Raw genomic sequence first — 72,089 nt, forward strand, 5'->3', positions numbered from 1 at the left:
AGCAAGGATGTGTCCATCCTCTTCATTCCTTAGGTAATACAAGGTCGGTATTGTGGTCGCCAAAGAGATTGGAAATGTTCGTTTTTGATGCTTTTATGATGTGGCGTTCCTCTGAAGCCAGTTTAAGCAAACGAGTACAAGATGTCGCTTCGCGGGCGACCTTGTCCGGGGCTTGGTTTCATGGCACTCCTACGTGGGTAGGAACGCACTAGAAGTGAACGCTAAGACCGGTTTCATTTAGCTGTGAGTGAGACGTAAGCAGCGTTGGCAAGTGTTATATGCGGAAAATTCAAGATGCAGATATGTATAGCAGACTTGAAATCCGTTAGACTTACCGCACGCCGCTTTAATTGCTAACACACTCCGCCGTTGTTGATGAGGTCAAATGGTCAATGCGAGCCGCAAATGAACGTTAATGCCTGAAATAGCAAAGGCCGCTGCACTAACATTTATTTTCGGTCAACAGATCCGTCTGTAAACACGTGAACACCATCTGTGTATAAGGTGTCCAAGTGCTCAAGTGCTAATAGTCTCGCTCCAGCCACTGGTGTAAATCTTTTCGAGTGAATGCCCAGGATGGCGAGCTTACACTAACCACTCAATTGAAATACTACGGCGGTTCCAAGTGATGTCCAAGTGATGTAGAAAAAACAGGTTTTGTAAAGAACCCTACTCAACAAGAGCGTCTAGTGGATCCGAAGCATAGATAAAAGGGTGACTCCCTCAGTTACTTCCAGCAATTCGTGAAGCACATATAAGCGGTGTACCGAGGACATGACAAGAGACCCCATGGCTTGCCGCGAGAATAACGTATAGTCAATGGTCACACCGAGAAACTCCACTCGATTTGCTTCCCGGATCGGCAAGTCAGCTAAGTCTCACTTGAGGTGCATAGCTTTCTGTGTCCTTCCACCAAACAAAATAAAGTAACATTTTTCGCGGAGACCGTTAGTCGCACCGACGAGAGATTGCCTTGTACGGAACGCATTTCTACTTGAGCGGTCACAGCCAACTGCTTGTGTTGATATCCAGAAATCCAGATACATGTGTCGTCTGCATACATTGATAAGTTCACTGATTTGGGATCTTTCTTGCAAATGCGTAGGGGAGAAAACGTCCCCGTTGCACACCTTGGAATACACTTTAGGTGCAACTTTAAACGGCCCCTAAACGCAGCTGTATCCAGCGAGCCGTGATAACAGCGTGCATGATTTGGAGAACATTATCTGTCACTCCCATTTCTTCCTGCTTTGTAATATTTTCGCTTTCTAAGACACTGTCCTAGGCTTTGCACACGTCAAAAACAGAGCCATTTGCGAGATTTTAAAAGATCACTGGTTGCCCAGATGAATAACAAGGTGGAGGACGTTTTGTGCTCACAAACGTTGTTTGAAGCAAGTCATGCTTGACGGAAGCTTTTTCTTGCTTTCGAGCCACAACACCAGCCTAACATTCACGAGCTTTTCTATGAGCTTAGCCACACACGATGGGAGTGGAACGGCATGGTAGGAGGCGATGTCTGCCTGATCCTTCCCGGGCTTTAGAAGTGGTGCTGCTCATGCGGGGTTCCACAAAGCGGGAATATTTCTACTATCCCAAACAAAGTTAAGATACATTAGAGTGTCTTTTTTTGCCCAGGAATGGCAAAGTGACAAGCATTTGATAGCTTATCCTCTCAGGACCCGCGGTGCATCGTCGCTGCAAACTCTTCAGTGCGGTCAGCAGCTCCCGAAATTCAATGGAGCATCCACTGAAACCTTCAAAGCGCAGAAGTAACGGGAATATACTAGAAGGACACACACAAGCGCTTTCCATGATACATCAAATGGCCCAACTTGCGGTATTACTTCGGAACATCCATGACAGACGAACGCAGAGAAGGTAAACAATTGGACGGGCTCCTTGAGTCCCAAGAAAAGCTCTCAGCAAAATCTTCAGCCACTCCTATTATGTAGGGCTGGAGGGAGGAACGGCTTGCACGACCGGCTGTTTCCGGAAAGCACATTCACAAGTCTCCAAATGCGTGTTGCCGGTGTAAAGACACTTAGAGAAACGCAAAACGCAACCCATCGTGTCTCCATTATTTATTTGTGTAACGCCTTATCGCCGAAGTCAGCCTGTTAAACGACGACTTTGTCTCGTGTTAACTGAAGTTCAGCCCTCCGTTGTGTGGCACACAAGTTGCTAAGCTTGAGATCCAGTGGTTGGAAGTGGGCCGGCAGCTTGAGCATAACAGTTGCTGCTGCCTTTCCGGCGTGCGTGGCCTCGCAGTTATCGCCTTCAGAAGTGCTCACTTCGTCAGCATACCGGACCCAGTTGGTGACCCTTCCGACCCTGCGCTCAGATTGTTCGGAGCCGGCCGCACCAACAAAAATGTGGAAATGATCGGTACCCATTCGAACTGGAGCAGTGTTCCAGGTGATGTGAAAATAATTAGTATGCAGTGATAAACCTATGGCGCTCGTAGAAGAGGTAGGCCGGAAGAAGGTGTGTGACCGATCGTTTGCAATACACAACTCTAGTCGTTGGTTTTGTAAATCGCCCATCCGTTCCTCTGCCCTTTTCACTTAGAGTGAGAGAGCGAGCCTCGGATCTGAGCGCTTCGTTTTTAGATGTGTACAGATCATCCTTTTCAGACATTTTACCTCCTTGGAAAGTTCGTCCTGTGTCCTCCGACCTTTCTTTTATGAAACTTGACAAAACTCGGGTACCGCGAGCTGCAATACTGCAGCACTTTCTGTCTCTGCAGTTTAAATACCCACTTGCAGAATTTTACAGTGACGCGTCTAAAACCTCCACTATGGTCTCCTGCGCTGCTCATGGTCCGAATTTCAGTGCAGCCAGAACCATGAGCGTCCACACGACAATTTTTTCAGCAGAAGCGTATGGGATTTTGCTGATTGTACGTCACATACTTGAAAATCAAATTCCGAAGTCTATCATCTACACAGATTCCTTGAGTGTTGTTCGCGCACTGTCATCGCATACACCCCCCAAAAACCACATAGTTAATCTTGTATTTAACACTATCATGTCTGTGTATGCAAAGAAGCATCAGCTGCTCCTCTGCTGGGTTCCAGGACACGCTGGGATCGCTGGGAATGAGTTGGCAGACGAGAGGGCCGGTGCTGCTGCACTCAGGAACTCTGTGGACATTACAACGGTACCCTACACAGACCTCAAGCCACACTTAAGACAACACCTGCGCAGAACATGGCAAACACACTGGGACGAACAGACAGACAACAAACTACACGTGATAAAACCACACTTGGGACAATACACTACTGACTCACACTACAGGCACATTGAAGTTACCTTAGCTAGGTTACGGATAGGCCATACGCATGTAACGCACTCGCACCTGCTCACGGGATCTCCAAGACCCCTGTGTAGCAGGTGTGGGGAGGGCCTATCCGTAGTCCACATACTCATACAATGCAAGGCACTTGACACAACACGACACAAATACTTCAGAGAACTCTACAGACAACATATTCCCCTACACCCATCGCTGTTTCTAGGTGACGATGCCATGGTTTCTCTGAAATGCGTTTTTAAATATTTGTCAGATGTTAAGTTTTTAAACCTCATCTCCTATCATCCGTAATCACATCTGGCCCTATACACCAGCCATCACCATTATCTTTATTGATCTTACTATGTACAGTTTACACATTTTATACCTACCTTTTGTGGTAATCACTTGTTTTCATTAAATAACTTCTCTGGCGCTCTTTGCCCTCGTCGGCCTTGCGCCATTAAACACCAACCATCATCAACTCTAGTCGTTGGACAGCTTCAACCAGTGATGGGCACATTACCGAAAAAAAAGTAACAGTGTTACAGTTACAGTTACCTAACCCAAAAAGTAACTCTGTCACAGTTACAGTTACGAAGTCTCCAAAAGTAACTAGTGACGGTTACAGTTACTGTAAAAAAATTTACGTCGTTATTTTTCCGTAATGTATGAAAATAATTGTTAGACAACAAAATTGAGCCTATTAAATAGAAACGTATGAACGCATGAGGGCCCAGGCAGCGGTTGCACTTGCTCTGTGTCGACAGAAATGGCTGCCAAACGTTCAGAAAAAGTACAAACACGCAGGCCGAACTTTTACTATACCGAGCTTGAGGACAAAACCAATGAAACAATCAATGTCAACAAAATTTATTTTTCCTACAGTGTTGTCGCTTGACCGTCTTGAATATTAAGGGAGAAGGGGAAAAATGGGATGGGGGTGGTGGATTGCCGGAAGGTCTTTTGGAGGAAAACGAAAACGGATGTGGGAGTACTCCGGTTGTCGAAGTGTTTTTGATAGATACTAACAAAAAGCGCTGCGTTAACATTTTATTCGTACTTTTCGTCGGAGACGGGAACCAATTTGAGCCATTGCCGAAGCGACGTTTATCCGTAGGCCCTCGGAGTCGTTCTCTCGCCCCAAGCCCCAGCCACACCTACCCCCGAAATGAGCCAAGGTTATTTCCAAAGGGAATAGAAACTGAAATAGACGCTTTATTTTTTTTCCTCCGCCCCCTGTCCTCACAAACACGATTTAGGTCGCCTCGACCGGGAAACACTGTTCTCCACATCCCAGCTTTTCACAGCAACCATGTCCCCAATCCCAGAGCCCGCTACCTTCGTTTGCTTTAAGGCGTAGGCCGAGCGAAGCTCGCACAAGTATTCTTTGCGCCCAACATTCAGAAACAAATGTTGCTACAGTATTCGTTTCTGCCTCAGCTCTGGAAACGAAGTCGCGAGGCTTTTGACGAATACTTCTTCATGCAGCGCGGCAGTGTGGGCAGGCGCTTGCCACCCAAGATGCTCGGTGGTGTGTTAGGGTCGTCGTACGTGTGAAGGGGCGTGAAAATAATTATATCCTTGACCTCGTCCGGGCACTATTGACAGCTCGACGAAGCCTCTAGACTAGGGGCTCCAAACACGTTGTCCCAAATACGGCCAGGGGTCTCAAAAACGCACAATGGTCGCAAACAACTGCGACATCTGGACCGAACCCCCCAGTGCGTACGAGCGCAGGGACGCTGAGAAACTCCTCGCGGCGTTTTATGGCCCCACAAACGGGGCTGCAAGTCGCTAATGAGAAGACGACGCATTAACTTGAGTTTTCCAGGCTTCCGCAAAAGTGCAAAGGATTCAGTACGTTGCAGGGTGTTTGTGGATTTTTTTTGCTGTTCGCCTTTGCGTCCTGTTCGCCACTTTTATTGTTCCCGAGGTGTGCCGGGTGCCGACTGTGTTCCTTGCCAGCTGGCCAATCTCTGATGATGATGGTGGCGCCTAAGAAGATGATGATGGTGGCGCTACAGGGCTCCCCCCTAGCGTGAAGCGCGGTAAAGTGAGAAATGTAAATAACAATGCAGGAAAATACACTATGCACTATGTATAGATATGCACAATTTGTCCGTAGTCAGGAAGAGTCCTTGGGCAGTCAGTGGTCAAGTGGCAGTAGGTTGACTAACGGCACGGTCTTGGTCATCGCCGAGGTAGCATCCGGGATGTGGGGAAACCTCTGGTGGACGAGGCTGGGAGTGCGGCCGCGGACGCATTGCGGGATGCGAAGCGGCTGCTGCAATTGATGGTGGCGCGAACGGCAGGCGTAACTGGAAGGTCAACGACAAGGTGAAGCGTGGTGCGACAGAATGACGACCGGAGTGGCTTGACTGTGCTGTGGTGTGAGCTCTGGGGATTTGTCGCTGTCTGGGCAACTTGCGCACGCGCCGTGAGAGACGGAGCAACGGAGGGCGCCAACGACAAGCGTCTCTCGAACCACCGGTGTGTCGGGTTCCTGACGTGCAGTGCACTCGCGCTGGTTTCATCCGGGGTCGGAGAGCAGAGCGCCTGTGACACCGTAAACCGAATACGCTCCTGTAGCAGGAAATCGGTCGAGGTGGGGTGATCATTTCGTGGCGCGTCTGACTGCATAGGAACAAGACATTCTTTCGGCGACGTTTGTTGGCACGTTTGTCCCGCAATTGTTTCTCCGGTGTCTTCATCATAGCCAGGGTGGCAGGACTGTCGGGGGCAGTCTGATCAGCTTCGAGTGTCAGCTGCACATCCGAGGATCTCGAGCTGTTTACTGCTGGAAGCTGTTTCGCCGGTGACGAGGAAGAGGTCTCGCGTGTGCGGGGAGGAAAAGGGTCTGAAAGATCCTTCTCACCTGTGCCGAGCGGCGAAGGCGGTGAAGTTTCCCAGTTGTTAGCGGCAAAGCAGTCAACACCCGGGTGGGTTTGTGCAGCAGACGCAACAACGTGTGGGATTGCGCCATGGTGTTGCGTCGAGTTGGCTAAATGAAACGCCAATTCGGAAGTGCCGCAAGTCGTAGTCGGGGCTCGCGCTTGTTGGTCAGGCGAGGGTGGACCTGCCGATGACGTGTAACCCACGGATGCCGTTGGAAGGCGTGGTGGTGTGGACAAAGGCGTTCCTATACCGTTGTGGTTTAGGACAGCGGCTTTCAAGTCGTCATACGCACCGGGTCCTGGGGTCGGCAGCTGTATCTGCTCAATGAGGTCAGCAGGTAGCTGCTGTAGTGTGACGTGGTACCTGATTTCCGGAGACCAGATGTCATTTACATAAAAATGGCTCTCCAGAATGACGAACCATGCACAGTGGTTTGTGATGGCGCCAAACGGAATCAGCAAGGGAAGGTCTGGGAAGGTGGGGAACGTTCTTCGCGTGCCGTCGTCCGCGTTGTCGCTGGGGAAGCAGCGCTGCGAAACCATGGCGAAGCCGCTTGTCCGGGTCACCAAATTGTAGGCGGCCGATGAGGCGGTGCGGCCGAGCCCACGTTTATTGTGGTTGCGTTGGCTGTGCCACGAACACGACGAGGCGCGTAGAACGCGGGTGCCGTTCCCGAGGTGTGCCGCGTGCCGACTGTGTTCCTTGCCAGCTGGCCAATCTCTGATGATGATGGCGGCGCCTAAGAAGATGATGATGGTGGCGCTACAGTGTGCTTCAGATGTGCCGAAGACGGTGCAGCCGCGCATGGTACTCTGCGTTTTGGTGTCAACATGCGTCCACGTGCGCTTAGGCGCACGTCGCAGGGTTATTTATGGTCTGGGTAAGAGCGGCATACCGCTGCTGAGGGAAATAAGGCAGCTCATACTTAAAAATTTCGAGCCCTTCTCTGACCACGTGGGACACCACGCACAGGTGCCCGCCTAAACATTTCTAGTCCAGCTGCTCTTCGCCCTAGCGAAGGGAGTGAGCTGGCATACATAAAGTAGGCGAAGTCTCTGCAGAAGAAAGTCCGAGAAACTGAAAAGTGCGAACTGTACATCGGCCGTTAATCAGTTGTTGTTGGATAATTTTGCACAGAAATGAAGCACCTGTAACGGTATTTCTTGTTACAGTTACTCAACAAAATGTAACAGTGTTACAGTTACAAACTCCTCTAACTTAAAAGTAACTGGTTACAGTTACAAGTTGCTGAAAAAAGTAACTAGTTACCGGTAACGCGTTACTAGGAACTAGTTACCGCCCAAGATGGGCTTCAACGAGGTACTTCCCACGAATATCTATTTTGTTGGCAGCCCACTGCGGATGGTTCGCATCGAAGTCCCCACAAACGAACCGCGGTGCTGGACATACCACATATTCATTCCTGATCGTGGGGACACGCACACAGATGCGACGCTTAGCTTCCGTGCGCCTAGATGGATTCTCAAAGCGACAACTCCGATGAGTTCAGTGGACAGGTCGCTCACAGACAAAGACACAGGGGGGATACAGCGCCTAACGTACTAAGCAGTTCTGTCTAGAAAAGTTGGAATGCAAACGTTCTCATCACCCACCTAGGCGGATATTGACCTTTTTATGGGTATCCCGGCTTCTGAAAAAACAAATATTGTATAGGGGACTCGTTCAAAAACAATTTTAGCTACTATAGAAGGCTATACATACCGGCACAGCTGCAGTAAGTAAAATCAAAGGCAACTTGCAGAGCGAGTTTTCTTCTCATAAGGTATTTTGCTGCATCGAAGGATGCTCGGAGGCTCTTGACATCACAAAATCTAGGGCGAGTATAGTTCCAAGCACTCGCTTGGCTGCGCTGGGAGGAAACGTTGCAACGTGGGACCACAGGGCAGCTATAAGAACTCCGAAAATCTCCTTGCTGTCATCCTCACTGTCCACTTGGACATCATAGGCCGCCATGGTGAAATGTGCTGTCGACCTTCACGACACCGGCGTAGAGTTCTCGCTCACGCTGTTCTGGTGAAAGCTGCAGCTGTTCAGCAGGTGATTGGCTGCCTTTTAGGACACTACGTTGATCTGTCTTGTGGGGACTCTTGGAAGTTTGGGCCTAGTTTGTCTCGTTAACAGGCTCCGGGTCATTTATTGATAGAAAGCTGTCTCCAGAAGGTGGCCGAACATCGCGGGTTGATGCTGTTTTAGGCCCCGAGATAAATGTCACAAATAGAGGACATTTGAGAGATTGTATGGTTCAGTTTGACACCCTCGTGCTCAGTGAGTCAGGGGAAGGTATGTCAAGAAGGGTTTTTAAAACTCTTACCAGAAATCTCAGACGCAGGGTAAACACGATGTTGAACAATCTGAAAACCTTTATAAATAGGCAGACTTTCCGCGGTGACTCAGTGGCTTTTGGGTTCTGCAGCTGAGCACAAGGACGCTGGTTCGATTCCTAGCCGTGGCGGCAGATTTTCTGATGGAGACAAAAAGAAAAACGCCCGTGCCTTTGACATTTAAGCGCACGTTATAAAGACCCCCAGGCGGTCAAAATTAACCCGGAACCCTCCATTACGGTGCGCCATATCGCCTGTGTAGCGTCGGTGCGTTAAACCCCACTATGAACCGATAAGAGTCAGAAAGAGGTTACGTCAGCTTGAGTAACAACGTAATAAAACATTATATGAGTTGACAACGTTAGATACATTTTTTGGGAAATAAACTTAAAATGCAGTAAAGTCTAATTCCTCTCGCTGGCCAATACGTTCACAGTAGATGTTCGCTGCTAGATTGAATCACAGCGTACCCGCCAGGACGTCCTGGTAATAAAGGTTTTTTACAGAGTTGGCAGAGAACTCAGAAATCTAGTGTTTGGTTGTGCGTTGTGATGAAGTGAAAGTTTGTTTCTGGTGACCTAAACCCCCTCTCTTGATTCTGGGTAGTGAGTGAGCGGTAATATTTAGCCGATTGTGCAACCATCAAGGTGGACTGCTCTTATGAAGTTGTAAAAACAATCTCTCTCAATTTTGCCAGAATGGTCGAATCCGCTACCGCCTAATCACTACCCAGAATCATTGTAGCATGCGTGAGATAAAGTGCAAAAATGTCTCCCTGGGGTTTGTTATTTGCTTTGTTGACGGCCATCATCATCAGTATGATTAAAGGACATTGTAAGAGGCCACGTTTTATGTGTTTGTGAACGCTCCGTTTATTTATTTACTGCACACGTTTGCCGCTGCATTTGATCGCCCTAATACACCACCGAGTTCGCAGTATCAGAGTTCATGTGGCGTTCAGCGACTGCTAACCTCTCCTTAGGCGTGGCAGCATTTTCGGTGTTTTGCCTGGCATGGTCAATTCAGTCGCTATTTTTTCTTAGCTTGTCAACGCATTATTATATACAGGTTTGTTTTCAGCATAGATACCTCTGCGTTTTACTCTTCAGGCATATCGGTATGACACGGTCTTCAGCATTATAGTTTAAAATTAATTTGCTGCAAATGAACAGTGTATCAGCCCAAGTTGTGTCTTTGTAACACCGCCCTCCTTTTAATACATATCAGTTAGGCAGCTTATAAAACAATGCGTAAGGTTGAGGATACAGACAATTATATTGCAAAAAACAGTAAACTAATCCTACGTACACACAGGTCTGCAAAAGTGCATGCGGAAAGGGAACTTTAGTGAGAGATCAAGCCTGTCGTGAACTCTCTCACTCACAGGAATCAATTTTTGTGTGAGATTTCAACTTGATTTGCAGTCCGGAACGAATACGTGTTAGGAAGCGACAACCAATAATAGAAGGCGGTGATTGTATACAGACACTTACAGTGCCGTCCCTCTTTGGCGCATTTGCCAAAAAACGTTTCCACAAAACATTATGGCTGCAACGCAATCAGGATCTCGCCATTTTTATTTATTTACTCAGTGCGCTTGGGAACCAGTACGACCGAGGTAAAAACGTGCCTGCTCAAGATTTGGCGGTTAAAACCAAGAGCTGGCTAATGGAGCCCACTCTAGCGAAAACGGACGTGCCGAGACTTTCGCGTCACAGTCCGTCTTACTCAGGGCGCTGTCATTTTAGCGTCTTACTGCTGCACGCCCTCCTCCTTGGCGATGGCCGACGGGCTAATTTCATTTGCACGGGCTACGTAGCGCCTGCGAATCACACGCTAGCGCGTACGAGCTTGGGGTAAGCTATAGAAGAAGAATAAACACACGTAACAGCATCTCCTGGGGTGGGATTTTCGTAATTCTTGTTGTTTCTTAGTCCAATGCCACAACGAAAAGCACGCCACGAAGTGCCAGTTATGGCGTTTTGAGTTTTTTCGGTGCGTGTGTCTTTTTTACTTGCGCGTGTCTTCTCTTTCGGGGCGCAGGGGCGTGAAGAGTGCTAACAGGGGTGAATCCGGCCGCTGGAATACTGGGGTAATCAGCAACCAGCAGCTGATTCTTTCTCGGTGGTATGATACATAGTAAGGATGACCGTAGATGGTATTGCGAACCGACAAATTAAATGTTGGTATAATTTGGCAAACAATAAATATGCTTTGTTTTTGAATGTATGACGAAAACTTATACAAATTTTAATTGCAGTTCACACCACAATAATAAAACGCGAGGAACTGCGTGAAGCATTTTGATAAAAAGGCACCAATGTGTACAAGCTGCCAACTTGCAGGTTGACTTTGAGAGCCATTTTTTTCTTTATGTTGGCCAAGAACGCGTTTCTTAAAGCTAGGTATGCACTGCGCAAAGTATTTTTTCCTCAGTATCTCCGCAGACGTTAAATTCTACGTTCGCCGCTCCTATAAATGGCTTGGTAAAACCCCTTAAGATCCCCCGAAAGAATTCCCGTAGGAAACAAGAAGTGTTCTCAACGCTGTCTTGATCCACCACTTACAGTGATTCGGCCGGCGGACAACGCAACGTCATACGGCTACAAAGCCAGCAACATTTCCTATGTCCTACCGTTGCGCGATATCTTTGGATGGTGTCGAAAAAATTTGCTTGTATAACGGTTCTCAATGTCGCATTCAATTTTAGAGTTTACTGTAAAATTCTTCCCGTAGACTCTCAGGAGGAGTGTGAACTAAATAATTTGGGATGCAGATTAACATGAGAATAATCCATCCGGTGAACGTTTGGGAAGTACATATAACTTTGCTGGTTAGCATATCGGGAGCTCAACATGACGTTTCGGTGTTTTTCGGCTAATAGAAAAGAAGGGTCGCCCGTGTCCTGCGACGAACCGCTGTTTAGTCACTAAATGGTCCAACAATCAAAACGCTCGTCGAGGATATAGTAGTAGCGTTAGCGTTCATTTTTGGGAAATATATTGCAAGAAATAACATAGCAACACTTCTTTATAACCTCCAGACAAAGAGTGTACGATGCGAGACTATGTCTCTCACGCTTGTTGAGTCGGAAGCCGAGATGCGGTGTTTTGTGATAGACACAATAGAACGATATAAGGGCGTTATGAGCTTACGACCCTGAATGTGTTTATTATTTGTTGGTTTCCTCGGCGACTCAAGCAATTATACACTTCGCCACAATTAACCAATCATATTCGGAGGCCATGTCAGCTCGGAGGCAGACCCGCGCTGCCGTCGACTCTGGGGCATCTTCCGCTCCATCTTGAAGCCCCGGATAAACCGCAACCCTCTGGCCGCCCTGGCCATCCGCAAGCAGGCAAGCTTTGGGGAGCTGGCCGAACTCTTTGCGGATCACTTCCTGCCACAGCACCGGACGGACCCAAGGCCCGCGGCTGCACTGGAGGAGCCCGAGGGACGTCACCCGCTCAACGACGCCCCCATCACGGAGGGCGAACTCCCCAGTGCCCTCCGAAGCTGCAAGCGCAAGTCGGCACCAGGGGCAGACGGCCTCACCTACCAGATGATCCGCAACCTGGACGAGGTGGGCTTTGGCAAGCTCCTGGTGGCCTACAACCGCATCTGGCAGACGGGGCAGCTGCCGCCCGAGTGGCTGCTCGCCATCCTGAGGCCCATCCTCAAGCCGGGGAAGGGCCTTTGGGCGGTCACGACATATCGTCCCGTGGCCCTCACCTCCTGCGGGTGCAAGTTGCTGGAGCGGGTGGCGCTGCGCAGGATGGAGGCCATCGTGGTGGACGAAGAGGTGATCCCAGAACAGCTCACGGGGTTTCGGAAGCACCGAGCGGCAGACGACTCCATCACTGACGTGGTGGCGGCCCTGGAACACGCCCGTGCCACCAGGCAGGTGGCTGCCCTGGTGCTGCTCGATGTGAAGGGCGCTTTCGACAACCTGCAGCGCCCCGCCATCTCCTTGGCCATGGAGGAGGCCGGCATTGCGGGGAAGCTGCGGGGCTTCGTCGAGGCGTTCCTGACGGGCCGGACGGCGCAGGTGCAGGGGGGGAACGTCTTGTCAGCACCTCGGCCAGTGGATATCGGCACCCCACAGGGCTCCGTCATCAGCCCTTTCCTATTCAACCTGGTGATGGCAGCCCTTCCAGGCTGCCTGCCCAGAGGGGGGGGCGCAGGGTACACATGTCGGTGTACACCGACGACATTGCCCTGTGGGTGCTTGGACCGAAAGGAGACGGCAGGGCGGTCGTGCAGCAGCTGCAGGCGGCTATGGATGCGGTGCGGTGCAAGCTTGAAGGTGTCGGGCTGCAGCTGTCGGCTGCAAAGACAGAGGCCATGCTTGTGCACCCGAGCGCAGCCGCCCGCCGTCGGACGAGGAAACTCCACATAGACGGCGAGGAGCTCGAGTGGAAGACCAGGGTGAGCTACATGGGGCTCACCCTGGACCACAGGGTGGACTTCCGCCAGGCCGCAAAAGAGCTACGTGCCAGGGCACAGCTGGCCACCTCGGCTGTGCGGAAGATGGTCGCCCGAGACAAGGGCTGCTCCAAGCAGACAGCCCTGCGGCTGTACAGCGCCTCGGCCGTGGGGCTACTGGTGTACGCGCTGCCGCTGGTCACCCTGCGGAGACCCAACTGGCGGCAGCTGGAGGGCGACCATCGAAAGGGCGTCCGCGCCTGCCTGGGCCTGCCCCGAAACTCGCAATGCGACAGGACGCTGGCTGAGGCAGGGGTGTGGACGCTGGAGATGACGGCCGAGCAGAGGGCCCTGGGCCACATTGACCGGCTGCGCCGAGTCGAAGGGGGCGGCCCCCTGCTGCAGCGGCTGCGCACACACCGGCACTCGCGCATGGGACGCATGCTGGCCCGGTACGAGCGGGTGGTGGGCACCACAGATTTGAGACCTCCAGCCGCCCTCCGGACCTGGCGGCCGAGCTGCACCTGGAGATTCCGGGCCTGCGCAGCAAGCGGCGAACACCCCACTGCGGGTTGCTGCAGCTGGCCCGGGCCGTCGTCTGGAAAGACCTGGAGGGCCACACCCTGGCGTACTCGGATGGCTCTGTGCGGCAGCGGCAGGGCTCCGCTACAGCGGCCGCCGTGCTGGGGGAGGCCACCCGGCAGGCCCGGCTGCACTACGCCGCATCCTCGGCCACGGCAGAGCTTGTGGGCGTCCAGCTGGGCCTGGACCTGCTGCTGGAGCTGGAGCCCACACCCGAGCGCTGCGCCCTGCTGTGCGACTCCCGGGTGGCTCTGCTGCGCATCCGGGAGGGCGACCCGCACTCCCCTCTGGTTCGAGGAGTGCGCGAGAAGGCGGAGCGGCTGGCAGGCAGGGGTGCCCGGCTGTGGCTGCAGCGGGTGCCCGGCCACATCGGGCTCGAGGGCAACGAGCGGGCGGACGAGCTGGCCGCCGAGGCCCACGAGCTGACGCCCGCGGCCACGGATGCCCAGGCAGCGGCGGACGACTCCCGCCTGCTTATACAGCGGCACGTGCGGGCACAGCACCCGGACCCACGGCTGGCTGCTGGAGAGGCTCCACCACCTGTGCGGGCTGCACGGCTGCCCCGACAGCAGCGTTCGGCAATCCTGCGCCTCCGCGTGGGGGCGGTGTGGACGGCGGAACGAAAGCACCGCCTGGGGCTGGCCGACAGCCCTGCCTGCCGGCACTGCCGCGCACCTGTCCAGTCCCTGCTGCACCTGCTCTTCGAGTGCCCCGAGTATGCGGCAGGGAGGCCGGAACTGCTGGCCGCCCTGGGAGAAAGGGCTCGGTCGCTCGACGAGCTACTATGGCCGCCGGGCAACACCAGGGAGAGGGACAGCGTCCACGAGGCACTGGGCGGCTACCTGGATGCCTCAGGGCTCCGCCTGGCACTTGACTCTCTGGCACAGTGACTGTGTAAACTTTTACGAGTTCTTTTTCTCTCTCTTTTTTTTTGTCCCTGCTCCAGACTTTGTGTGGGTGTGTGAGTGTGTTTTAACTTGTAAATATGCCCCTCTCTCCCCTGTGTTTTGTAAATATGTCACCTCTATCATCTGTCTCTCCTCTCTATGAATCTGTCATCCTCTGCCCCAACCCCCCCCCCCCACCAGCAGGCGTTCCGGTGTCCACCCCTAGGTGTGACAATTTACGCCTGCTGGTGGTCTTTCCTTTCCTTTTTCTTGACAATAAATTCATTCATTCATCTAAGTACTTCTTTTGTGAAATACCAAACCATAAATGTAAAATTAAAATATATGAGCAGCCTTGCGTTTGCCGAGTGTCGTAGGTGGGCTGTGTTATCTTGCCGCTTCTAACATTTTTCTTTGCGATTCGCCTTAACACTGTCAAATGGCCTCGATCTGTCTCCTACACGTTGCGCCTCTCGTTGTACCTGCTAACTTGTAACGGAAGAGTTGGGGATGATGGTGAATTTATCTGCTGGTCTATACGCTCCGTCAGCTGCATTTTTCTGCTCTCTTCATTAGCGGTAATTCACGTGGACGATAAACTCCCGCTACTTCCGAGTTTATACTCGTGGTGACGAGCACCTCCGGCTACATAAAGCTCCTGAAGGACCGGTCTCTCTTTAAGGCTGACTTTCAGCTTGCGCTATAAAACACCTAATGGGATGAAATTTTCTGAACGACCTTTGGATGTTACGTACACCAGAGGCCGAATTTTTAACGCCAACGTTTCTATGCCTCATTTCCGCCGTAGACTGTAATACCAAAATGCACAGCAGGAAAGCCTGCGTTACAAATGGGTTTTTCAAAAAGCCACGGGGTGGTGGTGGTGGTGATGAGGATAATAATGATAATGATGGTGGTGGTTAGGAAATGCGAATCGTCGCAAGGAAAATAAAACGCTTCCCGTAGTCGGAATTCTACCTGGCCCCTCGAGTTATGAGGCCGACATCTGTCCGACTGAACCAATCCGACAAGGTCAAAACAGTTGTTCAAAGTGTACGCATTCCCTACCAATCTAAGCTACTGGAACTTCTAAATAAATCAAACTCAAACAAATCAATCACAAAGGAACGTTTCCATAATTTCTCAGAGAGAAAGCTTCGCGTTTCAACCATCTTTCTCATTACTTGAAATGGGATGGGATTTTTTATTATTGAGCCATTTAGAGCTTTTGCTGGAACTCGGTTATGTTAACTGTTCCTGGCGAATATTGCCAGAGCAAGCCTTAGTTTCCTGCACTGTACTCTCTCTCTCTTACGTGCGGGATTTATGTGTACTGTTCTCCCCGTGCCGTATAATTTGTTTTAAGCAGAATGCCATCATCATAAAGCGCTACAACAACCGCCCATTTAGGTTCAGCAGGACGATGGCCTCCCCATTGATCTCCAACCACTTCTGTCTTGCGCGGCTCGAGCTCATTATTTACCATCAAATGTCTAGGTTTCTTTCCTGCATCTTGTTATTGGCCTTTCCATCCTACTAGTCCCGTCAGTCCGTATTCGCTCTGCTTCCCTGGGGGTCCATACTTTGATCAATCCGCCGCGTTCAAACAATGGGAGTGAGACAAAAGAGTAGACAGGGAAAGATACCTATTTATTCTTTTAATGATACGTCTAAATGTTGGAAGCGATACCGGCTGTGATACCGTAGAGAAAACGAAGACTATTTTGTTTTAGATGCGACACATCTCTTGCTCTCGGGTATGTCCCTCCGTTGTCGCGGCGTCCGCACGCTCACTGCATATGTGCAACTCTCCTCCGTTCTTCTCTCCGACAGCTGTGCGCAGCGCTCTCGCTTCGTCTCATTATAACAACAGCTGGTGTGCGCGCGCTTCGCCTACGTTCGCGTCTGCTCCGGCGCGCAAGCGTGCGACTCTCCCCCCGGCTCCTGCACGTATGCATGTGCATGAAAAGTAAAATTACGCCCACCTTCCCGCGTATGAGAACACCCGCATGGGATGGAAATGCATCATACGCGTTCACAACACGTTTCACGCGATTTAGAGAATCAACTCAATGGAAACGCCAATTGAACCCCCCTCCCCCCCCCCCCTGATGCGTCGCATCACATCAGGGTTCCCTCGCGGGAAGATGAGCGTAATTTTTGTTCCACTCTCTAAACAGGCGCTTTAGGAATCAAGTTTCACCATGCATCGGGCGGAGGGGGTGCACTCACAATTTTGGGTACAGGCTTCATGTTTAAAAAAAGAGTGCGCGCAAACTCAGAAAATCATCTGTTCAATAGGATCAGCGTGGATGGGCACATAACGGCACCCGAGGAACGCGTAGTGGCTCGGCATCAGAAGAACATCAGATACATTTACGTAAGCTTGAGTTATCAAGGGACGGTTTCACGAAACGTCGGCAAACGCACCGAGTATTTCCGCAATATTTCAACCGTCTTTAAAACTTTCTTTACCAGGCCTGTTCAAATCAACCATCGGTGGCTGTTCTTTATATCGCCGATTTCTACTTGTCATAATTTCTCTTACACCTAATGCACCCCAGTGGTTAGTCTGGGGACTGCACTTTTAGAACCAGTTCAAATTTTTCTGGTCGGGAGGCATTGAGACTTTGAGCAACGTTTTTTTTTTTGTGATCTGAGGTGCGTGTATTTTTCTGAAAGGGGGTGGCTATTACAATTGACATATAAGCATGCCACTTGTGGTTATGTTGCAATGCCAGCTTTGTTTTTTCATTGAGAGGGCTCCTATCAAGTCAAATACGAAATAATGTTGTACCTTTAAAATCCGGCAGCGCTGAGTGGTGATATGTATCTAGAGAGGACACCAGGTATTCACTAGTGGCTTACGGTGCGAAGAAAGCGTAGCTTTATACTGCCAAAGCTTATTTCTGAAGGTCCCTTCTATGTCTGACAAGTGTACCTTGCATTTTTAGCAAGTTTTCGACAGTTCCGGTTTCAGTTTTGCATTGAGAACTTGGTATTTGGCGCTGCTATGCAGTTACCCAACTGCAAGCCGAACTGACATGGCTCCTCTATCGCCCACTACTGAGCCTCGAAAAAAGCACGCCTCTCCTGATTCAACTTCACCCATGCCTTACTGTGGAGATAACCGCTCGAGCTGAAAGTCGAAAGATAACCAGTCCTCGGATGTCAGTTCAGACGAGGAGAGCGCTTCCAATCGGCCTTGAAAACCGCCAGCTGTTTCTGACAAAGTCTCCTGCAAGTGTGATGTTTTTTTCTGTTTTGTAAATGTTAAGTGGGGCTGCAATGCAGGAGGCTCGTAGTGCTGAACTGTCTTAATAGCGCCACTCCTGCTTGATGAAAGCATGGGGGGTGCACAATTCTAGCGCATAGGACCGTATTCCGGCTAGCATTACTACCGCAGCGAATGATAAAACGATTATAAAGCTGAAATGAATGCTCTGACTATTAAATGTCATGATCAGACCGCCAACAAGCATCCACCAGATTAGGTTTTCAACTCCAAGAGGATTCTCTGCATCGGTTGCTTGCCCGAAGTATTGTGCTCACCTGAGTCACTGGAAATGTATTTTTACATCACATGGATACTCATTCGAGCCTCTAATAATGTCAAACCACTAGATTTCTTCAAGAGAACCATCCAAAATTGCGAGATTTGAAATTAAGGTTTGGGCTTCACCGGACGGCGCGGGCAGCACGCACGCTAACATTTTCTGGTATATCTGACAAATTGTTCGGCGCAGCTGAATTCTAGGACGGTTTTTTTTTAATGCGTAACTACATAATTTTTTTCTTATACGGGTGGTTTGTTGAACACAATTTTCTTTTTCTTCGACATATAGGCAAAAAGTTTGAAATTTAAAATTTTTTTGCAATAATTATTTAGGAAGCGACTATTAAACTTGTTTCGTTGGAAAGCGCTTAGAATCATCCGCGTTTGATGTTGCTGCAATATGGGCCTAACTAATATGTTTAGAAGAAAACAATGTTTCCTTAGACCCTTCAAAAACGGGCAATTTTCCGTGGTAACGGAAGAGTTCAACTCCCCTACATGTGCGGACTGTTCCGAACTGAAGACACTCGAGCGCCTACTCTGCTTCTGCCCCCACCATGCGGGTCCGAGAGCAGAGCTCCACCGAGCGCTCCAGCGCCGAGGCCTTCTCAGCGCCGGCATGGAGGACCTTCTGTTCCCGAAGGGGCCTGCGGCAACCCAATGGGAAGTCTTCGCTTATCTGCTCCATTTCCTGGAGACGACCGGCCTTACGCAGCGGGCGTAGCGCGGAGTGCAGTGCTTGACTTATGTGCCCGGACTGACAGCTTTCTGGGACCGACAGCTCTCGTTAGACCTTTCTCTCTCTCTCTCTTTCTACTTTATCCTATATCTCCCCCTGCACTTCCCTTCCCTGCACTGGGTTGCATGCAGGTGAGCTCCCTGCCCAGCTCAAAATATCCCCAGTGAATTTCCTTTCCTTTTCCCGTCGCAAACCACAACCACCACCACCACCATTTTCGTGTTTTTTTTTTCGAGGAATTTCTATTTAGCGTTGTTTTGCAAACCGCAGTATTTTTGTTACTTCGGGCACATAACCAGACATAATGTCTGTGAAATTATCTCTGTAACCACCTTTCTAAAATCCCCATAAAAGCGATTGCAGTATAAATCAATAAAAAATGAATAAAATTTTTTTGAATATTCTTTGGACTGGCGCATAGCAGGGCACATTGACCATTGTTTCACTGAAGTAAGTGCTAACATTCAAAGGCATGAACAGACCAGTCAGCATAAGGAGCTTTGATGACAGCAATATAATAAAACTAAGCCTATTTGCTTAAACAAACCGTAACTGAAGTGGTTTCCTTTTTTGACTCGCACGACTATTGATTGATTTTTGAATTGGTATAAAACAGGGTTATATGTAGGCTGATTTTTATGGTACCTTTTATTTATTTACTTGTTTATTTATTTATTTGTTTGTTTGTTTGCTTGTTTATTTATTTATTTATTTATTTATTTATTTATTTATTTATTTATTTATTTATTTATTTATTTATTTATTTATTTATTTATTTATTTATTTATTCAAAGTGCTCACGAACCACGCAAGGGCTTTATCGGGTGATGCACTGGGTACGTGAGTATAAGGCTACAAAAGAAAACGTAAGGAACGGGAAATATTTCAAAAAAGGGCAAAAATAAATCTGTAGATGCATATAAACAAAGAGAGTGATCGAAGAAGCGAAACTATTTTATGAACAACAACAGCTCGGAGGACGTGTGGAGAGGATGTCTTAAACAACACAAACAAGCAGAAGCAAGGTGCAGCTTTTGGAGCAGAAACATCTGACGCCATCAACAGGTTGGTGCAGTAAACTCGTAAGACGACAGAAGAATATCGTCGGTTATGTACATAAATATTGACTACAGCGCTTGGCAACGAAAATTCCAAGGTATTTAAACAGATGAGGCTATGTATTAATCAAGAAGAAACCACGTCGTATTAGAAATATACCGATAATATTTGTCAATTCTGAGGAAAACCACCCGAGTGGTTCTTAATCCAAACAAGCCAAACGTTGATTAATCAAGAAGAAACCACGTCGTATTAGAAATATACCGATAATATTTGTCAATTCTGAGGAAAACCACCAGAATGGTTCTTAATCAAAACAAGCCAAACCTTGATGTCATGTTACTTAGCTTGCAGTTTTTGGTTAACATTAAAAGCGAGGTGGGTCGTAAGCAATAAAACACCGAACAGATGGTGATTTTCAAAATAGTAAAAAACACAATGAAGAGTCTAAACGTCGTTAAAGGGGCTGTAAGAAATCTTGTGTCAAGGGTTACAGTTTTTGGAACAAGGCAGCAGTAAGCGTCTGAGATAAGGTGAGAGACACATCAACCTATTTATTTACATGATACAGCCACGTTGCATTACAGAAACATTTCAAACAAGGTCGACATTGGCAGAGTCCTCGAGTCCTTAAATCCGTTTAAACTTTCTTATCTCTAATTTTTATGATTACCATGACAGGGCAGCAAAAATCCCGGAGAATACATGTTCGAAAGCGAAATTGTGCCTCCAAACACAAAGACTGCGACTTTAAAACCTAAAAGTGTGTCATTTTTTCCGAATTCCAAATTTTACCAGCGCAACCCAAGTGTAACAATGCTTTCTGATTTGTCGTAAAGACACGTTAAACTTTAAAATAGTTTATTTTTTTAAAGACATAAAGGCAGCCCTACGTTGCGAACTAAGGGACATACCGTTACACACTTCGATAATTTCGGATTATACCCGCAATTTTGACATTAAGGTGTTCCCATTAAAACACTTGTACTAGCCTGAAGGGGCAAATTAGGTGCTATACAGTGATCGATCTGTTCAGGAAAGAGAAAATTATTATTAACATGGTGTAACATTACCAACCGATTTCATAGTTCAAGCTTTACGTTCCGAACCTATGCTAACATAATCACACGCGTAGAATAATACGTGTTCGCAATTGCTTTAACAACCAGGTATTTTTAATGTGTATGTACACCCCGTTGTATTGGAGTTTCACATTTTTTCCTTCATGAGATGCGTAGGTAGCGTAGCCCGGAATCAAACAAGCGTTTTTATTCTAAGCATCGCGGCGATCCCGAAAGTTAAATGGGCAGCTCTGATATTAAGTAAAGCGAAGCAGAGTTATTCGTTTAAAGCTAATCTCTGCTTCAATGTTCACCAAAGCCTTCGGTGTTTGAGTGCGGATTTTGTAACGGTAATAATGGGGGGACCTAACGTGACCTAACCCGGCTTTACGAAGTAGCCTTTGCGACCTTCGAAGTCGCCGAGTAATTTATCTTTCTAAGTAATGGCGTATTCCGGTCGTATTTGTTTCCTGCAGCACGAAGAAATGGCAAAACCCACAAACCCAATTTCATTCGCTTTTATTCTTCCGGGCTCCTCATCACAACAGCACTCTTGTTGGATGAGATGCCACCCATTGTTTGACGCGTGCCCGTACCTGACGAACGTCTAGGCACAATGTTTTTTAGACGAGTTAGGTACAGCGAAATAACACCAAAGACGACTATGCGTGACAGCATAAAGAAGGATGAGCACCATCTTATTCGAGTTGGTGCTTTGCGCGATGCAGCACTCTTCCGCTTACTCGTTTTACTCAGGCACCAAACCAGATTAGCCTGGCGTGTGTCAGACGCAATGCAAGAAGATATGCCGGAAGCTTTTTAGAAACGGGGAAGGCTGGTTTGTGTACACTCGCTCAAAATGGATTAGAATAACTGAGTTTGCGAGGCCAGCAAACCTTGCCGCACTGCCGGCATCGTTACATGGAGTAGAACGATTTATTATCGAGTAAAACTGCCGAGTTAATACCAACGTCTCTGCAGCTGTATGAATATCACGAGTATTATACATCAAAAAAGAGATTGCAGTGGGGTAAAACAGCTGTCTTTCAACTAGTCTAGAAGCAAAGGCATAACGGCGACTGTTTGTCAAAATATTAAATGGATACGCCCCGTTCATTGGTTGTTACCGAGATTCCATTATACTTAGACACCTTGTCTATTCTAATTAAAGCTCAAAAGCCTAATTTAGGCATCGTTCCTAAAGAACCTTTCTGTTAAAAGGAGGAGAAAAATTTCTGGTTGAACGGCAGCCTGACATGCTGAAAACACATCTCCCAGCAATACATGCTACTACTACTATGTTGCATATGAATTCTGTTGAATGAGACTATGGATTACGTTTGTGCACATTATTCTACTTTAACAGAGTTTATGTGCCAATTTTGAACGGAAAAGGTAATTGTCCGTTAATGTACCCCGACACCCATAATAAAGCCACCGACGGGGTACCGTGGAGAAGGATAAGCAGGAGCTGTGCACAAACAACTAGGAATACAGCTGATATGTTCGATTTGTTGCGTCGCTGTGTTCTGTCACATCCGAGAAGAATTTAGTTAAATATACGTTCCGAACATTCATCGCAGGGACCTCTGGGACTTTCGCCTGTTTCTTTTCTAAAATAGAACGGACCCCTACTTCTGCGCGCACTTCTAAACTACAAATATTTCAGTATGTTATTTGATTTCGAAGGTAATAAGAAGACTGGGACGCGGCTTTTAAAATTTCTTGGAGTCGCCATGACTCACTAACTGCACAAGACACTGAACAAAACGTTTATTCCTAATCAAATGACCACACCTTGGTATTTGTGCCCAGTCTGTAGCAACACGAAACGCCCCTTTTTAATATTGACTTTCTTGGTAAATTAACGGTAGTATTTCGGTAATGGTAGTTCGTTGTATTTTGGCTACGTATGTTTTGCGCTCTTTAGTTTATATTATTCGGGGATTGAGCCTAAAGATTTGCGCTGGTAAAAACATCGTAGTCACATACTTGCAAAATCAAGGACAGAAAAGCATAGCTATATTGCCAAATAGTTGATAAACCACCAGATTTGTCCTAAGACCTTTTACCCCAATTATTGGTTTACTTGTAGAAGCGTTCCACTATAAATTTGCAACCATCGATTCCTTGATCGTATGTAAAATTGAACGCACAAATCAGAGCGGCCCATGCGTAATGCCATCGTAAGAAAAATTAGTAGCTTTCGAAACCATACGTCTTCGCATTCGAAGGAACTTTTTTCATTTATGCATCTTTCTCTACCAATCATGCAGTTTGGATTTGACCACAGCATCTCTCACCTAACGCCATTGGCGGCACTATGGAATAAACATATATTTGTTTGCATTCTTTGGGCTCTGCGCATGCGAGGTGTGGGGATAACGGAACATTCCAACGGTTGCCTGCATCCCGCTAACTAGGTCGAGACACGTGCCACAGCAGTTAATCCTAGGTGCGCTTCCACACAGACGTTATTCCCTACATGCGTAGTCCCCCATCCAATCAATGCGCTTCCACGGGCTGCCGGATTCGCGATGGTGCCCAACCGTAGTAATACCTATAGCCATCCCAGAGGCTGTTTTACCGTAATAGGCACGTTTTCTTTCGCTGTAGGGCTTTGTATAGCTTAGCAGTTTCTCCATCCGCATTCTCAGACGCTACGTTGCGTTTACGGGGAATCCATCGTGTTGTACCCTAAAATCTGTTTCATAAATATAACCTATAATAGGCAGTCAAGGCTGCAATCGTGGTCACATTTGTGTGATAATATTTGGTAAGAAAAGACTAGAGAATAGACTTACGGATATCACTAAGACGTGTCTTTAAATTTGAACAAATTTCAGTATATTTTAAGTTCCCTAAATTGTAACCGCATAGAAATAATGACTTTCCTGATCCCTGAAAAATTTTAAAGAACGTATACCCAGTTCCACCCGGTGGAAAATCTGGTGAAACAGCGCAGCTGTGGTTTTCTTGCGTTGGCTCGTACATGAACGGCCGCTCACCGGTGCAAAGGTGTCACCACTTAAACCTCAGTGGTGTGGTGCGTCCTCCTCTCTAGCTCCCCTTGTGGAAGAGAGCGGAACCCGCCGCTGCGGGACCTCTCTGCCCTCTAGCGGTGAGTCTGGAGACTGATTTATGCGTGACCGCCTGCTGGGTGCACGTCTTATAGCAGACTTACGAAAAGCCCTGATCTGCAATAGCTCCGCTGTTAAAATTGCATGTTTCCAGGCTTCCCCGATATTTAAAAGGCCACCGACGTACCTCCCGTTTTAGATGTTAGGTACCCTACAGTTTCAGATGTTAGGTATTCAAGCTGTACGTGTCGAATCACGCACAACTGGGGGTGCCAGTCAGTTCGTCGTTCAACTAAACGTTAGGGCTACCAAACGTTAAGCCTAGATACTTTTTACACTGGTAATGGGGCCAGACTCCTTAAAAAGTAACAGGGGAAAGAAGTATGATGCCGCCGCGATGGTTTGCCCGTATTCAGCCGCATGGGCACTGTAGTCCTCTGAAATTTGTTTTTCCGATTCTGTTCCTGTGTGCTACACTAAGCTAGTTTCTGCTGATAGTTTAGGCATGACGACTGCAAAATTGAATTCCTTTCACTGATATCGCTCCTAGCGAGCTCCCAAATTAGACATACCTCAACTACAGTAAACTCAACCAGTTGGCTTCTGAGCCCATTTTTTACCGGCCAAGGCATACAAAGGCTGCTAAAAGAATGAATATACAATAACCCATAAGGAGTAGTTTTAGTAGAAAAAATATATTTTGGAAAAAACAGGGTCGATCGGAGCAACACCCGTGCGCTTCTTAGCTGCACATTTGGATCAATGAGTTTCGTATTTTTCGTTTGGACAACAACATTCTGAATTAGAACCATCAGTTCATTTATTCATGTTTTATAAGCGTTGCGCCATACAGTTGAGGAAACGCAACAATAATGTAAAAGAAGCCAAAAACTGGGAAACTGAAATATATAACGCTTAAAAAAGATCGCATGCACCCGTGTATTTATCATGCTGTGATGATGATGATGATGCTTAGTGCCTTCTCCTTTGTAACGGGGTGGCGTTGCACAGCGGCCTTAGTCGCAACGCCACTGTACAATCACCTCACCAAAAAAAACAGAATAAATAAAAAATAATGTCAAAATAAAAAGCAAATACTTTTACGCAATTTTTGTGCTAGTCTGACTTCTTTGTTCGCATGTCTTCCCAGATTGTTATCTGCTCTTTTCCCACCAACATTCTAACGTTCTTTTAGTAACCTCTACTGCTGTCCAGTTCACCTTTCCGCTAACCTTAAAGCCAAGGGCCTCTGGAAGCTGGATGGCTCCATCACGGAGGACTGGACGGATACTTTTGCACTCCGTTACAATATGTCGCATGGTGTCTGGCTCATTTCCGCAGCCTGCGCATAGCTCTTCGTGTACCGGCTCGCGGATAAGCGTTTTTGTCCGCAAGCAACCCGCTCGGGCTTCAAAAAGCTATGCACTCCCTTTGGTATTATCAAATACTTTTTCCCTTGTGATCTCCTGCTTCCCGATCCTGTAGATATCTAAGGACTTCTTCGTATCCATCGTCTTTTTCCACGTCGTTGTTTCTGTTTTTTTCAGTTCATTTTTTATTGCCTTGGTCGTTTCCCCTGCATTTCCAGGTTTCATATACTTTGTCCTGAACCTTCTGGTTCTTTTCCTCCATTGTGTGTCCACGCTTTTCATGTAAAGATACCGTAACTCTTTGGCCGCCCATCTCTGATCATCCATATTTCTAAGTCGTTCTTCAAAACATATTTTGCTCTGTGCTTCTCTCACTTCGAAGGATGCCCATGCCATGTCTCCCTGCACTGCCTCCATTGTTGTTTTACTGTGTGCTCCTAATGCCAATCGACCTACGGCCCGCTGATTTAGTTCTAGCCCTCATTGAATCTCTGATTTGACACACACTACTGCGTTTGAAAAGGTGAGTGCTGGTACCATTACTCCCTTCCAGATCCCTCTCAATACTTCATATCTGCTATATCCCTACAGTGCTCTATGCTTCATGATAGAGGCGTTTCTTCTGCCTTTCATTCTTAAATGCTCTTCATGAGTTTTTAGATACGCCTGACCTTCGTTTAACCATATGCCCAGATATTTGTATTCCGTTACCCACGGTATTGCTGCTTTTTGAACGAATACCGATTCGTTACGGGAGTTGTCATTGAAAACTAGAACTCCCGACTTTGCTGTGCTAAACTCTAAGCCTAGTTCAGTGGCTTCTTCCCCGCAGATATCTGTGAGCTCTTGCAGACACTGTTTGCTGTCTGCTAGTAGTACTATGTCATCTGCATATATCAGTCCCGGGATATGTTTTTCCACTTCCTGTCCTTTGCGGCTGTAACATAGATTGAAACCTATTTTACTGCCTTCAAGCTTTCTTTCTAGTCTAGCCATGTAGAGCATGAACAGCAATGGCGACCGAGGACAACCCTGCTTTATACCTCTATTTGTGACTACCGGTTTCGTGCACTTTTGGTCCTCCCAGGTAATTTGCACCTCGCTCTCATTGTAAATTCCCTGCAACAGCTGTATAAAGTCCTGGCCTAATCCCTCCAGCTCAAGTATGCTCCATAGAAGTTCTCTATCTACGTTGTCGTAGGCTCCCTTTGTATCGAGAAATGCTATCCATAGTGGTCGCCCCTGAGCCATTGACACCTCTATGCATTACGTTAAGACAAATAAATTGTCCTCCAAGCGTCTGTCTTGCCTGAAACCATTTTGTAGTTCTCCCAGTATGCTGTTCCCCTCTATCCACGCCTGTAGTTCCGCTTTTATAGCTCGCATTGCCAGCCTGTATACCACTGAGGTAGCTGTAATAGGCCTGTACGAATTGGCATCAGCCCTGTCTCCTTTACCTTTATATATCATCTTCATCCTGCTCTTACGCCAATTGTCCGGTACTTGCTTAGTTTTTATCACTTTTTCGATTGCTCAAATCATTTGTGCCTTGCTTTTTGGACCCAGTAGGTTGACCAGCCGTATAGGAATTTTATCCGTCCCTGTTGCCGTATTAGCTGGAACATTTTCTTCGGCTTTTTTCCAGTTTAGATTCTCCAACTTTAGCTCTCTATCTGTACGCATTGCGCTTGCCCCACTCCCTGAGTGCTGTAGCCCTCTCTCCGTTCTTATGAACTTCTCTTGTATCATTGAGCGCATGTGAAAAACCGCTTCTTCCCCTTTTAGTACCTGTGTTCTTGCCTTAAAAGCGCCCCCTACCCCTAAGTTCGGGAACTGCATTTAGGTACCATATAGGGGGACTTGAGCTCTATTGTTCCGTAAAAGGCGTTCATAGATTTCGGTAAATTTATGATGTTCTAATATGTCCCACTCTGAATTTTGAGCCGCATGCCTGAACCAGCATTTGTACCTAAGGAACTCCTCTCATCAAAAGAGTCTAGACGCGTGTATAGCGCAACGTGAGGGCGTTCCTTCTCGCGTTCTTTTGCTAAAAATAGATGTTACTTCCTTGCGTTTCCAGTTCGTACATTACGAGCAAGCTTGCGTAAGTAATAAAGACCCCAGTGAATGAGATGTCCTACCAGTGTAACTCGAACGTGTGAGCAATAGGGTAAACCTGGATATAACGAAGTTCATAAAATTCGGAATTTTTTGTTACATGCAGGTCTACAGTTACGGCTCGTGTAAATGAATGCGAAACAAAACCAAAATGCTAGACATCAGTGACAGTGATGGATTTATTCACAGCGAAAAACTGACTGATTTGTGCCGGCGGTTTTCTTACGAGCTTTGTCACAACTGACTACGCGCCACCACAAAGAAGCAAGGGCACTTAATCTCCTCTTCACAAACGTAACTTAAGTATATCTCCTGCCTTTTGACACCTTTCACTGCCTTAAGGAGTTTCAAGAACCGAACTCGTGCTGAAAGGCCTCCTTTTCGCGAACTTGTTGCTCTTCTCCGCACTCAAAATTGTTGAGGCGGTGCTACCTGGGATACTTCACCGAGCGGAGACGTTGTTCTTTCTCGCCCGCGGAGACGGAGTTTGTAATTGTGAGCTTGTCTTTATTAGACAAAACGTTTTTTTCATTCTGGTAGTAGAACGCATCATCGACGAACTGACGCAACAGACAGCACTGAAGACGCGCTTCTACACGCCGACAGGCAGGCTTGACAACTAATCGACACCGACCTCACGCGCGGAAACGCACGGTAGCTTGCAGTGCGGCCAAAATTCGCCAAATTGCTGCATTTCTCCGGGCGGTTTTTTAAAAAGACTGCAAAAAAAAAAACATCCGCCCAGCGAAATCGTTAAATCAAGGTTAACCTCGGCAACATCATCGTTACATGGGGGTCACAAACACATGGGCCTCAACCGGTTGGCATTGGGGAATTGCTAAAACTTGTCAAGTCCAGGAATTCGTTTCATAGAGGTTTGCTACATCCAGGTTAACTGTAATACAAAGATTTCACAGTACAAAGATTACAATACAACAATTCAAAGATTCTAGTTTGCAACCACGTTGATTGGAGCTTATATTGAGTCATTTTTTAGAATATCCCATCAGGTTCAGAAATAGAGCACCAAGAGGCTCATACAGCTTCTCTTTTTTGGCTTCACTGCGTGGCTACTGGAGACCGCCGCACTTAAGAACATTGTGTTGAGGCTTCTGTCCCTTTTTTCACGTTCTTTGACGGCGAGTGTGGCACAAAATGTCAAGCTTAAATTTTGTATGAGTAAGGCAAAGTAATGTTTCTCTTGTTTCTTGTGTAATAAACAACCAAAGAATTACCAAAAATGAGATACATTGCTCAGGCAAGCATATTAGGCTCCGGAACTGGTCATCACGCAGGGTCCGCATTTTTCCTCGTCAATGGGGGCGTATTGTTTTACACCCTGCGTTCGCGAGATCACGTATTTTGTTTGCGGCAAACAAGAAGGCGGTTTTGCGGCCGCCCACAAAACCTTTAAGATCCGCGAGAAGCCGCCGATCTCACCGTTCCCGTCATATCCCGAACCGCGCAACACGTAGCATATGCTGAGTGCTTATCTCCAACACTAACGCATACGCAAGTTTACATTTCAACTAAGAAAATAACTTTTGAAATTCGTATTGGGGATTTGGAATTGGCACTTCCGCTGTTTTCAAGTTTGACCATGTCCACAGCAAATGACTTTAATATAATAGAGCCAATATAATCGAAGCTTTCGAAAATGTCAGTTGAAGGACGTGGAAGTTTGATCCGAGAAGGATCGTTTTGTTCTGTTCGCCTCCGGGAAAGTTTCTCGCAACACTGTATATGCTCGGATTACACTTTAAATACTGTCTCCTAGCTTCTTCTGCTATTCCTAAATAACATACCCAATTCCACTTTATCTAAAAAAACGACACACTAGAGCCTTATAATTTAGCAAATGTCGAAGAGATAGCAAATGACTTGGATTTAACCGCTTTTAATACAGTGATTATTTACTACCGATTCTTTTAGGGCAAGATTACGTGTGCATTTGCACCCTCGCCCCCCCCCCCCCCAAAAAAAAAAGACCCAAAAACAATTTTCATTATAAGCACGCTATCTTGAAACTCTATACAGACAATACATTTAGCTTATACGTCACAAACATAATAGGAATGATGTAACAACTCCATGGAGGAACTTCTGAACCTAGGGCACAACTCGAAGCCGCTGAAAATCCCCCTCTTCAACACGAAATGTTCTTCCAAGAAGCATTTGAACGAGACCACTTACAGATGCCTGCACTTTGCATGGGAAAAAGCATGCGCTCGGAGTCTAGTCCGTAAGCGATTAACTTTAAAGAGAAAGTTCAAGGCCATCTTGTTTCCTCGAACAGGCGAGCTACATAAAATCATTGTAAGGAACGCAGAGTAACCATTAAGTTGTGAGAAGTGCACCATTCAGATGTACACGAGAGCTGAATTTGACGGAAATATCTCAAGGAGCTGAAATATTCTTCTCGCTGTCCTGGCAGCTTTAGCATTCTAGGGTACCTTGAGGCCGTGATACAAGATGCTGGCGGAACAATGTCTACGACGGGCCCAGTGAGCGGTATCCTTTCTAGAGAATCAGCGGCTTCAATTAGAAAGATCCCCGCATGCCCATGAACCCAAAGAAGGTGGATTTCAATCAGATGAGGCGACAGGATTGATTTCAACATGCTTTGGATAGCGGTGTTTATGGGGCAGCCAGGGCTAAGTACACTGACAGCAGATCTGAACATCTTTCTTCGGTTTCGGTTCTTTGTTTTTTGGCTGGAATTACAAGAGCAAGAGTAGGCCACGGCCCAGCTTGCCTCGTACCACGGTACTGTGCGGCTAGTAAGCACCTATGGTATTCATGTGATATAAGGTTAAGGGATCACGCGGAAACCCCTCTTCCGTCACTGTGTTTCTATTCATATTTTGTGAAGCCGGTATATTACCTCCTGGATGTTCCCGATTCCTAGCTAATCACCCAAGTGGCGGTGTCCCACGAAGGAAAGGAATAACAACGACAAATATTGTTCTACGGCTGTCAGCATTAGCAAATAGCGCTGCATCTGCGCCCTGAGCGTGTACTCACAGTACCTTAATTTCATTTTTAGGCAAACTTAAAGGGTCTATGTAAGAATGCCGATTAATGCATTCACTGTTTCTTTCGAGCTTGCAAGCCGTGTCGAAGTATAGTTATAGTCCGCACGATGCGGCACTGCGTGAGTTTCTCGTAGCCGCAGATCCGCCTTCTGTTTCTGCTTTGCTTTGGTGGTGCTTTTTTAATTGCAAATAAAATAGGTGGATTCGTCCAATTGAAAGTAAGCCGTGAAATTGTCGCTACATTGCTATATTGACGAATGTAATTCGAGCGCTGGGAGAACGCCGAGATGGGGAACATTTACTGAAAGCATTCAAGATTTAGAGAGAAAGGTAGCTGAAATATGTGTTGATGGTTTTTTGTGTGTGTTTTTATTTCCTCTATACAGCGGCGGCCATGTTCTGACCGGAAACGACGGTTTTCTTTCCATGGGAAACTAATGGCTTTTGCTTGAATATTCTGCGTCTTGCAAATTTGTTGTCGCTCACCGGTATCTGCGAAACTTCAAAATTTATTCGAAGAACTTTAAAACATGCGGAAGAAATAACGTGACTGGGGTAGCGGAGGCATCTCCGAGGGCAGAAACAGATATAAATACCCACCATTTCCGCATACCTCATTACGATGAACGGAGTGTGCGACAAACGGGGCTGAGCACACCGACAAATGAGTATAGGCTTTCTGTGAACTGGTTCTCGTTTGTTTAGTTTTCTTGACGTCTGCACAGAAAACGAAAGAACCAGGGCCCCAGGGTAGGAACACTAGATTTTGGGAGATGCATAGGCATTTCTACTAAGTGCAATTTTTGGTGGCCTTAAGGGTGCTCTGCGCGTGCTGTCGGACATCTAGTAGCTTTTATTGCATGAGTTATAGATTCGGTGTTTCGCAGAATTTTATAATTGATCCGCGTTGTCCTCTAACACCAAAAACAAATGCAATGAACGAAAATAGGGTGCACCCAGCATATAGAGATAGCTAATTTTGTGAGCGGATAACCCTACATTTCCACACAGACTTCAGGGAAGCGCGTGTCCTATTGACCTTTCCTATTCTCCACACTCGCCGTCATAGCCCAGTGCCTCCGGCTCTGCCAGTGCCCACCCTGCCGCGAAAGTTTTCCGAGAAAAACAGTTTGTACAATAACCTAAATGTACGAACAGCAGAACAATTCACACCGCGGATTAGTGGCTGAACTAGCGATCTTGATTGTTCTTAACGGAGAGCGTGTGAAAATATGAGCAATATTATATAGTTCGCAAGGCTGGAGCTAACGTGCGTTTTCCTGTTTCAACGGCATAGATTGCCGTAAGGACGGTACGATGAGAAATTGTTAAAGATCCGTTGTTTGTTAAGGTATTTTCTGTTTTTATCTTTCGCTCAGTGACGGTATGGCCCCGACGGCCCTATAAGCTTTTTTCGTTCCCTACTGCGGTTTGGCACAAACTAAAATTTTTCTTCCATATAAGAACTTGTTGACTGTTTCTAATCCTTTTTGTTTATTCTACCCGTACCTATGACTGTTAAGAGATGTTGATTCTTCTGTTTAAAATACCAACAGATTTTGTGCGCACAACGAAACAGTCTGACCATTTACTGCAATGCCGAGATTTTTCTTCTCTACACCAACCATAAAAACAGTGAAAAAAGCAAATTGTCATCGTGACGGGTGGTACCTGCGGAGAACTTCGACAGAAAACCTGGACAGAAAATAGACGGTTAAAATCTCTGAGAGGGATATTGGCGCTCCTGATCACATACCGGAAGAATTTCTGAGGCGCCCGACGAGCTGACGCTTATTTGGAAAACATGTAGCCCGTAAAGAGCCGAATCTGGATACTGACGCTTGCATTTCCCCTCCCTCACGTCCCATCTTATATCGACAGCTCAGTCGACGAAAATAATTGGTCGAAAAACATGCTTGTGTTTCTAGAAATATTCTTGATTTCCAGCCACAACAATGAAGCGTTGTTGAGTCAACTTCAACTACATGCAGAGTAATGTTTGCTACCCAAAAGCAGCAAAGTCGTATACTCAGCGATGAACTATCCCCAAGTCGGTAATTTAAATAAAAAACAAAGCTCCTTCAATGCAGCTTCTATTTTGAGGCAGGGTCAACAGCGCTTCTCAAAGAAAGTGGATGAAACTAAAACTTCACGCTCTCGTTGGCGCCGATATCGACTACAGCTTTCGGGGCGCAAACAACGCATCCACACCTGGGCATGGCGACAAGTTTTGAAAGCAACAAAGCACACACCAACAAACTGGATCAATTTTCAACAGGTAAGGAACGCACTTTCGAAACAACACATTATTCCAGAGCCAGCCAATTTCACGCCACCGCACGCACCGGTTTTTGTAATCTCCTGTTCAAAACAGCTTCTGTGGATAGGTGGCATTTAAAAAAGAACAAAATATTTGTAAGGAAGGAGAGCCCATTATTTTTCCTGTCCGAAACTACCGCTGAAAGTCTCTGAGGGGGAACAAACACGAGCACTTCCGGCATAAACCTTGGCCTGATAATTTTGTATTAACAGCGCTATGTGGAAATAGTGAGAATTCTTGCTTCTTTTACGCGCGATATTAAAATACAAAGCAGAACACAGTGTCCTTGAGTTAAAGCACTAGTCTCTCAAACAGCAGCCTTCATTGATGGCATTGAGGCACATAGTAGGCCGATCGCAGGTAACTTTACAGTCTGCACATCGAAAACGAAACAAAAAATTGCTGTGATTTAGCTTTGGTTAACCCTAGTCGATAGCGAAAACTTCACTGCCCTGGCTAGACCCACTGTAGAGCTGTGGTTTTGCAATGATATAAACAGATGTTTGCAATGAATATACTCTTTGTTATTCATCATTTTTCGCCACACGGTGTTGTTGTAGACTTGCCGCTGTATGAGGGACCCCAGCTGCACGCTCCTCTTGCTCCATCACACACGGCTCTACGCCGCACGCGGTCTCATGGCCACATGGTCTCATGTGGCCGCACGCAGCCACATGAGACCGCGGCCTCGCGGTCTCAAGTGGCTGCATTTATCGTGGCGGCGGCCTCCTCGCCTTCCTCCGCAAGGGGGTGACACTAGTCCCGCGCACATGTCCCTTCCCGACTCGCCTATCTTTCAGCAGAAGGGTTGCAAGCTGGGCTAGTTGGAAAGACATGTTTTTGGATAAAACCAGCGTGAACAAAAGACAAAGGAAGTGGAACACAAGTGGTATACCCCTACGTTTGAGATATCATGAATTGTTATTAAAGGTCCCCTCCCCCCAACATCCCATCTTTCTTACCATTCCACTAAGTGCAGAGGATGTAAAACTAATTTTTCTGCTACTGACAATTTATTTAGGCCCTGTCAACCAATGCCCCGCTAAATGGTGTAAGCATTCCACATAGCAGAAAGAAGCGACAAGTGTGTCAGCCAAGCAATCGCCCGTCTTCATCCCGAAAAGATTGCATATCTGCATGGGCCTTGGCCGTAGCTGGTGTCTATCTAGTTACCTTATCACTGTAGCTTTCTTAAACTTGTTTTTTGTCGCTTATTGTTTTGTGTAAACTGTTTATATTCACCCTTCTTGATATTAAACCTTAGGTTTAGACCAGCGGTTATCCTTGTGTTCCACTTCTCTTGTATTTGTTGAATTTTACGCTGGTTTCATCCAAGAATAAGCTTATCTCTCCCATGTGGCCTATCCTCCCCGCCATGGTGCCGCTGCTCGGTGCCGGTGACTTCAAGCTCTCAAGGTAAAAACTGGTCACCCTGCAAAGACTGCTCGAGGTAGCGTAGTGTATCTTTCGTTACACAACATAGCCGGGCCATCAAGACCCCCCATAAGGAATGTGTGGCAAAAATAGGAAGTGCTATTTTTATAATGTAAGAACATAATTCCTGATAATATACATGACAATAGCGTTATAATGTAATTAAACTATTGCCCACTTATAGCGAACCCAGTTTTAACAAAATAATGGCTATAACGAACACACCTTCGTTTCATGTATATGAATATTTTTGGCGGATGTTACTCTATTCCTGAGTTTTTCGGCGCACACTGAAAATTATATGCACTTCATCTGAAAATGAATTGTGGCACAGCGTATTCATCACATAAAATCATCACTTCTGCAAGTCGTACTTGCAGTTGGAAAGAGGGTAAATTTTTTCCAAAGGTAATATCCGTATTTTTAGGCGGCCTGCAGTGGCTTATAGTGATATAGAATTGCCACTAAAGTCAGCCCTGCAGTAAAACCAAGCCGTCTGTTCACAGGTCTCGCTTTGCTTACGCAAAACACTACAGAAGCTGATGTTGCACAGACCTTGGGGTTAGCAATCGGGAAAAAAATCAATCATTGGGCCGAGTAGCACTATATGCGCTTAAAAGCAGGGATGACTATAGATTGACTATCGACTACGAACATGCCCTTTGGCATTATTTAGAAGGCAAGCAGACAGTGGTGGGGTGTCCCCCACAGCCATCCCTGCAGAGCGGGGGTCTCCCTGGATGCAGGCCCGTGATGCGAGGGTGTCGTGGTGTCACTGCAGCCAGTGAAGGGGATGTTCATAAGAGGAGATTCATGTCAGCGTCTACCGCAGGAGCCGTACAGTAGCGGGAGTTGTTGATAAACGGGACATGGTATCGTGGTGGCCACGCCCGCGTTACAGCAGGCGAGCGGGCCACCCATACTGGAAGTCTACGGAGGAAGACGTCCTACCAGCGACTCAGCCCACTGAAAAGGTCTGTTCCGCACGGTGGGATGACAGCGTGTTTGACACGACGGAGATCTTCCTGTGGTTGTACAAATTGTTCATGTAGGTCGGTTGTCAGTGAAGGCAGCGGTCATAGAACGAGCGTAAGGTGGAAAATATGCGCCGCATTGTGAGCGGTGAAAGTAGTACGCCGGATCCCGGACAGTTGGAGAGGGCAGGGGTAGGTGTCCAGCATTTTGTAAATGTCTCTTGAGACGGTCGAATTGGAGGCTGCACGGCGAAAATCCCGCATGAACGCCGTAGAATCCATGTAAAGTTGCACAGTACAGTAGAAGATCTACAATAGTAGAAGGGCCGGCTTTAGCGCCTTTAGTCCGTCCCGAGTGAGTGTAAGCTTGGCCAGCATAGAAGGTAAGGTGCGGAGTGTTTCGTAAACGCAGGGTTGGTTCGCTTCTGAATGAGTAGGACATTGCATCGCTGTAGTCAACATGGCGTATTGGGCTGCAGCGTCCACAAATGTCTGTACCCCTTGGGGCTGGTTGACAGCTGCCAGTACTGGTATGCCCAGGGAATGTTCGTCTGCTTTTCCTCTCGGCGGAATGTGGAGACTAGTCAGCGGGCGGTTCTGGGTCACTTGATGTACAGCCAGGGCGGCCTATGTTACAGGGTGAACTGGTAAGCATAGTAGTGAAGGGTCATGTAGATCACTAACGCCGCTGCCTCAGTACCATACTTATTTGTTCTTACGGGTGGAGGGGCGTTAATGTTCAAGCTCATCAAGGGTACTGAGCTGAGCTTCCGCCTGAAGAAATGATATTTGAGTAAATTGAGAAAGGCAGGTGATTGTCTGCATCTCACCTCTATTATTTCCTTTATGTACGCTACATTCCGCCTTGATCATGTGCTGGAATCGAGCCCGATAAGACGGCTCGGCTCGGAGCTGAAGAATCGACCACACCAGGAGGCGGGGCGTTTTAAAGCAGGGGCCTCCAGACTTGCGCCATGTGTAGGGTAAAATGTAGCATTTGACCTGCTCTTTGACAGGTAGATTGGAGCTACAGGGCCGCTGACAGACGATGAAATTTACACTCCAATCATGCGAAGAAAGGTGGCAGTGCGCAAAGGCCGGCGAGAGAGTTGTAGTTCAATCGGAGACCTCCCCACTCGACTATGGTCCCAAGCACTGGCAACGGACAGAATGCCTGTCTTTTCGACTGAAAGCCGAAAACCATCGGATTCACGTTATTTCTGTGTGTAAGTTAAAGCTTGTTGCTGGAAAGTGGTTTGCCAAGGCAGGTCTGCGTGGACAGTCCATACAGCAATATCATCCGCGTACAAGAGAAAATGCACGTCTTTCATGGAGCCAAGATGTCAGGCAAGCGGCACCATAACTACATTAAAGAGGAAGGGTGAAATCACCGAACTGGGAGGAACTGCACGGAGGGGTTTAAAATCGCCATAACAAGTCCCACCAATACGTACTAAAAATTATATTTTAGTCAAGAAGGTCCGGATAAAAGAACGGACAGGCAGACTTTTTCCGTCAGAGGTAGGCTTTCGAGAATTTTCAAGAACGCTCTGTGGCTGACGTTGTCATATGTCTAGTGAATGTCCATGGCAGGCAACGTGCGGACTCTGTGTGCCCCGCTTGGAAGTAGCACCATTCCAATAAGTGGTCAAGACCGTCCTCTGTCCCTTTACAAGGTCTGAACGCAATCTTTGCCGGGTGATAGCAGCAGAAGGTGTCCATCCACCAATGAAGTCGCGTCTCCAGCATGGGCTGAAACAGCTGAACCACGGTGCACGGTAATGTAATTCGGCGAAAATTGGGGAGGTGGTCCGGTGGTTTGCCTGGCTTCTTTATACGGATATCTGCCCGGAACAATGATTCTGGTATTTTGCCCGAGAGCAGCACCTCGTTGATGGAATCGAGGAGACGGCTGAGGGCCGGATCGTCGACGTTCTTATAAACCTCCTTCGTAACGTCGTCTGGGCAGGGAGACGACCGAAGTTACGCCTGGTCTACTGCAGCCAGGAGCTCTTCCACAGTGAAAGCCGATTTTATTTCATGGACAGCGCCATCAGAAGGAGATGTACTGACGTGGCTCAACAGAGGAAATGGAGACGGATGGCCAGCAGGAAGTGTGTCAAATGCAGCGTACAAGGCCCCGACCACATCGCAGGCAAATTGGTCGAGGTTCGTGCCCTATGCCAGGCGCGCACTGCCTGTAGCATCTGGAGTGCGGCCGCTTGGTCCCATTGCCAGAAATGAGCACCAAACAGATGCTGTGGTGGGAGAAGGGCTTAGTGCTGCAACCCAGATATGCCATCATTACCGTAAAAACGTTTACCGTGTCCTCTAGCCGCCGCGGTCAAGCGCTGCAAACGCATTCGGGCAAGTACACATGAGGGATCGGGTAAGGTAGCCACTTCAGTCGGTTTGCGTTGGGCCTAAAGCCGCAACAGTCGGACGTGAGGCTTTGGCTGAGACCCACGCCATCTGAGACGGGCTTCTGATAGCTTGTTTAATCACAGGGTGGGGTGCGGGCTGGGTTGTGTTGATGTTGCTCCGAAACTGATCCCAGTGTTTTGCTGTGCAGCGCACAACAAATATCTCGTCATAATAATGATAAAATCATTATTATGACGAAAGCAGGATGAAAACATTGATTTGAAATCTTTATTAAGCTTCGAGAATTTCCCTGGGCAGGTTCATACGATGATGAATACGCCGGTTCTCGACAAAGGAGGTAGTACACTGTTCAGCCGCGCCATTTTGGCTATCTTGCATTCGTACGTTTTAGCGCATCTAATTGCACAAGTAGCAAGTTTGAAACAGATCGCTACTTCTCCCGGTGCTTTCTTGGAATGAAAATTAGCGGAAACACTGAAACTAATATCGTTTATAAGATTAAAAACTGGCTTTCAAAGTACGCTAAGTCTTTTAGAATAAATTTGCAGTCACTAACTGTGTACCCTCTTATGATTAGTTTTTTATTGCGTACCCTTCTTCATATCTTGTCGGACCTGACTGGTGTTTATTACAGCAAGAAGTTTTCAGCCTTTACCGGTATGTCCACTTATAATTAGAAGTGCCCTGCTGATGGATATGTTCATCTGAGACCGCTGGACCTAAATGTTTAAAATCGGCTGGGTCCGTTGCTATCATAGCGTAGCGGGTCACTTTGAAGATCACTTTTACAGGGGCTATTTATTGGGAATTAAATACTTTAACAGAGATAACGGTGGCATTGGGGTTGTTTTTAAAGCAAAGCTTTCCACCTCTACCAGCCGATGGTTTATTGGCGGCGTGCGGGACAATAACCTTCCAACGCCGCGGAGGCAGCGGCTGGGGGGGGGGGGGGGGGGGCGAGGTTGGAAAGCGGGAGGTTGAATTCCAAGAGCACACGGTAGATGGCGCGGCGAATTTACCCAGCGTTCCTCGCGCACAGGTGCCTGCTCGCCGGCGGGCGCGACAGCGGTACGGCTTTGTCGTGCTTTGCGACGGTTGTTTTGGGCCTGTTTTGGCAGCGTCGCGTCCGTTGTGCGCTTCCTTCGCATGGCTTGATTAAATTGTTCTACAGCAGCTCGTGGGTAACACGGCCCCGACGCAGTGAATTGGTTTTACGCGAAATATACGTAAAGGATTGCTTTTAATGGTGAGACAACGAAATGTAGAGGTTACATAAAGACACGTGGCCTCTAGAGAAACGCTACCTTCTCCGCATTGCTTTCCATGAATGGGAGCCAATTTTGTAAATTGATGATAACAATTCAGTGATGCTTTAAGAGGTATTACAAACTGCGGAGGGAGCCACTGGTCCTGATAAATAAAGATTACAAAAGCTCCCTCAGCTTTCTCGCAATTCTCAAACTTACTTAAGTAACAAGTTTTAATTGGTATAAATGAGAATCACTAACCTCACATGCGGAATTGTTTTGATGTATACGCTTGTGTCGCGCGGTGGTGTAGCTCCGAACTAGCACATCACGATGGCTGGGTTCTGCTGTCGCACCCTTCGAAAGACGCTCCTCTCCATTTTCTTTCTGCCGACGCACGGCCGGGCTACGGCTGCAGCGTCCACCACTATAGCCCGGCCCTGGCCGACGCTCTTGCTTCGATCGGGAATGCCATGCGCGTAAATTCCAAGTAACGGCTGGCAGAATCTCTCGTTTAACTCTTTGTAGAGCCACGTGTGTGGATTCAAGTAACTTCGCATGAACAATTGTTGTGGGTGTCCTTTAAAACATTGCTTTCCAACCATCTTCACAGCGTTGATTGAAGCCATTTTTTTTGGAATCCATGGTTTTCTCGCACGCACGTTTCTACGCCACGTGCCCCATAAAACTTTCTGCAAATTGTTTTTATGTTTCTTCTTACCAACCCACACAGACCTAACCAAGATTCCGGTCGAACTGCCTGTTTTAAAGATTATTCTTACTAACTGTCAGGTCCGTTGTCATAAAAACATTGGTTTTTTTTAACACATTTTAGTCATATAATGTTGTGAAATCAAGATTAACGGGTTCGCTTAGGGAAAAGCGATGTTGGAGAATTCTGCACCGAACTTGTTAAAACGACCAAATACGAGACATCAACTCCGAAAAACTTCTGGACATTCTCGAAAAGGTTTGGAATTTTGGGAAGGTGTTCTTATTATGTTGAAAACTTTCAATCTGGTTGAACATTTACAAGATTTAAGGCTATTGCAGTGCAGTACGAAAGGCGAAAATGTTTTATTTTTTGCAGGAAATCTTCATTACCTGCCTGGCCCCTTCAGATATCCAACTTGTATTCGATTGATTGTATGGTTTAACGAGCCGACGCAACGCAGGGGATGAGGCACGCCGTAGTGATGGGCTCCGGATTGCTTTTGACCACCTGGGGATATTTAAAGTGCCCCGAAATCTCGAACACGCGGGAGGTTTTGCTTTTCGCCTCCACCAGAAAAGCGTCCCCCGCGGCTGGGAATCCAACCCACGTGCTCGTGATAAGCAGCGCAACGCCTTATGCACGGAGTCACCGCGGCGGGTCCAACTTGTATTTGCAGTTGTAGGTAATTGGTACTTGTGTTTCAAGCTGTTTACAGTGTTTCGCCTAAGGGCCGGACGGGCTAACGTAAGCGTTTGGTAAGCCATTTTTACAAAAATCTATCTAAAAAGGGTAACGGACGAACTGAGGGCAGACACACACAATGCGCTGTGTGGGTCGGTCGTCACTTCGTCCACGGGCCGATTTTTGTAGCATTTTTTTGTCATTCTGCAGCACAATCAAGCCAAGAATGCTACCGTTATCATGTGGTGAATCACATGCTTCAACGGATTTTTAAATATATTAAGCATGCTTAGACAATAACGAGGTTTTTGCTTTCTAATGTCTTCTACAGCTACGTCAAAAAGCCGCTATAAGGATTATGTATTATAATTCGGTAAAAAAACGTACGGGTTTTCCTAAATTACACACCCAGCTGAAAACGAAATAAATGACATATCAATGCTCAGTCAGCCAGGAGACCAGACTTTCTGCACTCAACTCATAATATGCCGTAGTTGCTCAATTTAGGCCTTATTTTTAAAGTAGAGGACGTCGTGGGAGAGTGAAGCCAAAGCAGTCTACGACACAAAAGGCACGCCTTTGTATAACTTGCAATTCAACATTACTTTAAAATCTTACCCTGTAAATATTTGAGGGGACTGCACTCTTGTCCTGGCCAACACACACTGGTTCATCCGTCCCACGGAACCTTCTCACGTGGCTCGAATGGCTTTGGAGCGGCGTCTTCATATTGTTCGTATTGAAATTACAACAGTTGGTGATTTATGACACCTTTGGAAATAAAACGTCGCAAAGTTAGTTAGTAACGAGATGAGTTCAATGTCATGTCTTTTTTATAGTTAGAATGAAACACTTACTACACCCATTTTCTGTAACCACGTTGCTGTCGCAAAAGCCAAGCATTCAAAGCAGGCGAGAATTCCTGATTGTTCCGATCGACCCAACAATTTTTGTCTTTGTGGATATTTGTGGCAGAGCTACACAGCATTCACTAAAAAGGTTCCTTTCCTTTAAAGTGTTTCTCCTCTACTTTTTTACAGATGCTGGCAACGATTTAGCCACTCGGAAAAAGGGGCATCGATCCGCAGGTTTGCCATTAAAATCTAATAATTTTTTTTCGCGAAATTTGTGTTTATTTCTCAGGCCCGTTCATTTATGCAATAGGTTTCTGGTCAGCTATGTAAGATCGTTCAGGGTTTGTTACAAGTAATGCAAAATAGGAGGAATTTCGCTTTGGGAACAAATTACGTTTTCAACGGATCTCTCACTATGTGTTCTGGCCTTGCTAATATTTGCTCACCGGCGCACAGCCAGCCACTAACGCCAGTTTAGGGTACATTACAGATTTTTTATGCTACCTAGCCCATGACGCTCGGAATATCAATCGCAAACATACTACCCGCTTATTTCATTTCCAAAGTGTATACGGCCCTTACTTTTTTTGCTACACAAACCACAGTAGTGGCTCAGTGACTAAACCGAGGTGCTGCTTATCGGGTACAGCATGCGACGGTAAGTTTTCAGGTCAATACGGAAAGCAAAAATGTGCGTTTGTAATTCGGTGCACATTCGCAATCCACGAATAGTCAATCTTACTCCTGACACCTCCGCTACGGCGCTCCTCGTAGGCCAGCCGCCGCTTTGACGCGTAAAATCTAGAATTTTTGTATCGATGTACTAATAATATAATAGTTTGTTTTTAAATAATTTTTGCTATCGAGGAAGCCAACGTGTAAAATGCACGTGATTTGTCAGTTTTCACACGTCGTTTAGGAAGTATCCCCTCCTGAATTCCGCTCGAGGCGCTGTTCTGGCTGTTTTCATCGATCTCAGCGAGCCGCTGTGCCCTCCTTTCGATTGATAACAGTGAGCTGCATTGATTGCTGTGGTAATCGCTTCAGCAGCATCTTTCTTGGCCAAAATGTTCATTTGAACCAATATTTTCTTGGTCAATCACTGCCTGGTATTCTTGATTGGAACAACGAGAAATCTACGAATACAATTGAAGGATGTTCTTCTGAGGTCGCCGTAACCTGCACCAGACAGCTATTCCCCTCGCTCCTCCTTCCGCGCTTTGTTGACAGTTTGAGAGGAAAAGCTCACGGTATGGAATAATGAAGTACTTGATCATGAATTTAGCACCTGTACGGGGGCCAAGAAAGACGCTAATTAGAAGCGCGAGAGTGTTGGAGGTGACAGTGGTGCTTTCCGCATTCTTGTTGATGCCGGGGTTGCTGGGAAGCACTGCACGGGAAATTGGCGCGTAATTAGAAATCTCTTTCATTAAATGGACTTGGTGCCCTCGTCGGTATCGCCGTTGCTAGGTGATGTCTTTGCGTTGTTGCGGATGCCGCAGAAGCTCGGGCACGCTGATTGCTCGTATGTGAGCGTGTTTTTGGGTTTGCTTGAGTCAAATTGGATTGGTGCTCGTCGGGAAGCCAGAACGCTACAGATTGCCGCACTCGCGTCTGATTTTTGTAAGGGGAAGGAAAGGTATTGTAATATCTTCTACTAGGTTAGGGATAGAGTCAAACGATAAAAATGTACACCTTTGTCCCTATTCAATGAAAAATAAAGTCTTAATGGGAGAGCACATAAACAAATGCCGGAAAAAGTTCGCAGGCCGAACAAGCAATGGTTTGCAGGGCTGGTTTAAGCCAAACGTGGTTTCGGCATTGCTGGCGTTGCACAATTTTCGCGTATCCAACAGAATTTCGTAGATGAAACGCTCGTAAACGTTTGGTTCTCGTATTCATAGTTGTGCAGCTTGGTTCTTTCCGGGCGTCTGTTCTTTCTTCTCGCATACTGTTGTTTGCTTCCTGAGTGGAAGTAGACATGCAAGCAGTGGTAGAACCTTTGGCGGGAAACGAATAGGTCCAAATATCTTACACCAACCTTATGGTATGGTACTCACATCGCGTCAGCGTCATTTACGCAATTTTGTAGCGTGAGGTAAGCTGGCCGAGGTTGAGCAATGTCTTCTGGCTCCTGGAGAGCTGTGCTGCGGATGCACGAGGAGCAGTGACTTGACATGGCGCAGAGAACATTGCTCATTGCCCCGCGTCTCCCACGCAACCCACGCGCCCAGGGTCTTCCTTCCGCAAGTGGCGGCCCAGTCCACTTGATGATCATGCGAGGGGTGGCGTGGAACGGATGGCTCGTGCGTCGCAGCAACACCGGCGTTCACCTCTAGAACCAGCTTAGCTTTGGTGTGATTGGTGACGCTGCGCTGGAGCCGCTTGATAAATATACATGTGTCACATAATGCGTATACCCTGTGTGTGTAAGTGAAGCAGCAGTAAGCACGATAATCATGCTAACCCTAGACAACTAGGAAAGCTAGGAATAACCTGCTGAGCTTTAGCTAAGGGTACGTATATCCTGGCATATCCGAGCTAACCCACTGCTAATTTTTTGGCTCAATGGGTGCAAACCGTGGCATCAGCAGATTTTCCGCGGGTATAACTTATGAATTACCGTTTTCGATAGATTCGTATCGACAGAAACCTGTCTGGGGACATTGAATTGAACCCACATCCTTCTAAACTCACCCCACCTTAAGATTCAACGCTATGAAAGAATCAATCCAGGCGCAGGCAGTACTTTATCAGATTTCCCTAATTCAACTTGGCTTTGGAAACCACACACAACAAAACATGTCAGTACTTGGGGTTGATACATGTAACTATCTCGCATAAGCCTTTTTAGGTGACCTCAAAGGCGACAAGCAAATGGGGCACATAATTTTGATAGGCTGGGGGACAATCGGCACGCCCGTTCAAATAAAAGGTATAGAAAGGTATGCAACCAAGCAAAGGTATACAACAAGATTACTACTGGTGTTGCCTTACCGGAAAGAAACTTGCCTTCTTAGACGGCGCCAGTGTGGAAAACTAGGTCTGCCGAATAAGCAATCGAAAGATGGATGATAGGAGCATAGCGTAGACAGTAAATGATTATCCCGGAAGATAGAAAAGCGCAGGAGGTAGGTATCATGGCTCCGACTAACAGGAAGAAGCGAACTTGGGATGGACATTTATGAAGACTGACGAACGATGGGACATCAGGCTAGCAGCGTATCTGCGGAGAGACGCGCCACCGAGAGGAGGTAATTACTTTGATAGGGAGCCTAAATAAAACATTCGGAGGCAAAAGATTGACTTAGCCAACGCAAGAAACGTATGGTTGGAACACACGAAGCAGGCCTTCACCTGCAGTGGGCAGAAACCGACTGGAAATATTAGGTGGTTTCTACTTTAAAAAAGTCATACTTTATGGTGCGATATAAAAACTTTATCACCTCGTGGAACGGCAGTTATGGATATGTATGGCCGGCATTGAAAATGCCGGCCATATGGAAAGTACCGGCCAGACATGGGGGCTCATTTTGAAAGCTTATATAACCGAACTCGCTTGGTACAGCGGTGTAAGATGGAACCTTACCGGCGCTATCGCTTTTGCTAAGTCGGGGAAATGAGAAAGGGAAGCAACGCGTGTTTGCACCAGCTTGACTCCATGCTTTATATTCCCGTTTGTGTCCTGTCATCACCAGCCGGCCTCCGCAACATAAGATGCAGGGAGGTGATGATTGCTGTGTCGTCTAAATAAATGCCACGCATCTGGTTCATGTCGCCGCAAATGTTCTCGTTAGACAATAGCAGTTTTCCGCCCCTACTACGTAACTGCCTATCCTTTCTACACCGCCCTCTTCTCGCGCTCTTCCCTCCTGTCTTCATCCTCTCATGAATAATGCAGCAGAGCCTTGCTAAAGTCAATTTAATTTTGGCCTGTTAGCACTTCTGGTGCGCCATCTGTTTTGACGTTTTGCTATAGTTTCATTCGGCGTTCCAGCCACGAACGACTAGTATTCACCGCGAGCCTTTTTGTATTGTGTTTAGCCTGTAGATTCTAACGCGTTTTTTTTATATTGCAAAAACTGGGCTTACGTTCATTTTATTTAAAAGGAATACTATTCCACTATCGGTTTAAAATGCGCTGCTGCTTCAAATATACATAACTTTTTTATTCTTGCTGATGTAGCTTGACGAGTATCACGTGTGCTACCAGATTTAGTAGTTTGAGAATTTGTTGTCCATTTAAGCGTCTTGTTTAAATGTGTTGGTTAACTTTCGGTAGGGCGGCCGAGTCGAGGTTCAGGCAGACAATAAAACAGACAGACCGACACACAGACATACACACATAAAGAGAGACAGACTAAAAAAATCACGCCATATCCACGGAATGAATGATGATAAGTGGGGCGAAGCTCGAGAGGGGGAGATCATCGGTAACCGTAACTCTCCCGTGAAAGTTCGCCCATTACATCATTAAGAAAGACGTAAGACTGTGTGCGTACATTGTACAAATCAACTTTTATTTTGTTCTTTTATTTTGTTCTTGTTTGTTTGTTGTTTCGTTTCTTCGTTTGTTCTTTTCATTTCGTCGTTGTCATGACTGGATTGCGAGGTCCCTTCATTACGACGGCTTAATGTTGTGTGAAATGAAGCGAGAGAGGTTCTTGTACTGGCTGCAATGGGAAGTTTGCAAACACTAAGTCTATACACGTTCCTCGGATCGTGGTAGGGTTCATATAGATACATCTGAGTGCGTATTTGAAGAAATAACTTTTATTTAGGGCGAACTTGTGCCCGAACAAGACGAGAGGAAACGAGCAAAGGTCCTTGCGTCTCCTTCGATCTCCGAGAACGACTGCCTGCGTTCGTGGCGTGATCTCTTGCGTGATGTCCCCCTCGCAGTGCACGTGCGCTCGCGCCTCCGTTGGCGAACACAGACAAGCTCGCGCTCCCGGTGCCGAGTTTTCGCTGCCGGTTGCAGCCGTTTCTTGCGCGTGCAACGCGGCCCACTTTTTACTATAGTTTTCCTATTCTTCTGTCTGTGGTTTTTTTTCTCGTGTTTTCTCTCTCTCTCTTTCATTACCTAGACCAAATTCTTTCTTCTGCTCCATTTATTTGCCTCGATTGATTGATTGTAATGAAAACTTAACTCTTCTTGGCCAATCCCCCTAAGTGGGTATGCGCCATTTTTCGGGCCACCACCACCTGCCACCACCACCACCACTATCTGCACTTTGCGACATCTCCGAAAGCATGCGGCGGTCACGTACCACGAGACACAAGGGATGGACAGACCCACGGCTTTAGGAGCATCGCCCCTAAAATTTGCATTGCAGTAGCCCAAGAAAGACTATCACCTTTAAAAGACGAATGAAAAGAACCACCGCAGAAGCGCTCTTGTAGTGTTCGCAAGAAACGAAACGAGATCCCTTTTAATTGCAGAGTTATTGCCCACCTCACTGGCAGCCTGTTCTCAGATACGGCCGGATGGGCTACAGGACGTCAGGCAGCCAGACGCTTGGGGATATAAATCGTAAAAAGGGCCCAGTGGTCTTAAGAGAATAAAACGAGACGTGTCGAGCTTTGCCATAAGTGAAGAGCGTCTCTCATGACATAAAGAGGACCGAATAAACACGCAGTCACGGTTTTTTTATCTGCAGGACCAAAGACTACGCAATGTTTTGGCAAGTAACGAATCACGCAGAGATGCATGTTTGTAACAAGCACTGCCACGACATATGCATTGAATGAGAATGAGTGTAATGTATCTGATTATTTTGCAAGGGCTGCTTCACTTTGACCACGCCGGCCGTCTCTTCAATGTCTCCGACCTACACTTAAAAGGCTTAGGCCGACTCCTAAAAGGCCGTCCCTAAAGCAGCCGTTCGGGTCATAGAGTTTCTTAGTGATTATTCTAGATTAGAAACTGCGCCTGGCAATCGATGTCGGCGTGTGGTGGTTATGGGTTTATGCGAAGACCACCGCTTCTAGTTTGGCATGTCTATCGGAATCTTAAGCGTCTTGGTGGTTACGCTTTCTTGAATATGCATTGCCATGGCTGCGACATAGCCGCCCCGACTGAAGTGGTCGAATCTCACTCACTTCCCTTGGAAAGTCAAAATTAGCTGCTTTATTTCATGCTCAGACAGCTGTTCGTAATTGTAAGCAAGTGGGAGGACTAGAGCCGGTGAGCGACAAGCAGTACATGTTTGCACAAGTACGAATCGACAATGTTATCACGTTAGTTTGTGATAAGAAGAGTGCGCTCCCTAATTATTTTTTTTTGCAGTAGCAGTATATATGTTAAACGCACCCGAACATCTTGACTAAGCAGATAATTTTGTACCATATTGTCTCTGAGGAAAACACGAGCAAAATCACCGCGAAGCGATGCATTCATTAGTATCCCATACAACTTTTCCGAACTTTTGAAAGAATTTTCGATATTAGATATTTGCCTAACAAGTGTCTTTAGGGCCTTTGTGAATACATTTTACAGTATTGTGAACTACCTACTTAGTCTGCAGAATATTAGGCATAACTGTTCTGGCAGACTTTTTGTAAAACAACGGGCTTTATTTTTAATTCTTTAGATATAAAACAACATGTTTTAGTTGATAACTATGTAATTGCAGCCTCTTCGTGGCGCATTTCTAGTATTTTATTTAGGTTTACGGACAATAAACGTTTCAATTCATGCGAATAATTAAACTAAACGAGATCACTGTATTATTGCGGCTAATGACGACCCAGATGGCCTCTTGTGAGCCGCATAGACGCTAGCGCCAGAAATTTATGATTTTACCTGATTCTTGAAACACTCCTGACAACCGATAAGAGCCACAAGGGTATGACATTTACAAACGGTCAAAATAGGCAGAGCTGATGTGTCTGGCCGCGACCGACATCTGTGGCCGGATGATGGAGTTAAGAATATCTTGGGCTCAGTTCGCTGTACCACTTTTGTCACTGGCCTACTTGCCCGTGCAGAGAAAACTATTTCGCATACGAGAGTTCTGGGGTGTTACATTTTATTTGTTATTAAGAGGCATGTCGTGTATTTCTTGTATTCTCTATCCGTCAATGTTTGAGAAGCTTCTCATCTGTATAACGGGGCACTGAACGGCTGTCGCCGTACAAATACTCTATGCGTTCTTTGTGAAAGCAAAAGGTTCTAAAAATTGGTTCGTGCGAATACCGCTTACCTAAATTGATTCAGCATCCCATGTCCCATCCCTGCATTGTTTCCAAATTAAAACCCAATAAATAAAAAGCGTGGTAAACCTGCTCCATTTTTTGAAAGATAATTTTCAGTGCTACTCCACACTGAAGAAAGAGGTAATATCAATCTGCAAACAAGCGCGGCTGTGGTGTTTCTGGCAATATCCGTTAGTCACATCATAATTCCAGATTTAAACAATATATTATTATTCAAAAATGCAAATGGGGTATATGACTGACTCAATCACTGTCTGTCTGACTAACTGACTGAGTTACCAACCTAATGACCGACTGACTGACTGACTGCCTGCCTGAATTACTCGCTCATCCACTCACTCACTCACTCACTCACTCACTCACTCACTCACTCACTCACTCACTCACTCACTCACTCACTCACTCACTCACTCACTCACTCACTCACTCACTCACTCACTCACTCACTCACTCACTAACTCACTGACACACTCACTCACTCACCCACTCACTCCCTCATTCACTCAATATACTAATCGATCCAGCTCCCTGATTAAGCCCGTGCGGCCATGCAACAAAATACGTGAATATGGGCGAGAATACTTCATAATTACTTCAGGCCCATTTAAAGACGTATTTATCGTAATCCTGTTCTACCGGTGTGAAAAGGTAATACGTATATTTCACACACCACGCATATTTTCTGACCTAAAATTTACCCAGGCAGATTTCTCATATTGAATTACAATCAACGGGACACTTTATTGAGGCATGGCATAACGGCTATCACCTGGCTTATATATTTGTATTGTTATCAAAGCATTTATGAAACCTGAGAGCCAAATATTCGGTGCATTGCAACAGTTCCTATGTGAGCGTGGTACAATAAATTTAGGAATAAGGGATCTTTAATCTATACAGGATACTTCTTAAACAGATCGCTGAGCATATGTTTATAAACTCGCAATTTTCCTATTGAAGTACGAATAATTTGCTGAAAAAAAATGATTTCACCGTGCCTATATTGCGAGATAAACTCTAAGCGGAAAGAGCAGAAAAATGAGCGCTGGCGTGGGGACCTAATTCACGTCGTTCAGATCTGACCTTGCAGTGCTTCTAGTTCCCCTTCACCTTCTGCGTCAACGAATAAATTCATATACAAGAAAAAAAGAAGAGCGGCGTTAACAAGAATATTACAAGCAATGCTCGCCACTGTAGAGCGCTAGCATTGTCATTACACGTACTCAAATATGTTCTTCATTTCCTTTCAACAAACAGTAGAACACTTGGCAGGAGGGTTTATGTCGAGGAAGTAAACAAAGGGAGGAGGTACAAGAAAGGCAGGAACGTCAACACGGCTAGAGCTTAGTTAGCTATCTTGCGTGCGGGAAAGAGAAAACCGGCTGAAAGGAGTAAGCAGAAAAAGGAAAAAGGTTGGACAAGACAAGTATTATCAGCGCTGAAACCCAGAATGTTCAAGCTCAATGATTGCCGCTGAAGTGTTTCAGTCTATCGTATTGTGTTTAAGTTCGTCGCCAGCAGGAAGTGTATGGGTTTCTTAGTCGCCTTGTGAGCAGATGACCGAGTTCAGTGACATAGAATCTTCTCCACCGAAAGTGGCCTCCGAGTGTGCATGTTGCTGAGTGCTGAGGACAGCATTTTTTGTTCAGGCGAGCTGGGGAAATGAATGTAGCAAGTAGAAGAAGGAGATTGGAGGATCGGCGCAGCAAGAAATTCTTCGGGATAGACAATATTATGAAATAAAGCGGACAAAAGCATATACAGTTGTTGCTTTGTTTATTAGTTGTGCTAAAATAGGTGGTATCGATAAGTATTATTTTTTAAGGCACAAAACGAGGAGCCGAATTTCACAAGTGGGGCGTGTATTTTTTTATAGCTCTACATCTTCGGCACTAAAACAACACGCTTCTGAATCAATCTTCGTATCTTTTGTTTATCACGTGAATATATTGAGCAGTGTGCCTATACAAAGGCGATCCAGTGGGTCAGTTGCCGGCGACAGACTCAGTTAACCAATAAATGAATTCAAGGATAAACGTTAGGCAAATGACGACGTTAGAACATTTAAAGTTCAGCAAATGACAATGTAAAGCTTACTATTTGGCCTCAATTTTGGTCTGCGCAATGACGTTCCGCAATGCAAAACTGAGGTTCTGCATTGCGCACTACGACAGCACCGAACCAATTTTCAGTCGAGTGGTATGTACAGTCATCAAGAAATTAAACCCGAAAACGAAAATATGAACCAGAACAAGGAAATGTTTCAAAAATGTGTTCGTGGATGTCCAATAATGGTGCCTATTTTTATATTTTCTAAGCCCCATTTCTCATCTTTACTATTGTAATCAAGCTTAGCGTCAAGTTGACTTGTATGGGAAGAAATTGCGCTGTTTGTGTGTTCTAGGTCATACTTTCGTGATCTAGTTTCATTTTGTACATGATTGGTAAAGTTGAACAACGGCATTTCCTTAGCGTAGGCGTTTGCGTAGGAATGCCCCAGTGCGACGGTCCCGCAACTCCTCAAAATAGGCATCCCAATAATACAAAGACCATCGGGCTTAGTTGAGAACATGGTAAATACAGATAACACCATTGTAGTGACTCTACGTAAAAGTAACACGGAAAGTGAGCAGTAACGTATTTGGGGATTTGTTATGAGGGACGCACTTATCCTACAATGTCTCATTTGGCCGGTTCGCCTAACTAGGTTAGCCTGCAGCGTGTCAGAGACAATTTAGGGAGATACGGCGAAAGCGCTTTGGAAAAATTGCCAGATGTTTTGTGTACAGTCGCTCAAAACAAATTAGAATAACCAGGCTTTTCTGCGCTCCACATCTAGCTGCACCGCCGCCTTTATACATGCGCTGTTTTGAGTATTCATGAAGTTGTATAACTGAACCGTATGACCTAGACTGGGTACAGCATCCATAAATATTGAGCACCTCGTAAAAACTATTATAATACTAGGTATTAGCTAATTACGGCTCTCTAGCATTTAGACTGCCAATAAAAGCGAGGCTGCCACATCAGCAAAAGATAAAGACAAACTTATGTTCTAATTTGTAGATTGCTGCAGTCATGTGGGGAGCTTGAAGTAACTACTTCGTTAGGCTGTTTTAGCTTGAGTATAGCGGTAGACGTGAAGTGCTTTATTTTGGGTTTCATTATGTTAACAGCACTAGTGTATTACGTAAAGTGTTGGGCATGCATGAGCCATAATTTAGTCCGTACACTCCTTCACTGCCCCAGATGCCTCCTAATTGGTAAACTATAACGGCAGTATTTTGGTTACGCTAGAGTGCGGTCAAAATCACGGGTTTATTTTACAGGCCTTAAAAACGGTAAATTTCAAGACATGCACATGCTGACGTCATGTGTTTGTTGGACACTAGGCTTACGAATATAAAACTTGCGGAAAACTTATACAACAGGGTCAAGCAATTGTAATGACTAAACAAAAAGATTGCAATATTTATAAAATAAACTCCTAATGTGTCGAAACATTGCACACAACGAAACGACGAAGAAAAAACTTCTGTTCACCTCGGTTCCTCCACAGACATAAAATAAGACAGACGCTTTGTAGCTGTGAAGAACACAGTGACAAGATCTTGTCCGCACAGTGAAGAAGACAGTGGACTTCAATTAAAGATAACATAAGATTCATAGTACCTGGACCCTCTACTGGAATGCATCGCGGAATACCGGGTGCCCTAACACCTGCACCAGCTCGACAAATAAAGATTTATTCATCATCATTATTTCGCTGGAATTTGGACACAGGAAGGGGCTGAGCGCCTTATCCCAACTGAACATGGGGTTCAGAACTTGTTCATGAACACAGGCGACAGGCTCCGCGCTCGGACGGATTTTGAAACACAAAACAATCCAGACGCTAGCCACAATATTATTCCCCACTGAAGATATAAATATCAACACTAGACTTTTATTCGGTAGAAACCTGAATTAAAGTCGAAATAATTGTTCGGTCATTTGTAGACTTTTTTGCAAAACCACCACAATTGAGCTATGCGCACGTACATATAACTACCTGCTAGACCGAAATTCTTTAAATGATGATCCTGACAAGTGCCTGTTGCACGCTCCCCTGACGCAATCTATACCCGTAAAGACAACCGACCGACCCACCGGCCACCCGACCGACCGATCTATCAACTCTTGCCAAGATCTACACTTAGAGATTTGAAAGTTCGGCGGTACATTCGTACCATGACATAGAGGCTCACTAAGGCGGAATTTGACGAAATTGTACTCCTAACCAAGCAAAAAGGGGAAATTGGGTTTTTGTAAATTCGTCATTATCTCGATCACCTGTTAACATTTAAAAGTTCTGTTTGGTGGTATGTGTAGCCATTAGGAACATCTAAAATCTAGTTTCATGATTATCACCTAACCAACACTATTTTTTCGATTATGCATTTCGTAACAAATTGGGGTGTCTATCTTACTCTTCGATAACGTTTTCGCTGTTTGATTTATTCAAACAATTTTTGCTAATAACTGTTGCTCATACAAATACACACAGTCGATTTTACGGATTTCGCCCTGTGGCGGAGGTAACACAGCTATTTTGTTTAATATGAAAAGGCCTAAGAAGTGATGACAACGCGTAGCAAAACTGCTAGTTCAAACTGCTTCACACTTTATGAGCACCTTGTTATTATGGTATAGGAGGTAAATATTGCTGGAAGTTTTGACAATTACACCAAGGAGAGAGTGAAGAGCGCTCAAACTGTTTTCTAGATATTCATTTTTTTATCGCCGGGACAGGTACTCAACTGCTATTTTGGTATAGGTAACTCATGTAGGTATATAAACACAGTTCTATAACATTGTTCATAACACCAACCTGGTAGGAACAATCTGTGCTTTGGGAGAACTGTGTGTTCTTACGGATTCCTCAAAAACTATACAGCCCCGTGGTGTATTCACTTAGTGTTTACTTGAGAATACTGGCCATGCAGTTGTACAAAAACTAAATTCAGGGGTTTGTCCTGACCTGCGGATGAATGGGACAACTGGATTTTTTACATATTTATTTATTTGATGTTCTCAACAACAGCGCAAGGACATTCTCGGGTGAAGCACTGGGTACATGAATATAAGGCAAACAAAAGACAACATGTAGAAAGGGAAATAAATAAAAAAAGGTAAATTAAATGTGTAGATATATATAAAGAAGGATAGTGATCAAAGCGGCGAAAAAAATTCCTGGACATAAAGAGCTCGGAGGGCGCGCGAAAAGGTTGCCCTAGTCAACACAAACAAGCACAAGCAAGGTGGTGCTTTAGGCGAGAAACACAAGAACACAGCGAGAAGTGCAAGCGACCTGTCTACAAAATGTGCATTCCAAATGTATGAAGTTTTTCAAGGAGCTTTTCAAAAGAACTGTGTCGTTACAAAAATATCAATGGAAGATAATAATAGACTGTTATAAGGATGTTGACATTGGTTAGCTGGTGCCAGGCTTCGAGATCTGTCAACACGGAAGCAGCCATGCGTCCACAGTCGTCTGCTTGGCGCTCGCAGGTGAACAGAGCTCACAAGGAAAGGGCAGTCACACTTGGAATCAATACCTACATCAGTAATTTTTCTCTTAAAGGCCCCTTTCGGGGTATTACATAAGGGGGGCAAGATTAGTAAGGAAGTTATAAAAATGGTTATAATCCACACGATTCACACACAGAAGCACAAAAGGCACATTTTTTTACATTGTATGCGGTATTGACACATGAGCATACAAAGGCCATATTTCCACTTGTTAAGCGGTAATCGCTATACAAAGAAAGCTTGAAGATAAGCATTGCAGTGAATTAGGTACATAGTGTTGGTTCTATAAGCGATTGCACAAGGATAAAAACGAATAAGTCTGAATAAATGTGGATAAAATCGGTTAATTGCTGCCGAAATTTCTGTGAATCGCGCGCATTTACAATTGCATCTTGCAGGGAAGTCCAAGCCTCAATTGCAGCTGGTAAGAAAGATTTGTTAAAAGAATTACTGGTGCCATGTAAGCGCTGAATGCTGTGGGTGTTAAAAAGGCGCCGCAACGAACGAGTTAATTGTATCAGGAGTGTCGAGTGGAGGTCGGGGGAATTAAAGAAAAGCGAATGAAAGAGACAAAGTCGAGCCATCTTGCGGCGGAGTATCAGTGCGGGGATTTCAACGGATGCTTTGATGTTCCTGATGCTGTGGTGAGGGCTATATTTGGAAGCGATAAATCGAGTGGCGCGGTTCTGTACAGTTTCGAGGGAGTTAATTAAGTACGCTTGGTTAGAATTCCAGATGGATGATTCATATTCTAGTTTGCTCCTGACGAACGTTTCATAGGCGAGTTGCGTGGTAGATGAAGGACATGAGGCAAGAGGTCTTCTGATAAATCCGAGGAATTTAGATGCATCAGCAGCAAGTTTTTGATGTATTCGGACCATCATAAGTTTTTGTGACGAGTATTCCCAGATAACGGTATGATTCTGTTGAAGAGAGGGTGAGAGAGCTTAACGTATATGCAGTGGTTATACTGGAGCGTTTTCATGTTATTTGCGTGAGTTTGCACTTACCAATGTTTAGCTTCATTAAATTTTTTGAGCACCACCTTTCTATTTCATTAAGGTCGTGTTGAAGTAGTTCTGCATCTGTGTTGCATTTTATCCGGCGGTGCAAAACGCAGTCGTCCGCGAAGAGGCGAATGGACGATGAAATTCTGTTAGGCAGGTCGTTTATAAAGATTAGGAAGAGTAGGTGAGCTTGTACCGAGCCTTGAGGAACTCCGGAGATGACTTTGGTTGAGGCTGACTGGTGGGATCCGATTACTGTGAACTGGGAGCGGTTATTAATAAAAGAGCGAATCTATGATAGTACTAAGAAGTCAAGGTTCAGGCTAGAAAGTTTTGCTAGTGGGCACTGATGGGGAACGCGATCGAAAGCTTTAGAATAGTCCAGGTAAATGACGTCAGTTTGAACTGAAGAGTCAAGTTTAAGGTAAAGGTCAGTAGTGAACTCAAAACGTTGGGTTTCACATGAAAGCCCGGGCTGAAATTCGTGTTGTTCGGGAAAGAAGAATTTCTTGCTGTCGAGGTGACGCTCACTTTGGGAATATCTTATGTGTTCTAGTAATTTACACGCGATGCATGTTAGCGAAATAGGGTGGATGTTGCAAGTATTGGAGTGGTTGCCTGATTTGTAAACCGGAACTATTCTGTTAAGTGTCCAGTCGGTCGGAAGTGCACTAGTAGCTATCAATTATGCAAAGATTGTATGCAAAATGTTGCTTGAGGTTATTTTGATGGATTTGATTATCTTGCTAGTTAGGTTATTGCATCCTGGAGCACATTACACCTTTAAACTATCGATTAACTTCATTATGCCTCCGGGAGTAACGGTGACGGGAGGCATTTGAGAGAAATTATAGCCGGAATGGGCGGACCTATCGAGGTCGTGTTCGCGGGTAAAAACGGAAGAACAATACTGGTTCATGACGACCGCGCGCAGCTCAAGTTAAACATGCGAGCCATCTGGGTAGGAGAGGGAGATGTTATGGGTAGATTTGCTTTTTGCTTGTAGAAGTTTCCAGATTTTTTGGGGGTTGGTTTTGAGAATTTTTTGTAGGTCATGGTATAAAATGTCTTCTTGGCTTGGTTTAACTGATTAATGTATTCGCGTTGGCAATCGAGATATGTTTCCCATTTTGAAGGTACTTGCGATTGTTTGGCTGCTCGAAACAGGCGTTTTTTTTTCTGTAACAGCTTCCTGAGGGAGTTGGTAAACCACGGGTTGTTAGCATCCCCACGAATTTTGACAAGGGGTATGTGTGCGTCGACCAACGATAGGAGCTTATTCTTGAAGAGCATCCAGTTTTTGTCTACTGTCCTTAGAGAGGCATCCAGCTTGAAGAGCTGGAGGAAGGATTCGAGCTCGCAGTTGATTGCGGTATAGTCAGCTTTGTTGTAGTCGCGTATGTATTTGTGGGATGGTTAGGCACTTGGAATGGGAATGCAGAGATTAAATGATACTACGTAGTGCTCACTCAGACCTGGCAGGCGTGTTGGGGTCTTGATTAGTTCGGGATTTGAAACAAGGACAAGATCTAGGATATTGTTGCCGCGGGTTGGTGTGTTGACTGTTTGGTTAACGTTAAATGTTAGAATCACGTCGAAAGAATCTTTAGAAAGTCGGGAGTGCGCAGTTAAGTTGTTCCAGTTGATGTCGGGAAAGTTGAAATCGCCGGTTACTATCAGATTGGCCCGTGGGAAGCGAGATGTTAAGTCAAGAAGCAATGACTGTAGTTCGGAAGTAAACAAATTGTCGCTGTCTGGTGCGCGATAGCAGGCGATTATTATGTTCGTGCTGGCAGGGAGTGGAACAACTGCACAGATAATTTACTGATTGCACGTGGAGGGCAACAGATATGACGGAATGTTCTTGTTGATGAGGATGGCCACGCCTCCGGCCCTCCACCCCATCCTGTCGAGCCTGTGAATTGTGTACGCCGAATTGCTTTGGAGCAGCTCTTGGCCTTGTATGTTGCGAGCCAGCCATGACTCGGTGAGTATGGCAATGTCGGTGCCGTTATTCTCTAGGAGAGGCTCGATAGCATCTTTTTGCGGGAGATAGCTGCGAACATTTGCGAACAGAACAGCCATACTGTAGTAAGTTTGTGAACGTCAGTATTGTCGATAGGGCTGAGGAGCAGGAGAGGGTGCGTGTCAGATGGTGCGTGTGAATTGCTATGATTCTTTTTGAAGGCGACCTGTACATACAGAAGAAGGGAGTATGCATAGGCTCCTGTCTAGCTCCGGTCCTTAGTGACCTGCTGCTAGCACACCTGGATTGAAAACTGCTTGAAGCTCTGCAGGACACCGCAGTTGTGAGGGTGTTCCGGTTAATTGATGATTTCTTAATAATCTTCCAGGCACCCCAAAGGCACAATCAACAAGAAGTTGAAAAACTGTTCGACATTTTTTCAACAGTGTACTGCGACTTCGGCCTCACTAAGGAAGAGCCCGAGGGTGAGAAGCTACAATTCCTCGACCTTTGTTTTCAACTGAGCCCTGAACACCTGTGTTGGACATATTCCCCGCGTTCCAAGAAGAACCTGCTGCCGTACTCGTCAGCTCATTGTAAGGTTGTGAAGCGGGGAGTCGCCACGTCCGTTACGAACAATGCACTGGTTCGGTCCTGCGGACACACCGTTCAGACGAGTTGCACCGTGCAAGTCCAGCGTCTTTCGGCCGCCGGATTCCCAGATCACCTTTTAGCAGCATAGCAAGCAAACTTTTGAGCGACGCGAGGAAGATTGCCACACCGGAAACACCGCAAGAAAGCCGCAATAAAAAAGCAGTAATTCCATACATTCATGGTGTCAGCCACAAACTCATAAAGATAGTAGGACGGTCGGGTGTACAGCTGCTGTTTTCTGACCCCAACAAACTGGGCGGGCTCTGCAGGAGAGTGAATGTAGATCAAGCAGCGGAGAAAGGATGCCAGGTAAATCACACCAAGCCCTTTGTCGAATGCCAGGACGCGGTGGTCTACGAGATCTCCTTGGTGCCTTGTGCCAAGTCGTACGTGGGACAAACCGGGCGGTGCATCAACGACAGGTTAAGGGAGCATGCCGACAAACTGAAGACCGGCACGGGCAGCATGCTTGCCCAACACATCAAGGCCTGCCGATGTACACCACAGTTCGACAACTGTAGTATCTTACGAAGATACAAGGGCCAGCGCACGCGCGAAATTTGTGAAGCGTTTGCGATACACAAAAGAGGAACCTCGTGTGTAAGCACCCCTTCAGTAGCTCTCCTGGAAAAAAAAATCATACTTGTCAAGATAGCGTCTTCCATTGATTGTGACTTTCCCCCTGTTAGCAAATAACCTAATTCATTCATTGATCATGCGCGCGGCTACTCTTTGATAACATTTCGCCTATGTATTTCGTTCTTTGCTTTCAAAAACACGGTTGATAGTCAGCGCTTGTGTTGTATTCATCTTCCCTTTGTCCCGTACTTCGCGCTGTTTTGTTAAAAATATATAATCGGTTTCGGCATGGTAGGTGAACGTCTTATCATCGAGAAGCAGTTTATCCAAACGAATTTTGAACGAGGCGTTACATTGTTGGTCATACAAGTAAAGTTTTTTTCCGTGCCATCCCAACTCGAGCTCCGTAGTCCTCGCGAATCGAATTAGGTGACCGTTTCCGTTTAGGTGAGGAAGAAAGGACATTAGATTGATCTTTAAAGTACGTGAACCTCGCAATAATCGGAATAATTTTACCTGGTTCAAAGCGACCGAGGCGATGCGCGTGTTCTATGCCTGAACTTTCTATGTTTACGCCAAGCGTTCGGGAACATAGGCACGTAATATGTGATTCGGATTCAGGCCATGTTTCACCTTTTTTTCTGCAATTCCACAAAAACTAGGTGTGAACGGCGGGGACGGTTTTCCGCGTCATCGCATTTCACAGCGAGCGTTTTGATGTCCGGGGTTTGTTGAGGCAGAAACTGGAGCCTGGAACGGAGAAATCGACATACGACTGATTCGCGTCATCGCTTTTTTCTAACGCGTCGATACGTGAGGAGAGACGGTTCATTATTCTCTCTAGGTGTTAAAAAATGAATGCAGTTAGAAAGAAAAGCCAGGTCACGCCTGGAACGCCTAATATATAGCTAATCAAGATTCAGGAGCATCAGAAAACCACCGCGCCTATAATGGCCCACTGGTGAGCAACGATAAAAAACGGTCCTAGTGAAGCGCTTCTAAATCCTTTCTAGACGAACAGACGACGAAGGGCCTAAACAATTCCGAACAGCACTGGCAAAATCGAGCTTGGGTGAAATTAGGCCGCGGTAAAGGGAGAGCAAGCATGACCGGTCGATGAATTGACTGGTTGCTCTGGAAATCACGCCAAGCGTTCGGAGACAGGAGTTGGTCAGGTGGTTCACGTGTGAGTTGAAAAGTAGTTTTACGTCCATCCTTACACCCAAATCACGCCCTGCCGTAGTGCGTTTAACGAGTACACCGAGCAGAGAGTATGAAAAAATGGGCGGGGCTGTCTTACGAGTATATGTTATCATGATAGTTTTGGAGAGATGCAGCATTAAATAGTTGGTGTTGCACCATGCCGAAATTGTGTTGATGTCATTTCCAAGCAGGACGCGATCCTCCGGAGAAGAAACCACGTGACAGAGCTTCATATTATCGGCATACCCAGAGGGGGTGAACAGTGCCTAATAACGGGGTGAATGTCATAACAAAAATGTCAAAGAGAAGAGGGCCCATGTGTCGAGCCTTGAGGCCCCGTGATATCATCGCAAAAGGCCGGGGTGGCGCATTCGTAGCAAACACAATTAGACCTGCCTGTTAAATAACGGCCGAACCAATGACAGAACTCACTGAATAGACCGCATGCGAACATTTTATGAAGCAGCAGGTCGTGATTAACAGCGTCTAAGGCGTTGCTACAGTAAAAATAACCTGTATCTATCGTTTAGTGAAAGAGCACTGAAGGACCGATGTCGTTTCGAAAACATGCGAGATTTGATTCTACTTACCTTTCGGGCAAAAAGCCGTGTTGATTGGAATGGTTTAGTGGACGCATTGTTATTAGAAGGTAGCGAAGTACGCCTTTCTCAAAAACTTTGGAAAATGAAGAGAACAGGGAGATTGGGCTATATTTTCCGCGGATAGTGCCTCCAACAGGCTTGCGCAAAGGGAAGATAGCGCCTTATTTCCAGTCTGCTGGAAAATGTTGCTCAAAAAGTGACATGCGTATGATGTGACAGAGCAGAGGTGCAAAGACTGCACAACAGCCTATCACGATGAAGCAGGGAATGCTGTCGCAGCCAGTTGACTTTTTTGAGATGAGTTTTCTTACACTCCTCTGAATCTAGAATTCAGACCCCGCTGTCAAGGTAGCATGTTCCAGTAGCCCAGCCTAGATGCGTTCCTGGAATTCATAATGGCCGAGCTGTCCGAAAATTGGGGATCCAGATTTGAGCCCCGGCGGATGCGTAGGCGTGCGCCAGTTCCTCTAGTATGACGGATTGGTTGGAGCAATCAAAAGCCTTGCCTCGGTGAGCTGCTAGGATCAGGATAGAGTGGTTATGATGGGAGCGATTGATCACTCGGAGTAAAAGCCACAGGCTATCGTGAGTTCTGAAGATTGGGCGGACGCGCGTCTGCGCAGTGTGAAAGTATGGTTGGTCGTATTCCAGGTAATAGGTCATCTGGTTATTGATGAACCGTTCTATAAGTTTGCAGAGGGCAGGAATGAGCGGGATGGGGCGGAGGTTGGCAAGGCCAATTTTGCCCGTACCACGCTCCTTTGTTTGCGAAAAGGGAATAGGAGAGTTAAGTAAAGATGTTGCGAAACTTCGGCTGTTTCTCAGTAGCGGTTAACATAGTCAAGGAAAGCGTGGGAAGGCTTTGGAAAATGGCCGAGGTGTTTCAAGGTTAGGCCACCGTGCTCAGAGGCAAATTTGGGTTTAGTTTGATGAATGGCCGTGTTAGGTTGATTGCAGGTATAGAGAAGCTGGCAAACGTTTTGCGGCGAGGAAATGCGTACGTATAGAAGACAAGAAGGGATATATGTTAGGCGTGCTTGAAGAAAGCCATTATAATATCATGTTGAACGGTGGCAGGGCCTTTTGTGAGAGTGGGAGTAGAAAATAGCGGAAGCAGCTGATTTTTCTAAGCTTCAAAACATTCGCGAATTTTCTATAGAGACTGAAGACCCTTTCCATGGCCGAGTGTGGCACGGAGATTTTTCCTGTGGTTATTTGAAAGGTAACATTGATATGACGTGATGAGTTTATACCGGCAGCGGATGCGGACAAGGATTGAATGGCGTTTGCCTGGAGTGTGGTACAATTGCGTTTGGGAGGTGGGCACGAAGATCCGGGGCAATTTTACTGTGTTTTAATAGCGCTCCCCATCTGTTCGGACTTTCTGTTCCGACTTTCTGCATCTGTTCGAACTTTCTTGAGCACTTCGTGAGTATAGTCAAAGAGCTCAATATTACGGAATAAAAAATATACCAAGGAGAGAGTGGAAAGCGCTCAAGGTATTCTTAACGCATGTATTTTTTATCACACACCAGTTCAGTTTTTCAACTCCTTTTATTGGTATAGATAACATGCAGGCACCTGAAAACTGTTCTTCAACGTTTTCCTCTAACGACAGCCTGATAAAGACAATCAATATTTCGGGAAAACGTGCCCATGCAGTTCTCTAAAAACTAATTTTAGGGTTTTTACTAACACAATCAAAGAGGGGCTAGAGGAATTTTTTTATCTTATACCTCTCTGAACGTGGAACTAAGTTCAATTTTGTCGCATTCGCATAGCTCTCACCATGTATTGGGACTTTCGTATCTATCATAAAACTGTGAGTGATTAGAATCATTCACACATACTGAAATAACACTTTCAATGGGTAAGTGGGCGTTTCAGCATACCATATTTTTACACTTTGTTTCCGGAGATTTCCAATTAAACATGATTTCCAGTCTTTTTTCAGTACCACACGCCTCCGCTATGAGCCTATGTATTGACAGCAGGCGGGAGGTCTTAATTGTGTACAACTTATCGGTGAACTACAGGCCTCCAGTATGAGCCCATTTCTAGACACCAGGTGGGAGTTCCTAATTGTGTATAACTTAATGGTGAACTACCTATGACAAGTAAATAATTACTCAAAAACTGTTACTGCCACAAGTGGCATTAGTATATTGGTCCAATCGGTCATCGCCGGGTAGTACCGCTAGTTAAACATACTAGTGCATAAAAATATCACTACAATAAGACGCATACCAAAGCAATGTCGGTATAGTGGAAGCGCCACCATGACCAAGCTAAGCTATAACCACAATAATACAACTGAGAATGTAATGGTCTTGTATGCCATGAATGGAGAGTAACTAATATGATGTACACTTAGGTAAAAAAAAATTATCCAGTTACTTCAGTCCCCCCACGTGCTTTGAGGGCGGATGCCTGGCGTTATTGGTAACAACTTCTTTAGGGCCAAATCTTATTTGCATTTCTTCGCTTCTTTACTTCATTGCGTGACTTACTTCAATCGGTTTCGTTTCTGCTACACCGTGTAGGCATCTCTTTCTTCGCTTCCGTTTCTTCGCCTTAGGTCGTGAACCACGCCACCAAGCAGACTGCCGAGCGCCACAACTTTCCTACAAACAAGGTTCTACGTGGCTGGTGTAAACCTATTATACTCAAGTGCAATCACGTTCAGGTTTCACAAGGCACGCACCCTTCTTGAAGATTTACGAATCCAATTTATAGTGTTGTGAATTCAGTGAAGCAAACATTGCTCCTGAAAGATCCAGATGCATGGCCAACCTCCCATGCGGGTATGTGCCACAAGGAAAGCAACAACAACGACACCAGAGCTCCTTCAGTTTTTATTTCCGTAGTGCAGGTTACCAGAAAACCCAGCCGGGCCGAGCATACGTCGGCACGCTCCGGTGAGGAGCGCGGGGCGTCACCCAAGCTTGCGGGTGGACCTGAGCCACATGCGAAGATCTCAAAGAAGAAAAACTAAGAAAAAATACTGAGCGCACATGAGCGCGCGACTCGTAAGCAGCGCCTGTCGTCGGCCAGCGCCGCCTTCGAGGACACTTTTCCAGCATTTGTGGGATGACGTCTCACACGCTGGTCACCCCGCCAGTTCACGTGTGTTGGCCGCTGAAGGGGGCCGCACAGACGCAGACTTCACGCTAGAGACGCCGAGTTCACGGTGCAGGCTGCCGCAGGTTTCAGCGTGGGCTAACACCTTCCACTTTGGTATAGATGTGAAAGCGTGCGGACAGAACGATCGGGGTCGTGCAGCCATAACCCACTTTTAGCGCAAAGTTCGGTACTTCGATCAAGAGGCAACAGCCGGCTCTTGGACGAAGGTAAAGCGGCGGCCAGCTTTCTAATTTCTCAATCTTTGCACCACTAGTGCGATCTCCTTCTGTGTTCTATTGAATTACTCTAAATAGCGGATGTTCTTTTCATGACCGCACATCAGCAACAACAATAACAAAAGCCCTTTTTCGCAGAATAGGCACGCAAGGATTTCACCTTAAGAAAGATTGTATATTTATTTATACACCACATAAAAATAACTTAGATGTCCACTCAAAAGTTTTGTCTCTATTTTTTATTTCAGCATTTTTGCTTCCCTTCACAGAAGTGCAGGCTATTTGGGTTTTTTTTTCAGGTAAAGCAATGGGCGCATGTTATGGGCGCTCTAGGCCAAATAAAGGCCGGATATTGAGCTCGCCTAAGATAGAGCAGTCCTTTTTATTCTCTCCTGCTTATTGGCTTACCATCAACAAGTTGCCTGAGTTAGCTTCATGAGCACTACCACCTAACCGCCATGAGAACACCTTCAAAACCTGTTTATATTAATAGCGCACAATCCTCTTTCTCCGTGATTGACTTTGTGCCACAGTTCATACCTAACCGCCATTAGTATACCTTTAACCTGTTTATGCTAATAGCGCACAATCCTCTTTCTCCTTGATTGGCTTTGTGCCAAAGTTCCCCGAAAAGGTTTGAGCTTTCTTACGAAATAATTACCGTTTATCGGCGTGCGCAAAACTTCACTACCTCACTAGGAAGGGCTAAAGATACTGAACACTTCTACGTGCGTTAGACTGAACGACGTGTAGCCTTCCTTTCAGGGTTTAGCAGAGACACGTCCCAATAAAGTTTAAGCCAATAGGTTTTTGCTAGTTCTGGTGTACTATCTTTTGCAGAAAAAAATATCTCGTGAGGGCTTCATATATTCGCTCAAAACACACGACACATTTCGCGCACTCAATTAAGGTCGTGATGCTTACACTTCGCGGAAATAAATTATGGGTTCTTAGTCGCAGGATTGGGCCTCTAGCTCTTTTAGTTACTTTTCGCATATACACACGGCATACAGCAATTTCTTTTGTATTCTATTTCGTGACGTAAACTGCTCAAAACTACGAAACCTAATAAAACATATTCGTCGTTCAAACCCAGTTTTGCTGAGTTACTGTCACCACATTGCCGGAGGGGTCGGAAAGTGACGGGGTTTCCTCAATTAAAATGTCGAAGGTTAGGCAGCGCGTAAACAACGTCCGCACTGGTCTCTGACGCACACACGCCTCGCTCCGCGTAACAAGCGAGACGAACCGTTGAATTTGCACCATCAGAATATGGACACTCTAGTGCCCACTCACATGTGATAGTAAAAATTTGGTATAGAAAAATTAGTGCACGCCATACTGCTTTATTCTTGCCGCACGTCACAATATAAGAGCTTTTACGACAACTATGAGAGCGAGACGCATTTTACTTTTATATACCTCTAGCGTAAAAAGCGGGAATCTGATATTCACAGTGGCGTGACCCCTACAAAAATCATCTTTATTGAAGTGCATGAGACATCAAGCTTCGCATAACCATTTTTCGTCTTTATAGACATTTTTGCCGATTACAAAATAATAAATATTTTTTTTGACACGCCGGCGGCCGTTTATTTCGTCAACGAATAATAAAGTGATCGTATTCGCTACTTTCAAGGAAATGGGTTTCGTCCGTTCGTCCGCGATGCATAGGTGGCGTCTAGTTGTTGCTTTAAACGACAGGTGCAAGTCTCCTGAAATGTTCTCTTTGCATCCTGCGATCCTGCGCTCTTTCACAACGTGAAACAAATTCCTAGCGGTTCCAAAAAAACCTGGACGAAGAAAAGCTTCGTGATCAGTAGATCCTCCACAGAGTGGAAATACCTTTTTGGGACCCAAGAACGAACCTTTACCCAGAACAAGGAGAGGAGCTTAGAAAACAACCTATTACGCTGAGATGGTCCGCCTGCATTCGCTCTAAGGTAAACATCTTGGATAGAATGCAACACATTAGTTCGGTGATAGGCCATTTCACGCCACTGTGCTTTGCTGTTGGAGGCAGCTTCAACGAATAGACAAAAACATTTCATTGGATTTGAATCACATCATTTGTCCTTGTCAACAGCACGGAGTGGACAAGGAATTTCCGCTCTGGGGTATTGTCTAAATATCAAAAAATATCCTGGTTATGTTGGTTTATAATTCCTTAAAGTGCTATTGGCACGAGACTGCGCAGTTTCAGAGTCAATAATAAGTAATTATATGCCAAGTTTACCATGTTAGTGCGCAGTAATATCTTGGCGTGTATCCTTTCGAGAAAGAGTAACAGGTAAATGCACAAAAAGGCTTTTGAATGTGTCAGTAAACGCAACGTTTTCAGGCGTGAAAATGCATGCAATTGTTAAATACAAGACGGTTGCAAAGAACTGAGCAGACAATAATTTGCAAACATCTAAACCAGGCCCCTCACAAATAAGCACTTGATGAATAGTTAGCGAGGTGCCATGCACCTCCAAAGTGAACGCCAAGAGGTCAAACGAACACAAGAGGTCAAACGATTTACATTGCTGAAAAATAAATGAATAGTATCCTACAGAATTGGCAGAACGAAGTAAGAATATAGCACAAATGTTTCAATTGTCTGTTCATGTGATACATGCTTTCGAGATGCTCTACTAGGAGTTTTTTATGGAGGTCGTGGGTTCGATTGTCGGCCGCGGCGGCCGCTTTTTTAATGGAGGCGAAAAGCAAAAATGCCCGTGTGTACGAGTTTTCGGCGCACGTTAAAGATCCGCAAGTTATAAAATTAATCCTGAACCCTCCACTACGGCGCGCCTCCTGTGTTGCGTCGGTGCGTTAAAGCCTACAATCAATCAATCAATCAATCAATCAATCAATCAATCAATCAATCAATCAATCAATCAATCAATCAATCAATCAATCAATAAATAAATCAATCAATCAATCAATCAGGAATCTTTAATAGACGCTGCCAGAAATTTTTTAGCTTTTTCTAGATCTCAAACATAGAACGTGGTCAAAAGTGCAAAACCAGTACTTCGAGTAGACGCCAAGAAAATACTCTCGCAAAATATTAATTCTCTACACTGGTCAGATAACTTCACAACTTTCTCAAAAGATTTTCGTTTTCCCAGTGTTAGCGTTACTCGAGCATCCTAATGACGTAATTAGAATGATTTTCAGGGCTATTGGCCTGCTTCCTTTAGGTTTTAGGAATGAACACATTGGAGATCTACCTTAAAGGGAGTCTCGAATGCTTTCAATACAGGCTTTCGCTCTTTCCTTCGTGTCTGAAACACTGTGAAAGCGATTGCTGTTGCCTGCACTGACCAGCACTGCGTGATTTGCTCTTGGGGGCAGATCCACCTTCCTTTTCGGCTATGCTTTTGTGGCATTTAAATGTGAATATGGCTTGAATTCATTGCTGTAACTGAAAGATACCCGGCAAAGGAGCTTCTATACTGCTGCAATGATGTAATTAGAGCGCTCTAGCAAGCTAAGACAGGAAAAGAGAAAATTTTTTCAATAGGTTTTATGGTATCGGATAGGCATAAAACCGTAGTTTTTGGCTGTGGTACTTCATGACCCCCTTTTCTATGTACTGAATGTGTTTGTGGACTACTTTCCCTGAAAAAAAGTGTTGCAGGGTATCATTAAAAAAAGCTAAGAAGTAAAAATAGAAACTACAAGGCTAAGCACACGCCACATACCACGCACGCAAATTTCGGGGTTCAAAACACGCAGTGCTGCTCTCAGCTGGAGATAACCGTCGCGCTCGCAGTGCTTCGGGCCCGATGGAAGGGTGAAACAGTTTTTCAGAAGTGTTTTAGGGTTACTTTGGGGTCACCTTCACTACAGTAAGCACTTACATTCCTGGCAAGACATTATACTAGACGCCATCTGAGCAGTCCAATATTTGCCCGAAGGCTGCATGCCCCTCCACCTCTGCCTATACACCAAGTCCTTTAAAGTTGGCTTTAATGTTGTATTCATACGCGTTGCATTGGCATTCCGCCCGGAGGTTTTCGTCGTTGTTCCCTGATTTACATTGCTGATACAAGATCATCATTAGGCATCATGCAAGGGGTACATCAGTATGCATTGGGATTCATAATTATTTTATTTCTTGGTTCCTCCTCATGGATTCTGAAGTTTCCAATGCCGTCCGTGTGACACATTGAGACGATTCCATACTTTAGATTAGGCAGTTAGGAACGTGTGTATTACTGTCATGTCAGGCCTGTTAACAGTGCAAGACGACACATGACACAGTAATAGGTAGTTATCCACTCGTTAGCGAGAAGAAGATGACATGGCACTGTTCCTTACTGCCACTGCGGGTCATAATCGTTGTTCTTGAGAAGGAGAATCACATGATATCCCTTGAATGAGTAGCTCTGCCGTAGCTCTTCGCAAGAAAACCGCACGACGCGTGTATGTACTATCTCCTCGTTCGCAAGTATCTACTGTGAGGACTGAGATTACAGCAGCTGTCTTATCTTCTTATGCAAGAGGGGAAGCGGTTTCCCGCCACTACCTCTTACGATCACAAGGTTAATCCTTCTGATAGCCGTGGACCACTGCAGAAGTGCACGCAAAGACGCTATTATTATTCTGCAGCGTCATACCTTCAGCTTCGTGGGAAGTTTGTCGTTGCTCGGTTAGTGAGAAGAGCCAAATTATGAGAACAGTGGCATTCCATGGTGACTTGATAAGAGAAGGATTCTGGGCACGTTGGTACACCATAATTACAAGAGCATTGCGCAAAAAAGTGTGTGTCCTCATGGATCCAGTGAAGGGTGTGGGTCCTCTCCTCTGTTCATTAGTGTGCTCGGCGTGTGTCTGTCCTCCATTCGTCTCTGCCCCCCTTTTTGTGCATTTTTGTAACTATTGCGATGTTAGCCCAAATAAATTTAAAAGTTGTACCTGCATGCAACAAAAAAGGCAAGAGATGCCAGGTGCCTTTATGTATCGCCCAAAAGACGTGAAGGTGGAAGCCTTCACATGTGTACATTTCAAGGCCTTTTGAGTCACGTGGTAATATTGCAACGTTTGACGTCCTTATAGTTTTGAAAATGAAAGCCGCGTGAAGTGTGCTCGAGCTAAGAAGTAGCCTACTTCGAGCCGTAGATGGACCGATGCGCCGAAGGAGTGGCGGAAATAAAAACAGGGATCTGGACGTGCCCTAAAATGAAAGCACCAGGAAAACAGTTGTTCCAGCAGTCCTTTAAGGCGACGATACATATATACTCTGGCTTAACGGTCGCTCAAGTAGTTTTCAGGAGGTAGAATATGATATATCTGGTAAATTGCTCTTCGTGAAATTTTCGTGAAGTTCGGGGCGGCGTTTTTTGAGGCCATTTAAGCCTCCTTATGATAGCACACGTAAGGCTTTCATCATACTGTTTTCCAGTTTATGAGAAAATGGTTATAACAAGTGGGAATCTATAAATTCAGTCAATTCATGGTTCAAGTTCGAGAACCCAAAACGAGAATATCATATTACTTTATAATAGCAGTGCAATGCGGAAATATATATGCACCAGGTGCATGAAGCTACCATGTTCGGTGGAGTGGCCTAACAGCCATTGTGTTTCATGAGCGACTTCCATGGAGAAAACAAGGGTAACTAGCTTTAGCACCACTCTCACTGAAAAAAGACTTAAGCAGCTAGGCCTGACCAGCCGTTCGTTTTATCGACTGACATTCGACACATATTTTTGCACCCACCTCACTCCGTTCAAAAAGCTCTGCCTCGTCACCATCAGTAATTTACTTTACGTACCGGAGTCACTGATTATTGCCGCGAACCATGTATGGGTTTGTTTATTTATTGTTTGTTTTTACTGCCGGGCCACGCCCGGCTGTGTTATCTGCGTTCCAAGCAAAGCGCGTCTTACATTCTTTATTTTTATGCCGCATGGGCTATCACATTCAGATAAGCAAACTGTTTCGCCCTAACGTCGCTAGCCCAGAATAATCGTATGTGATCTACAATATTCTGGATGTGAATCGACGGTTCCAGAAATACTCGCGCCGATAGATAAAAGCCTGCAGAGCAGACGCCTCGGCATTCGATTCTGCGACGCTCGCCGACACAAGTCACTTTGTTGACCGCTGCTCCGCCGTCTCCGTATTCTTTTGAATTGTTAGGGGAGCACAAGTTCGCTCCAATAAACTTGTTTCTCCTTAAAGACAACTGCGTCGTCCTTGGCGTCGTGACATCTGGACAGGTGCGTGGTACTCACCCTTTATGCTCTCTACGACATCTGGAAGCCGCCAAGCCAGCCCAATCAGAGAAAGCCGCCGACTGCAAGGATTACTACCCGAGTTCGGTGTCATGCCAGAAGGGCCCAAGAGAAGGAATGCTGCAACCAACACCATGGTGCAAGAAACAACGTCGCCAATCATCCTGCAGCAGCCCCGGGAACCGCCATCGTTCCGGGGAGCCCCCGCTGAAGACCCCGAAGAATGGTTGGAGAAGCTGGAGCGCGTCCGCATCTTCAACAGGTGGGCCGACGAAGAAACTTTCCGGCATGTCTTCTTTTACTTAGAAGATGCTGCTCGAACTTGGTTTGAGAACCATGAGAGTTCTTTGACCGACTGGACTCAATTAAAAAGGGAGTTCCTTAAGACCCTCACTACCGTTGTGAGAAAAGAGCGAGCTGCGCTTTTGCTTGAAACTCGAACGCAGCACCCCAACGAAGGTGTCGTGATCTTCGTTGAGGAGATAAAGCGACGTTTTCGCCGTGCGGACCCCGAAATGACCGAAGAAAAGAAGCTCAGGTTTATAATGCGTGGAGCGAAGCAAGAGCTTTTTGCTTGTCTAGTGCGTAACCCGCCGAAGACGGTGGCTGAATTCGCGTCTGAGGCGGCCGCGATGGAGAAGACGCTAGAAATTCGAACGAGGCAGTACGACCGCCCTCGGAGACCATCGGTGTTGCAACTGGGAGCTCCGAAACATTGCGCGAGACCATTCGAGCAGTGGTCAAGGAGGAGCTTAAGAAGGTTTTTCCAACAACGCCGCAACCTCAAGTGGCTTCTCTGACTGACGTTTTCCGTGAAGAGGTTCAAGAGGCGCTGGGAACTTCTATGCCTTCAGAAGCACCCCGTCAGCCCTAAGCGATGACCTACTCCGCAGCTCTTCGTCAATCCCGCCCTGCTCCAACCCGTCGTAAAGAGGCCCAGCCATACCGCCGTCCAATGCCGCCCGCCCGACGCCCTGTAGACCAATAGCAGACGCCAAGGAAGACCGACGTGTGGCGAACGCCCGATAATCGCCCGCTGTGCTACCACTGCGGAGAGGCCGACCACATCTACCGTCGCTGACCTTATAACAGGCTCGGTCTGCGAGGATTCTCCGTCGACGCACCACGCCCACGACCCGGCCAGCGTCCTACTGAGATCGACGAATACCTGTCAAACACGAACCGAGGACCTGCCCGCTTCAACCGTTCGCCGTCGCCCTACCGGTACCAGTCGCCAAACCGCCATAACACCGCTGACTTCTCACGTGGAAGGGCCCCCCTCCCACGCGGGGGAAACTAAAAGCAGCAACTTCTGGAGGTGAAGTTGAAGAACGGCGAAAAAACAAAAACCCTCCAACGACGCATGGCAGCACCGAACACCGTACCTGCTGCCCAACGACTCGATCTAACCCGGACGTGACTCCCGAATGCGACGACGACACAACGCGACGTGTACCCGAAACGACAGAGCCTACCGCTGAGAAGATGACGAGAATGACGACGCATGGTGCCCGACCGTCAACACGCACAAGCCAAGATACAACACCCCGACGCACCAGAAACTCGAGGAAAGAGGTGTCCGGCGTCCAGTTGTCCATCGACGGGTTTGACGTAGTAGCCCTCATCGACGCGGGAGCCGACTACTCGGTAATGAGCGGTTCATTCGCGTCGAAGCTGAAGAAAGTTACGACAACATGGAACGGTCCGCATATACGCACTGCAGGAGGCCATCTCGTAACGCCAAGTGGAACGTGCACATCACGCGTCACCATAGGCGGCACCACGTACCCTGCTGAGTTCGTTATTTTGCCAAACTGCTCCCGCGACGTAATTCTCGGAATGGAATTTTTGACGGACAACGGCACAATAATTGATCTGCAGACCAAGTCGATAACTTTTTCCTCCGATCACTCCACGACGCCGCAGCCGAACCGCGATCACCGTGCTGCTGTCATGATCGCCGACGATCACATCACCCTGCCACCCCGCGCAAGCTTGATGATCGCCGTGTACTGGGAAGATGCTGCTTCTGACATCGACGCTATGGTAGAGAGTGATCGAATGTTGCTTCTCGACCGCTGGGTCTTCGTTGCAAGAGGCATTGCGCACTTTAGGCAACGTCAATCTCACGTTTTGGTCACTAATTTCACCGAAGAGTACCAGCATTTCAACAAGGGAGCTGCAATTGCGTTCCCCGAAGAAACGCAAGAAGCAAGTGACGTGATCGCGGTCGCCGACATTGAACGCGCACCCGATGACACCTTCAAGCTTCCGCACCCCTTCGACGCGAATTCGGCGCTACCGCAAGAACAACGGAACAAATGATTGCCTTTCCTCCTTCCCTACAGCGAGTGTCTTTCGTCGAGTTCAAAATCACGTCAGACACCCCTAGCAAAGCACCGTATTATAACTGAAGATGGAGCCCGACCTACCCGACAGTCACCATACCGCGTCTCTTCCCACGAACGGGAAGCCATCCGGACTCAAGTCGACGAAATGGTCATACACGACATTATACAGCTATCGAAAAGCCCCTGGGCTGCGCCGGTCGTACTTGTAAAGAAAAAAGACGGCACATTAAGGTTCTGCGTTGACTCCCGGCGACTAAACAAACTCACCAAAAAGGACGTGTATCCCCTG

This window comes from Haemaphysalis longicornis, unplaced genomic scaffold, assembly GCF_048455015.1.
Source record: "Haemaphysalis longicornis isolate Haplotype H1 unplaced genomic scaffold, Haemaphysalis longicornis Haplotype H1 scaffold_4, whole genome shotgun sequence".
In the NCBI taxonomy this organism is placed as follows: domain Eukaryota; kingdom Metazoa; phylum Arthropoda; class Arachnida; order Ixodida; family Ixodidae; genus Haemaphysalis; species Haemaphysalis longicornis.